Raw genomic sequence first — 72,089 nt, 5'->3', positions numbered from 1 at the left:
TACATACATCAAGAGGTTCAAGGCGGAAAAGGCGAAGATCGTCAGATGCGATGATAACATTGCATGCTTAGCATTCCAGAAGGGGCTTCCAACAGATCACCCACTTTTTAGAGAATTGATCATGGGTGAGAACTTGACCCTGGCAGACTCTTATGCTTTAGTAGAAAAGCACTCTTTATAGGATGAGGCTAAGAGCTCACAGAAGCCACCTTAGTAGCTGCACAAAGACGCAAAGCCGACTCAGAAGAAGGCGAGCGATAAACAGTTCAATGACAAGAACAAGCCAAGAAGCAGACGCATGGACCAATCACTAACGAAGGGATGCACAACGCCCAAGACATACACCAAGTTCTCAGTCCTAATCAACTAGATCCTTTGCGACCTCAAGGATAGCCCCAAGACATACACCAAGTTCTCACTCCTGGGCATACAACTAACGACTGCACCATGTGGATGAAGTACCTTTAGAAGCTCATGAAAGAAGCAAAGTACGACCAATATGTCGACAGACCAGCTTCCTGGCCAAGGCAAGAAGTAGACGCCAATGCTGAAGCCATATCCAAGATTATCCAAATCAACGAAATCTTTACCGAGTTCGAACATATGGGGGCCACCAATAGTTTTAAGAAGAGGAAGATCTAGCAGGTAAGATCGGGTTTTCAAGTTCAAGCCATATATGATGTACCTAGACCAATCGTCGGCTTCACCGAGTAGGATGGGGAGGGAATAAACTTTCCCCATGACGACACCTTGGTGATTTCTGCTCAACTGGCCCACGCCATCATTGACAGAATTATGGTGGACAGCGGTAGCTCAGCCAACATCTTATAACTGTCAGTCATCCAGAAGATGGGCCTGGAAAAACGATCAAACGTAAAGTAGAGGTTTTGACCGAATTTAACGAACTTACCTCAACTGTCATTGGCATAATCACGACGTAACCAGCCCTATTGTCTCATCGCAGACCTTCATGATCGTCGGTTACCCATCTCCCCATAATAGGATATTGGGCCAACCTTGGCTAGTGAAGATTGGAGCTGTGACCTTAATTGAGTATCAGAATATCCAATTTTGCATCGTGGGAGGAGTAGTCGGATAGATCAAAGGTGACCAGACCATGTCTCGATGATGTACTGTACAAGTTCTTAAGAAGTCGAAGAAGAAGTCTTTTGCCCTAGCAGTAGCAGCTGAAATGCAGAAAGACGATTATACCTCCACTAAATAGCAATTACAGCAGGCAGGTCAAGAAGATGGTGTCAAGGTCTACAATGCCCTGGCAGATGAATCAAGATGGAAACCCGAAGAAAACCCTGAGAACATCATTCTTTACCCCCACTAGCCAGATAAGACAGTTAGGATTGGTTGACATTAGAGCTCAATGGAGAATGAGCAACTCATGGTCTTCTTTAGGGAAAATCATGATATTTTCACATAAACACCCTCTAACATGCCTGGTATTGATCCAACGATAGCTTGCCACAAGCTGCACGTCGATCCCACTGCCAAACCTATGATCTAGAAAATGCGACATTTCGCACTCGAATGAGTAGCGAGGTGGAGATCGACAAGTTATTGGAGGCTGAATTCATTGAGGAATTGACATACTCATCATGGTTGGCCAACGTCGTGCTAGTGATGAAAAAAGACAAGGGCAAATGGAGAGTGTGCGTAGATTACATCGACCTCAACAAGGTTTTCCCTAAAAACAACTACCCAGTTCCCTGAATTGACTTGTTTGTTAACTCAACATCTAGGAACCTGATACTCAACTTCTTGGATGCATACACAGGCTACAATCAAATTGCCATGCACAAGCTTGACAAGGAAAAAATCGCATTCGTGATCGAGTGAGGCACATGCTACTACAAGGTTATGCCTTTTGGCCTAAAAAACGCAGGAGTAACTTACCAGCGGCTTGTAAACACGATGTTCAAAAAGCAGATCGAAGAAACCATAGAAGTCCACGTCGACAACATCATAGTGAAAGGCAAGCAGCGGTCAGACCACATCGGCAAATTGGTAGAGACTTTTGACATCATCCAGGAGTACAAAATGAAGCTCAACCCAGCTAAGTGCACTTTTGCCATCTCCTTAGGTCGATTCTTAGGGTACCTCGTAACCTGGCGAGAAATTGAGGCTTATCCAAGGCAGATCAGAGCGATCGTGGACATGAAGTCTCCCACAACTCTGAAGGAGATCCAAAGTCTGACCGGAAGAGCAACCACACTCAATCATTTCCTCTCGCGATCCACTGATCGATGTAAGCTCTTTTTCAAGGCAATCAAGAAGTCACATAAAGATAAATAAGACGACGAGTGTGAAAGAGCATTCTAGGACCTAAAGTAGTACCTGACGTCACCTTCACTAATATTCAAGCCGGAAGCAGTAGAGAACCTATACATCCATATAGAGGTATCAGAAGTGGTAGTGAGCTCTGCCCTCATATTGTTGGAAATATGCCCTGAAAGTCAATCTTTGGAAGAAACCTTTCAGGACAATGAATGTGTGTATAGATGACTCTTATACATCAAAAGGCAAAGATACTAATTAGGACTATCTCAATAAACGATATATGTCCTAAATAGTGAATCCATGGACAGTGGATCGATGTAATAAGTAATCTAATGATGTTAGACTATAGAGACCTTCTTCACATACCCATAATGTCCAAAAAGGTTCCTGGTCATATGATTGTCAGAGGGATACTGACAATGCAAAGTCCAGTACATACTATGTCCCCTTCAATTAGAAGGATGGAAAGTCTCATCACATTCGTGTAGTGACACTAAGACAGGTATGTAGGTGCTCATTAAGGGAATGAGTTCACTGAACACAATCGAACAAGAGTACTTGCATGGAGGTCTACTCACATGTCAAGCAAGTAAATCTAATGGTTGGAATAATGTAAGTAGTCCTTTGACCTAAGGCATCATAGTTGTCTTGTGGTTAGGTGCTTGATCTTTGATTATGTCAAAGTCACTCCATCCGCGGGTGTCCACGACATAGTTGGGGTTAAGCCACTTACCCATGGAGGCAAGTGAATGCCCAACAAGGGATCTCTAATCCTCGTTATGAGAGGATGAATACTCTAAGATATGATTCGGGAATCTTCGGCCGAAGTATCGAGCGTAATAAAGGAAAGCGTTCCTATACGACTAAATTGAATCATATAACATAGAATAATCACATTAGAGGTTTGACATAATATATCCATACCCTAATAGTGTGATTGAGAGTATTGTTTTAGAGAATGATCGAATTACATTGTAATTCCAACTGAATAGGTTCTTCGAACAAATTCTACATTAGCTTGGGTAGCCATGATATATGGTTAGATGTCACTCATGGCTTGTGAGTTCTTCTAGATGATTAAATGACTAGTCCTCAAAGAAGAAGGAGAATTAAAAGTAAGTTTTAATTCACTAAGTGATTGGATTAAATATAATCAATTGGATTAGTGCCAGTCACCTCACTGCCTTGCTAATTAGAACCTAAAATGATTGTACACCGATACACTCTTGTAGAGAGACAACTAATGGATGATGGAAATAATTAATTGGATTAATTAAGTGTTGTGATTAATTAGAAAGTCTAAAGAAATCATAAAAGCGATAAAAGATCGTTTTTGGGTTTAAAGAAAAGTTCGGGTTTATTTGGGCCCATTGAGCCTAAACCCATTGGGCTTTTATTCAAGCATAAGATGACTTGAAATGATAAAAGCCCAAAGCCCAAACCAAACACAAAAGGCCGGCCAAAGAGGAGAAGAGAGAGCGAAGTTGTTGACTTGTTTCTTTGTCTTATAAAAGGAACTTTATAGCAAAAAGTTTCATTAGGGTTTTTGAGTTTATTTGACAAAAGGGAAAAACCACTCTCTCTCTAAAAACACTCAAAGGGCCGGCCACCATAGGGAGATTTTAGCTAAATCATCTTCTCTCCCCTTTGGTTATTCCTCCATCCATCTCACTACACTAGTGGGTGGCCATGGTAAATGAGTTTAATGCTCTCCTCAAGCAAGGAACCTGGACTCTAGTGCCTCCTAACCCTCACACCAATACCGTGGGGGTGTAAATGGGTTTTCAAGTTAAAGCGTAAGTCCGATGGTTCGAACAAACGATATAATGTGCAACTCGTTGCCAAGGGTTTTCATCAGCAAGCTGGGGTTGATTTTTTCGAGACCTTCAACCCCGTTGTCAACCCATCTACGTACAATTCGGACAGTTCTAAGTCTTGCTATTTCTTTTGGGTGGTCTCTTCATCAACTAGACGTTAAAAATGTGTTCCTTCATAGTTCCCTCATGGAGGAGGTGTACATGTCGCTGTAAACCTTTATATTTGGAACTGAAATTTAATCAACTAAATATTTGGACTACATGCTAATATGATGGATTAGTATAATCACACTAATATAAACTAATAAGAACACACAATACTTACTTGCAGAGTTTGCCATAATGATCAGAAAGCAAGCAACGATATAATGCTAATAAAACTAGGATTTGCAGTAGTGAGTTTACTGCAGAAAGTTATGGGAATAAAGGTTGTGTTCTTCTCTTCTCTGAGACTCGTTCTACAAACGATGGGGAATGTATATATTTAACTGGTGTCCGAGAAGAGAGACCATGCAGCAGTTTTATTGCACAAAACCATAACAGTTCCATCCATCGTGGGTTCAGTTATGTCACGATGAATAGAGTTTGTAACCTACTCATCCTCTTGAGTTTATGCGGTAGTGAATTCGCTTTTAAGTGTTTTATCATGACTAAAACACATATTATAAGTCCATAAATAATATAAGTCCATTAGGTTTTCATAACATATACAATAACATGGTTTTGTTACAACTCACATTATCGAAAAATTTTACATTCTCCCACAACTAAAGCCATATTCAAATTATGTTAAGAAAACATGGTGATCATTGACTTATATACACGAATTTCTTAATGACTTTAACATCCAATTACCAACTTATTAGTTGAATTCAAGAAATCAGTATACAATCATTGCATAAGTACTCTAGAATTACAAAGTAATCGAAGTTGGCACTGATGTAGTAAATCAGGGAACTTTAGCAGAGAGCTTCAATGGTAACAGCTATCCTCCCACATATGATTGGTCTCCTTTAATACATTTTTGTATCCTTTAGTAGTTCTGCATTACCAAATATTTCATGATATCATGAAACAACAAAATATGCATACTGTAAGAGATGTTTACAACTATACCAAACACAATTACTTCATCATTATGAATTCATCATTATGAGTAAAATACAATACCTTAGTCCCACATTTAAACATGATCAAGACATGATTGTAAAACCATGCTCGTGACATGTCTTTGAAAAGCTGTAACATGAGCCTTTGTTAAAGGGTCTGCAATCATGCTGTAAGTGCCAAGATGCCCTATCTTGATCATTTTCTCCCTTACTTTATCTTGTACCTTCAAACATTTGATATCCATTAACCTTGAAGCTTCTGATCTCCTGTTATTCTTGGCAAAAAAAAAAAAAAAAAAAAAAAACTGATGCTACATTGTCACAGTATATCTTCAAAGGTTTTTCAACGCTTTTCAAAACTTGCATTTCATGAATTAAGTTTCTCAACCAGTTACTTTGTTTCATTGCTTCAAAACAACCAATTAATGTATTGTGATTCCATTGTTGAGACGGCTCATGTAGTTTGTTTCTTACTTCTCCATAAGATTGCACCTCCACACATGATATATACGTAACAGCTGGTTGACATTCTGGCATCCATGCAACCTCCTAAATCAGCATCAGTGTAACACACCACTTCCAAATTCTCTACATGATGAAACCCTAGCACATACTCTCGAGTTTTCTTCAAATATCTCAGGTTTTTCTTACTTGCATTCCAGTGCACCACATCAGGATTCGATTGAAACCTTCCAAGTACAATCAATGCAAAAGCCAAATCTGGCCTAGTGCATACCTGTGCATACATTACACTGCCTAAAAGTAAGGCATAAGGTTTGTTCTTTATTTCTTCCACTTCGAAGGCTGTCATTAGACACTGAGCCAAACAAAGTTTATCACCCTTAGCTATAGGGACATCTCCACTAGTACAATTTGACATGTTGAACCTCTTAAGTACTTTGTCAATGTAGTTCTTTTGTGAAAGACCTATGGTGCCTTTGGATCGACTTCTCACGAATTCAATCCCTAAAACAAAGTGTGCCTCACCTAAATCGTTCATGTCAAAATTGGTTGAAAGCATGCTCTTTGTTTCAATAAGGAGTTGAACACTGAAACTTGCTAAGAGTATGTCATCAATATACAATACCATGAAGATGAACTCTGATCTTGCTGTCTTCAAATAAATGCAGTTGTTAATTTTGTTCTCATTGAACCCCAAATGAAGTTACCACTTGATCAAACTTCTTGTACTATTGCCTAGAAGCTTGTTCAAGTCCATATATAGACTTATTAAGCTTGCATACAAAACCTTCCTTCCCTCTTTCAACGAATCCTTGGGGTTATTCATGTAAATTGTTTCATCAAGACTACCATTTAAAAAGCCAGTCTTCACATCCATTTGATGCAGCTTAAGGTTGAAATGAGTTGTGAGGGCAATGATGATCCTGAAGGAATCCTTGGTTGAAACTGGAGAAAGTCTCTGTGTAATCCAACCTTTTTTTCTGTGTAAACCCCTTAGCTACTAATCGAGCCTTGTGCCGTTCAATGTTGCCCTTAGAGTCTCTCCTAGTCTTGAACACCCACTTATTCCCAATTAGTTTCATGTCACTAGTTCCCTTAATCAAACTCCAAACACCATTTTGTGCCATTGAGTTCAATTCTTCTTCCATCGCAGCATACCATAATGTAGCTTGTGGACTGTGTATAGCTTCAATAAAAGTTGTAGGGCCATCATCATCACCTATATCATACTCCACTTCATTGAGGTAAGTCACATAATCATTGGATAATGCAGGATTTCTTAGTCTCTATGATTTTCTCAATTTAGTGGTGGAATGTACAATTTCTATAGGATTGGAAGAGCCTGCATCATTATGGTTTGAAATGTGATGTTGAGATGTTGAAGTCTCAGCAATAGGGACATGTGTAGTGGTCTGCAATGGCAGTGGTGGATCCATATGTTGAGCACTTGGTTCTTGAGATTGCTGAGAAAATAAAATGTTGGAAGGAATGGTTATTGGCAAAACCAAAGGTGTTGCATCATTATTATTCGATTGCTCCATTTCTTCAAAGGTATAGTATAGTTGCTCTTTGAGTAAGAATTATATAAACCAAAATCTACCACAAACTTGGCATTAATGATTTCAACCAATCTTGTGTGAGAGTGTGGACAATAAAACCTAAAACCCTGGGATTTTTCTGGATAGCCTACAAAATAACAACCTGTAGTTCTGAGATCCAACTTTTTCTCCATTGGATTATACAATCATGCTTCACATTTGCATCCCCAGCTGTGTAAATGTGCAAGACTTGGTCTTCTACCTGTTCATAATTCATAAGGTGTTGATTCAACTGCTTTACTTGGCACCCTATTGAGAATATAATTTGCAGTCTTAATGGCTTCTCCCCATAAGAATTCTGGAAGTTGTGAGTGTGAAAGCATGTTTCTGACCATGTCTTTAAGAGTGTGGTTCCTTCTTTCTACAACACCATTTTGAGATGGTGTTCCTAGTGTAGTATACTATGCTACAATCCCCTCTTGCTGCAAGAATAAAGCAAATAGTCCTTTTTGTTGTCCCATTGTTGTATACCTTCCAAAATACTCACCTCCCCTATCTGATCTTACTACTTTAATTTGTTTCCCTAGTTGTTTTTCCACTTCTAGTTTATAAATTGTAAAACAATTGAGCACTTGTGATTTTTTAGATATCAAATACAAATAAGTGTACCTAGAGTAGTCATCTATAAAGAGGACAAAGTAACGGTTGCCACAAATCGTCCTTGTTGGAAATGGACCACAAACATCGGTGTGAATGATTTCTAATAGACTTTGACTTCGAGTGGAACTACTCTTCTTAACTGATGTAGTGGTTTTTCCTTTAAAACAATCAATGCAAGCTTCAAAATCATCAACATTTAAATTATGTAGTACTCCCATTTTCATTAATCTCAGCATTCTTTCCTTTGAGATGAATCCTAATCTTCGATGCCATAACATGGAAGAATCAATATCAGTGGCAAATCTCTTAGGAGCTAATGTTTCCACATTGAGACATTCATGAAAATAAGAACATTGTAACTGCCAAAGGTCTTCATTGAGTGATGCATAACCAAGCAAATTGTCATATTGATTTTTGAAAAAATCAAATACAATTGTCATCACCATTGAAAGAAAAACCATCCCTTACAAACTTTGAAGCTGAAAGTAAGTTCCTTCGCATAGAAGGTACATAAAGGACATTATTCAACACTAAAACATAACCAAAAGAAAGTTTTAACATGAGTTGACCAACTGACTCAACAATGACTTTGTTTCCATTTCCAACATAGACATTGTAATGCTTCTTACTTTGGTCTATCATGTTTTGAAATCCCTGCAATGAATTAGTGATATGGACAGAACAACCAGTGTCAAACAACCATGAGTGTTGAGGAATAAAAACCATGTTTGATTCTACTGTAACAAAGACATTTATGATTGCAATACCTTTCTTAATGATCCAAGCTTTAAATCCAGCACAATCCTTTCTCAAATGCTCAGTGGAGCCACATAAATGACACTTTTTAAGATTTATTTTATTGAATCTAAGACCAGTGCTAGTGGAGGTAAGATCAGACTTAACAGTTATAGCAGAATTGGAAGCATGTTTCTTGGAACCAAGATAAGGAGAACCTGACTTAGTTGCAGCTTTGCCAATCTTGAGTGTTGTAGGTTTGCTTGTTCCAAAAACTTTCCCATTTCCTTTCCTATACTGCACCAGATTCACAGTTTCGTGCTTGCTCTTCTCCATTTTCTCCTATTCTTGACAACAAATAGAGATCAACTCATGGATCTCCCATGTTTCTTTCTGAGTATTATAACTCACTTTGACCTGTTCATAATCATTGGGCAAAGAGTACAAGGCCAAATGAACAAGAAATTGATCTGCTATGTTTACATCCATTGCATTGAGCTTGTTAGACAAATTGACAGGCTTAAGCAGATGCTCTCGAATGCTCCCCACACCATCGAACTTGGCATTAATCAAGTCTGAGAGATATACCCCAGTTTCAGCCTTATCATATCTTGTATACTTTTCTTCAATCTTGGCCATATATTGCTTTGCTAAGTCATAATTTTGAATGCCACCTCTGATGTGTTCTTCCATGGACATTTGCATGACTAACAAGGACATCTGATTAGCCCTTTCCCACTTGGAAAAAATTTCTTTCTCAGCAACTGTACTAGAGTATGTTAACGTAGATGGCTGAGTTTGAGTGAATGCAATGCTGAATTCCAGCTACCAAGATGCATTTCAATCTGTTGCTTCCAGGTCTTAAAGTTGTTGCCATTTAACTTCTCAATGTTTATAAGATTGAGCATGTTAAAACCTGCCATTAGGGTATGTAAAGATTCATTAAGTTGTGACTAATGAATGAAAACTGAAGTTCAATGTCACACTCAAAAACTATGGATCCAATCACACTTTTGAGCAAGAGATTGTCCATATAATCAAAAGTATGAATCTTATACATTTGCATAGCCAAATATAAACACCAAAGTACATATAAAGTAATGTCTTTGGACAAGAATAAGCATATATATGTCTCGGGTTTCATAACTCACTATACATCAACTTATAGCTAATCCCAATAAATAGTTTCTTTGGAAAATACTTTACTTGTTAGTGCCTTCAAATTGCTTACCGTTCATCTTTATTGAAACTCACGAAATCAAAATAGTAGTCTTACCATTTTGGTGATCTCTACTAAATATTTCATGAAATCATTGAACAATACCATTATATCTCTTAATAATATGACAGTGTGTGGCCATAAAAATGCGCAACAATTATGATTATATATTTGATAGTCATGAAAGTCCCAAAATAAATAAAACATTGAACACAGCATGATGGAAATGTGTTTATATCACAAACATAACTTAAGCTAGATGATATCATCGAATTATGCAGCGGAAAAGAATTGCAAAAGTATACATATGATCATAAATGAGTCCAAAATTAAAGTTCACAGGCTCTGATACCACATGTAAAGCTTCCTAACCCTCACACCAATACCGTGGGGGTGTAAATGGGTTTTCAAGTTAAAGCGTAAGTCCGATGGTTCGAACAAACGATATAATGTGCAACTCGTTGCCAAGGGGTTTCATCAGCAAGCTGGGGTTGATTTTTTCGAGACCTTCAACCCCGTTGTCAACCCATCTACGTACAATTCGGACAGTTCTAAGTCTTGCTATTTCTTTTGGGTGGTCTCTTCATCAACTAGACGTTAAAAATGCGTTCCTTCATAGTTCCCTCATGGAGGAGGTGTACATGTCGCTGTAAACCTTTATATGTGGAACTGAAATTTAATCAACTAAATATTTGGACTATATGCTAATATGATGGATTAGTATAATCCCACTAATATAAACTAATAAGAACACATAACACTTACTTGCAGAGTTTGCCATAATGATCAGAAAGCAAGCAACGATATAATGCTAATAAAACTAGGATTTGCAGTAGTGAGTTTACTGCAGAAAGTTATGGGAATAAAGGCTGTGTTCTTCTCTTCTCTGGTACTTGAATACATTCTACAAACGATGGGGAATGTATATATTGAACTGGTGTCCGAGAAGAGAGACCATGCAGCAGTCTTATCGCACAAAACCATAATTGTTCCATCCATTGTGGGTGCAGTTATGTCACGATGAGTAGAGATTGTAACCTACTCATCCTCTTGAGTTTATGCAGTAGTGACTTCCCTTTTTAAGTGTTCTATCATGATTAAAACACATAATATAAGTCCATAAATAATATAAGTCCATTAGGTTTTCATTACACATACAATAGCATGGTTTTGTTACAACTCACATTATCAAAAAATCTTACAGTCGCAGCCTCCACGATTTATTGACTCTAGTCGTCCTAACTTTGTGTGTAAATTACATAAAGCCATTTATGGGCTCAAGCAAGCCCCTCGTGCTTAGTTCCAACATCTCAGTACATTTCTCATACAATTCGGTTTCGTTCATAGTCGTGTAGATGACTCCATGTTCACCTTTCATAACGGTCCCGTCATTCTCGTCTTTCTTCTATACGTGGACGACATTTTTTGATTGGTAACTCTCTAACTTTAATTCAGTCGTTTGTTCACACATTGGGACTTGAATTTGAACTTAAAGATTTGGGTAAGTTACATTATTTTTTGGGGTTGAGGTCACCTATGTAAGGGCTGGTTTGGTATTGCTGTGCTTTGAAAAAAAACTGTTTCTGTTGTGCTGTGAGAATAAGCGGATGTGAAATAAAGTTGTAGAGTGTTTGGTAAATTTTTTTGTAAAATTGCTTTTGAAAAAAAAAAGCAGTATTATAGTGTTTGGTAAACTTTTATGTAAAACAAATGTGAAAAAAAGCCGGTTTTTCAAAGCTGGGTTTTGCAGCTTCTTGTTTTTTGTTTTTTTCCACCCAAAACTGTGAAAAAAAGCTGAAGCTGAATATTTACTAAATACAGAAAAAGCTCCTAGGTTTTTTTTATACTAGTTTTTTTTCAGAATCACCTCAATACCAAATCAGGCCTAAATGTGGGACTTCGGTTGACATAGACCAAGTATACTCTTGACTTCCTGAAACACAGCAACATGCTTGAATGCAAATCATGCCTTACTCCTATTGCTGCCAAATCCCAACTTTCGGCACACTCAGGAACCCACTTACCTAATACCACCGGTTATCGTCAGCTAGTTGGTGGCCTTCCATATCTCACGTTAATTCGACCGGACATTGCCTTTGCCATTCAAAATGTCTCTCAATTTATGGGGTGTCCCACTTCTGAGCATATGGATGCTGTGAAACACATTTTGCGGTATCTCAAAGGTTCTCTGGGTATGGGCAATTGCTTATCTCTGTTGTGCTAAGATAGCACCAAACCCGTTGGAACCAACTCTTGATAACCCACAGGAAATATATCAAATGAAATGCAAGAACAAAATATTAAAGACACCAAGATTTTAACGAGGTTCCTCAACAGTCAGTGTAACTGGAGTACATCCTCGGAGCAGTAGGAGCTCACCCAATAATCTACTATCAACCAAATGGGAGTTTACAAAGTGTTGGCAATCTCACAACCCAAATAACCCAATACACCCAATAACTCTCACACTCTAAAGAAACAAATAGAGAAAGAAATATCGTGATTAATTTCTTCTCTATACAAAGCTCAAAGCTATTACAACAATAACACTTTGATGGAGTGAGAACTATCCAATGAAAGGAACAACAACTCCTTCTCTCAAAATGGTACTGCAGCAGTACCTTCTTTCTCTCTCTCTCTTCTCTTCGGCTCACCAATTTTCTGCTCACTTAAAAAAACCAAAAGGCAGCAGCTTCCTTATCATAATATAACCATTCATTCAAGTCACCCCGTGACTTCCCATGGACCAAGAAAACTTTAGACAAAGTGCTTTTCTTTTCCCTAAAACAAGGAAGAAACATCATAATGTTGTCCCTTTTTCTTTTCCTTTTTTTTTTAATAGCCGAAAGTTGTTTGTTTGGCCATAATTCAACAATCTCCACCTTGGCCAAATTCCGAAAACACCATGATAAGCCAACCAACACAATCAACACAAAAATCACTCCCAAACACTAGCAAGAGAACAACTCATGCCGAGCCAAATGCTCCAAAACTCCTACTGCTCAACGCCTTCTTTATATAGGCATAATGTGAGCCAAGTTCAAACAGTGAACAAACTTGGCTACACCAACAACCTTAGTCAACATATCAGCGGGGTTGTCTTTAGTTGGAATCTTCTGGAGAATGATTTCCCCTTCACCAACAATTTCACGAACAAAGTGATAACGCACATCTATGTGCTTGGTCCTCGCATGATGAACCTGATACTTAGCCAAATAAATGGCACTCTGACTATCACAATGTACCTCCACCTGCTTCTGATCAACCCCCAAATCTCTAATCAGCCCATGTATCCAAATGGCCTCCTTTATAGCTTCAGCAACTGCCATATATTCAGCCTCTGTAGTAGACAAGGCAACAGACGACTGCAAAATGGACCTCCAACAAACTGGCCCTTTAGCCATAGTAAACACATAGCCTGTAGTAGACTTCCTTCCATCCAGATCACCTGCATAATCTGAATCAACATAACCAACTGCAAAATGACCAATACCAGAGTCATCTCTCTCAAAGCATAAACCAACATCTCGAGTACCATGGAGATACCTCAATATCCACTTAGCTGCTTGCCAATGTTCTTTACCTGGATTATGCATATATCGACTCACCATGCCAACTGCATGAGCAATATCCGGTCTAGAGCATACCATTGCATACATCAAACTACCAACCAAATTTGCATATGGTATATTTTTCATTTGCAGCTTCTCTTTATCATTTTTAGGACATTGTAGAGAACTCAATTTAAAATGAGGAGCCAAAGGGGTACTAACCGGTTTGGTTGAATCATGAACTCCAAACTTCCGAATCAACTTCTCAAGGTATTGTCTTTGATTCAAACTAACCAAACCCTTCTCTCTATCTCTAGTGATCTCCATGCCAAGGATCTTCTTCGCTTCACCAAGATCCTTCATCTCAAACTCATTCTTCATTTGCTTCTTCAATTTTTCAATCTCTTCAACATTTTTTGAGGCAATCAACATATCATCAACATATATCAACAAATAAATGAAAGACCCATCTTGCAACTTCTTGAAGTACACACAATGATCATATTGACTTCTAGAATAATTTTGGCCTCTCATAAATTTATCAAACCTCAAATACCATTGCCTTGGAGATTGCTTCAAGCCATAAAGTGATTTCTTCAATTTGCAAAACAAATTTTCCTTCCCTTTCACTATATACCTATCCGGTTGACACATATAAATCTCTTCATTCAAATCACCATGTAGGAAAGCCGTCTTCACATCGAGTTGCACAAGCTCAAGATCATATTGTGCAACAAGAGCTAACATAATACGAATTGAGGAATGCTTCACAACCGGAGAAAAGATTTCATTGTAGTCAATGCCCTCCTTTTGTGCATACCCTTTAGCAACTAATCTTGCTTTAAATCTCACATTGCTTTTCTCATCAGCATCTTCCTTCTTGGCATACACCCATTTGCAACCGATAGCTTTCTTGCCCTTAGGCAATTGAGCTAACTCCCAAGTCTTGTTCTTCAAGAGAGAATTCATCTCATCACCCATGGCATTGCACCACCTCTTCTTCTCCTCACTCTCAATGGCTTCCTCAAAATTGGATGGAATCTCTTCAGTGATAATAGGAAGAGCAAAAGCAACATAGTCACTATACCGAGCTGGCTTGGTAATTTGTCTCTTTCCTCTGTTCTTGGCAATAGACTCTTGAGGTGAAACTTGCTCTTCAACTTGAATAGAATCTTCAAGTTCAACTTCTTCAACATCCTCATGGTCTCCAACTTCTTCACTTGTAGTGACTTCAACATCAGCGGAAATAGGATTTGAAGTACCAGAGGCAACTTTCTCAAGCTCCACCTGTTGGACATCTTTCACATTCTTCTCAGAGACTTTGTACATACTTTCTTCATCAAATGTCACATCTTTACTGATTACAAGTTTTTTCATCTCTGGGCACCACAACCTGTAACCTTTGACACCACTACTAAAACCAAGAAAGATAGCCTTTTTGGCTCTAGGATCAAGTTTATTTTCAGTCACATGAAAATAAGCAGGTGAACCAAAAATACGGATATAGTCATAATCAGAAGAAGGTTTTCCAGTCCATACCTCCATTGGTGTCTTACCCTGAACAGCAGCTGAGGGTAACCGATTGATGATGTGACATGCATAATTAACTGCTTCTGCCCAAAATGACTTGCTTAAACCCGACTGGGACAACATACATCTAACCTTCTCAAGCAAGGTTCGATTCAATCTTTCTGCAACTCCATTTTGTTGTGGAGTTCCCCGAACACTGAAATGTCTCACAATTCCTTCCTCTTTGCAAACTTTAAAGAAAGGATCGGATGTGTATTCACCACCATTATCCGATCTCAAAATATTAATCTTTCTCCCAGTCTGGTTCTCAACCATTTTCTTCCAACCCAAGAAAATGTTTAACACCTCACTCTTGTGCTTCATAGTGTAGACCCAAGACCTTCTTGAATAATCATCAACAAAGGTCACGAACCAATGTCTACCACTCAAAGAGGGAGTCTTTGTAGGACCCTAAACATCCGAATGCACATAATCAAGAATGCCATTCGTCTGATGTACAGCAGTACCAAACTTCACTCTAGTTTGCTTCCCCAAGACACAATGCTCGCAAAAATCAAGCTTACAAGTCGTGGCACCTTTTAGAAGACCTTTTTTCACAAGCCCGTGTAGAGCTTTCTCACCGGCATGGCCTAATCTCATATGCCACAGTCTAGTAGTATCTGAATCAGATGTGCCCATATTTTCAGAGACTACAGATGCTTCACCTGTCACAGTGCTTCCCTGCAATAAATACAAATGGCCACATCTAGGAGCTTTCATCACAACAAGTGCACCATAAGTAACTTTCAATGTCTGTCCATCTGAATGAAACCTGAAACCCTTAGATTCCAAAGTACCCAAAGAAATAAGATTTTTCTTCAAATTCGGTACATACCGAACACCTGTCAACTCTTTAACCATGCCATCATGCAACTTCAAACGAACTGTACCAATCCCTTTTATTGTGCAAGGATTGTCATCTCCCATGAACACAACGCCACCATCAAACTCTTTCAAGCTTGAAAACCAATCCTTGTGAGGAGTCATATGATGAGTACAACCCGTATCCAACACCCACTTAATAGCACAATCAAATGATGAGGAAGTGGTTAAAGCAAAATCAGAAAAATCTGTTTCAACCTCAGCAACATTGGCTTCAGAACTTTCTTTGCCTTTGGTCTTCAATTTAGGACAATCTTTCTTCCAATGACCCTTATTATGACAAAAGGCACATTCATCCTTTTCCAAAGGTTTTCTACCTTTAGAGTTTCCTCTAGGTCGAGACTGTGATTTTTTCCTGCTAGAAAATGACCTCCTCTCTGATGATCTACCTCTAACAAATAAAGCTTCTGAGGTACTATCATGATTTTTATCTCTATGCCTCATTTCATAATTCATCAAGGCATTTGACACATCTTCAAATTTCACTGTTTCTTTACCATGCATAATAGTGGTAACAAAATGCTCATAAGAGTCTGGCAAGGAATTCAACAATATTAAGGCCTTATCTTCATCCTTAATATCCTCATCTAAATTTAACAAGTCGGCAATCAACTTATTAAAAGCATCAAGGTGTCTAATCATTTTTGTACCTTCTTTGTATTGGAAGCGGTAGAGCTTTTTCTTCAAGTGTAGCCGGTTCTCTGCACTCTTCGTCATATACTTGTCTTCCAATTTTTGCCACAACACACTTGCTACCGTCTCCCGCATCACAAAATACTTCTGAGTTTTTGCAAGGCACAACCGAATTGAAGAGCAAGCCCACAAATTTAATTTCTCCTATTCCGGCTTCGACATAGCTTCTGGCTTCTCTCCCAAAGCGGTAAGTAGATCTTGTTGAGCCAACACATCTTTGACCTCACATTGCCACATCCCAAAGTTGTTTGTGCCATCAAACTTTTCCACTTCGAACTTTGCATTTTGCACCGTAGTTCTTGCAAACCCGGAGCTGCTTCCAAAAGGATTTTCATCTTGCCCATCTAACATCTTTGGCAACTAGACAGTACCCAAGAGCAACCAGTGCTCTGATACCAATTGTTGTGCTAAGATAGCACCAAACCCGTTGGAACCAACTCTTGATAACCCACAGGAAATATATCAAATGAAATGCAAGAACAAAATATTAAAGACACCAAGATTTTAACGAGGTTCCTCAACAGTCAGTGTAACTGGAGTACATCCTCGGAGCAGTAGGAGCTCACCTAATAATCCACTATCAACCAAATGGGAGTTTACAAAGTGTTGGCAATCTCACAACCCAAATAACCCAATACACCCAATAACTCTCACACTCTAAAGAAACAAATAGAGAAAGAAATATCGTGATTAATTTCTTCTCTATACAAAGCTCAAAGCTATTACAACAATAACACTTTGATGGAGTGAGAACTATCCAATGAAAGGAACAACAACTCCTTCTCTCAAAATGGTACTGCAGCAGTACCTTCTTTCTCTCTCTCTCTTCTTTTCGGCTCACTAATTTTCTGCTCACTTAAAAAAACCAAAAGGCAGCAGCTTCCTTATCATAATATAGCCATTCATTCAAGTCACCCCGTGACTTCCCATGGACCAAGAAAACTTTAGACAAAGTGCTTTTCTTTTCCCCAAAACAAGGAAGAAACATCATAATGTTGTCCCTTTTTCTTTTCCTTTTTTTTTAATAGCCGAAAGTTGTTTGTTTGGCCATAATTCAACAATCTCCATGTCCACAACCCTTTTCATCTAGTTGCACACTCTGATGCGGATTGGGCAGGTTGCCCTGACACTCCGTTCCACCACCCGCTTCTGTATATTTTTGGGGAATAATTTAATTTCTTGCTGCTCCAAGAAACAACGAACAGTCTCTCGCTCGAGTACTGAGGCTGAATATAGGGCTCTTGCCTTCACAAGTGCTGATATGATATGGATCGTAAGTCTGTTTTACAAGCTCTGAGTTCCAGTTTCCAAACCAGTTTGATGCATTATGATAATTTGAGTGCAACAGACATAGTTGTCAATCCAGTGTTTCATGCTCGCACTAAGCATATCTTTGGATTTTGTTTTGTTCGGGAGCGTGTTGTGGCTGACAGTCACAAGGTTCAGTTCTTACCTTCCATCTCTCAGCTGGCTGATGTCTTCACGAAGGGACTCTCCAAGTAACGTTTCCAGCTGTTGTGTTCAAATTTAGTCTCCTCATCGGAGTCAAGTTTGAGGGGAAATGTTGATAAGGATAATGAGATGTTATTTTATTGTTTTATCCTTCTATTTATTTGAAATTCAAGTGTATCATAGTTATCTTATAAGACTCCTACATGCTAATTAGGGCTTATTTTGGGGTTTAATTTCCTGATATCATTCTTCTCACCAAGGAATAAAATATATAATGTACAAGAGTGATTTACAAGGAAAGAAACATCAAATAACTTAATTACAATCTGATTACAAGGACTCAAATAGGTAACTAAACTAATTACAAAGGGTCAACTCTCCAACATCCCCCTCAAGTTGGTGCATAAATGTCATTCATGCCCAACTTGACAAGAGAGTTGTAGAATGCTTGACTTGCAACAGATTTAGTTAAGATATCCGCCAATTGATCCTCTGACTTTACGAACGGGAATTGAATAATATTCCCATCCAACTTCTCCTTAATGAAGTGTCTGTCAACCTCCACATGTTTTGTGTGATCAGGTTGAATTGGGTTGTGTGAGATATCGATAGTTGCTTTATTATCACAAAATAAATCCGAGGCTGAATTCGAAAGATACCCGAGTTCACCAAGTAACCTCCGAAGCCATAATAGTTCATATACTCCTTTTGCCATACCCTTGTATTCCTTCTTTGCACTTGATAAAGCAACCACTTTCTGTTTCTTACTCTGCCAAGTCACTAAGTTTCCTCCCACAAATGTAAAGTAACCAGATGTGGACTGACGATCAGTAACGTTGCCTGCCCAATATGCATCAGTGTAACCCTCTATTCGGCAACGATCATTCTTGGAAAACATGATGCCTCTACCCGGTGAGGACTTCAGGTATCATAGGATGCGTTCAACTACACCCATATGTGCCTCATTCGGAGAATGCATAAATTGACTAACAACACTTACTGTGTATGCAATACCAGGCCTGGTGTGAGATAAATAAATTAACCTCCCAACTGACCTTTAATAACGATCTTTGTTAGTGGAAACTTGATCAGGGTGCACGACAAGATGGTGATTTTGGACTATGGGGGTGTCAGCCAGTTTACAATCAAGCATTCCAGTTTCAGCTAATAAGTCTAGAACATATTTTCTTTGAGATAGAAATATACCATGTATAGATTGAGCTACTTCTATCCCTAAGAAATATTTCAAACCACCAAGATCTTTCATCTCGAACTCAGTTGCTAGGTAATCTTTAAGCCTTGAGATTTCATCTTTGTCATCACCCGTAACAATCATATCGTCCACATAGATGATAAGTACCGTCAATTTTCCCATTCGACGTTTCAAGAAAAGTGTATGATCGGAATTGCTCTGCCTAAACCCATTTTTCCTCATAACCATCCGGAACCTACGAAACCATGCTCGAAGTGATTGTTTCAACCCATACAATGCTGTATTCAACTTGCACACTACTCCGAGTTGTAAAACGATGCATAACCAGGTGGAATATCCATATACAATTCTTCTTTAAGATTACCATGCAAGAAAGCATTTTTCACATCAAATTGTTGTAATGGCCAATCTAAGTTGGCCGCCAATGAAAGCAATACTCTTACCGTATTAATCTTTGCTATCGGGGCAAATGTCTCTGTATAATCAACACCATACGTTTGAGTGTATCCTTTGGCCACCAATCGTGCTTTGTATCGTTCAACAGACCTATCAGCTTTGTACTTGATGGTGTACACCCATTGACACCCAACTCTCTTTTTTCCTCGGGGAAGTGGAACTAAATCCCACGTTTGATTTTTCTGGAGTGTAGCCATTTCTTCCTCCATTGCCTTGGTCTATCGATTGTCAGATAGTGCCTCCTTCAATGAACTTGGTGTGCTATCATTGGATATTTGTTGTACAAAAGCTTTGTCGGGTTCTGATAACTTATGTGATAACACATAGTTGGCAATGGGGTATTTAGAGCCTTTCGTTGTGTCCAGTGAATATCGATTGGGTGGCTTTCCTCGGTTGTGCCTGAAAGGTAATTGATAATTCAGAACAACAGTATCATCAATAGGGATAGTAGAGCTTACCTCAGGAATATTCTCAGGAGTATGGTCATCTGGTGGTACTATATTTGGAGACGAGGGGAAGTAGTATCAGTAGAAGTCTCAAAGTTGACAAGTGGCAACACTGGTGTCGTGGGTGAGGACAGCATTGCCGTGCCTGTAGTTGATTCTGTGGGCAACACTACGGCTGTTGTTAGCTGGGCTGGCAGCGCAGCCGCTATAAGCTCGGCTAGTGGCAGCGGAAGTTCAACAATATCACTTATAGTCCAATCCTTCTCGTTATGCCATGTTTCCCCCTGAGGATGAGGATTGGAAGAATTTGAAGGGTTACATCTCAGACTCGGAAAAAATGACATCCATAGTAACATACATTCGACGGGAAGGAAGGTGGTAACAACAGTACCCTTTCTGATGGAGTCCGTACCCCATAAAAATACAACAGAGAGCACACGGTTCAAGTTTCGTTCGTTGATTTTTATGAAGATGAACAAATGCAACACATCCAAACACCCGAGGTGGAAGTACCAAAACTGATGGTAGATGCATGAAGGTAACAAGGACTTGTAAGGGAGTAAGAAAATCTAGGACTTTGGATGGCAAACGGTTAATAAGATAAGTGGCGGTCTGAAAAGCAACATCCCAAGAAGAACGGGGAATAGATGCCCCAATTAAGAATGAGCGAGCCGTTTCTAAGAGATGACGATTTTTGCGCTCAGCCACCCCGTTCTGTTGAGGAGTCTGAGGCCAGGTAGTTTCGTGAAGAATTCTGTGATTAGTTAAATAATGGGAAAAATCATTATTAACATATTCACCACCATTATCAGAATGCAAAATCTGTATTTTAGTAGAAAACTATGTCTGAACCAGGGCGTGGAAGGTCTTAAAAGCAAAAAAAAACATCACTTTTATGCTTAAGAAGATATAACCATGTCATCTGTGCGCAATCATTTATGAACGTTACAAACCATCGAATACCAGATGAAGTAGTAATCGAAGATGGTCCCCAAACATCCGAATGAACAAGACCAAAAGGAATAACACTTTTATTAGAATTCAGTGGATAAGAAACACGACGACTCTTGACGAGTATGCAAGTGTCACATTTAAAGTCTGAAACTGAACAACCAACAAATAAATCCAGAAACATATGCTGTAAATAACTGAAAGATGGATGACCCAAACGGTGATGCCATAACCATATCTGACACCTCTTATGATTAACGGCTCATTGGTCGAGATTGACCCGTCCTGTACTGACATCATCCACAAAATAAAGATCCCCCTCTTAGTACCATGACCAATTATCTCCTTCGTGAGAATATCCTATATAAGACAAAACTTTGGATACATTAGCACACAACAGTTTAATTGTTCAGTAGCTTGGCTAGGAGGCATCAATTTATGATTTAGTGAAGGTACAAGTAATGTATGAGGCAAAGAGAGAGTGGGCGTGAAGCACACGGTGCCAACGCTAGTTACCAGTGAGGTGACTTCATTAGCATTAGTAATATTACGTCAAAGTGGAACAATATCACAAGCTAAATCAGTGGGATCATAAGTCATATGGTATGTGGCACCGGAGTCAATGATCCATCCGAATGGAGTATCATCACTATTCATATTAAAAACATAACCACAGTTACCTGAAGACTCTGGAGACATGTCGGAAGAACTCGAAACCAAAGGAGGATCAATTTAAGATATCAAAGATAATTGGGACATGGAGGTGGCGAGATTGGCTTGCTCGTCTTGTTCCCGTTGTTTTTGAAGCTTCAACGGTTCCCACCAGTCTATATAACCATGCAATTGGAAGCAATTATCACGACCATGCTTCTCACTACCACAGTAAGTACAACCACCAGTCAGGATGGGTGGTTGAGGACGAGAAAGAAAGGGACCCGTTGTGGGCCGTAAGGCCATCCTAGCTGCAAAAAGTGAGCCCTGTGCTAGGCTCGAGGCAGTAGCCTGGGGTTGCAGTCCTGGGCTCAGTGCAGGTGAGTTATCGGGGGCGTAAGGATGAGTTGGAGCTACTGCTCGTGTGGCAAGCCGAGCCACCATGGCTGCCCCACTTGGCAGCTGTCCTCCGGTATTCATCACAGCTTGTCGCATTCCCTCCCAGCGAACATAGGCAAAAATTTGTTCGATGGAAGGAAGGGGCTCAGTTCGTAGAATATCACTATGAATTTTATCAAACATCTGATCCAATCCTGCAAGCAAAGTGTACACATGATCCGTTTGAACAATTTTATTAAAAATTTCAATATCAGTACCGCATTTCAGCGGATTAGGTCGATGATAATCAATCTCCTGCCACAAAGAGTGAAGATCACTATAGTATGTCTCCACCAGTTGTCCATCTTGTCTCATGCGAGATGCCTTGCAGGTAAGATCATAGATTTGATATATATCAGAGACATCATAATATGTGCAAGCAACTGTATCCCACACTTCCTTTGCCGTCAGTAGTCGAAGAAAGTACCCAATCAAATTGGGTTCCATAGAGTTGATGAGCCAAGCCTTCACAATAGCGTTCTCCGTACGCCATTTGGTGAAGGCCGGATCGTCGATAGGTGGTTGGGGATTACTCCCAAACAAGTAGCCCAACTTGTCTTTTCCTGCAACAAACATCTCAACAATCTGAGACCAACCTCCATAATTGGCAACATTGAGTTTGATGCCAATCGAAGCAGTAGACAAATCATGATGGACAATCTGTATAACAACTTGCGGTATAGGTAAGGTAGGATTCATGGTAGGGTTGGTTAGGGTTGTAGTGTTTAGTGTAGGAGTAGAATCGGTTGGGATGGGGTTGTTTCCACCATGGAGTGGTGGTAGGTTCTCCATGGGAGGGCCGAGTTTGCTTGAGGGAACGGGTAGAGCAGAAATCCTAGGATCTCTGCTCTGATACCATGCTAATTAGGGCTTATTTTGGGGTTTAATTTCCTGATATCATTCTTCTCACCAAGGAGGAAAATATATAATGCACAAGAGTGATTTACAAGGAAAGAAACATCAAATAACCTAATTACAATCTGATTACAAGGACTCAAATAGATAACTAAACTAATTACAAAGGGTCAACTCTCCAACACTACACTGATAAGGATAGCTTTTGTATAAAACATTGTAACAGTTTACATTATTGATTAATTAGAATACGTAAACTTCACAGGTCGAAACCTCCATTATTTGATACATGTTGTAGAAGTAAAAACAAATTCCTCGAGGCCCTTAGCTTTTCTGCGTTTTTGCTTCCAACAAATTCCTTTGAAAACCACACTTTTTGCATGTATATGTGCGTCATTGTGAATTGTGAAGATTCAAATTAATTGTGTTACGACTGGCATGCTTGTTTCTCTCTCCACTCATTTGCTTTATTTTTTTTTATTTTTTATTTTTTAATTTATTTTTAGACATACGATACTATCTACTTAAGGAGGAGAATGGTATGTTAAGTCTCACAATAGCCTAGTAATAATGTGATTCAAATTCATCTCTAGTGAGAATCGAACCTAGAACTTCTCACTTACAAATAAAGAGGAATATCACTAAACCATAGTATTAAATAGCACCCTTTGCTTCTTTTTAATGCTTAAATTTTTCTAATATTATCTTTGTGAATGACTACAGTGACTAGAACACTGGTAGAATTAATAAGGAGCTGTTTGTTAACTGTTTCATTTTCATTTTTTGTTTTTTTTTCATTTTTTTTTACTAAAATTGAAAACTCGTTTTGGTAACTACTTTCACCAAAAAAATGAAGAGTGAAAACTACTTTCATGAGTTTTCAAATGAAAATTGAAACTAAAAGTAATTACCAAATTAATTGTAAGTTTTCAAAAAAACTAAAAATAAAATGATTATTAAGCAGCCTCTAACTTTTATACTTGTTTGCTTATGTCTTGTCGTCTTGTTGACAATCAAATAGAAAGAAAAGAAAATTGATGAAATTTCAATTTTCGATAGAAAGAAATTTGAAGAGAATTTTACATAACAAGAACCGAATTTGTAGTAGCTGACCTAGACCTGGCATTCGTGTCGTATTTTTCGTGTTCGTGTCGTTTTTGTGTTATACCTGATATCTTAATGGGCCGTGTCGTGTAACACCCGTTAAAATAAACGGGCAAAATGACCTGATCTGAAATCAACCCGATAATATTAACAGGTAATATGACCTGACCCGTTACCTGTTAAGGAAAATATATTTTAAACCAATAAATAATCAAATGAAAAACATATACTAAATAAGTATATACATACCATATTGTCACATCCAAAATATAAAAACACAATTTTCTTTTAAGTATATTTTTACTTACCTAAAGTCTTTAATAGTTTTTTAATTAATGTAGAAATGTAAAAAAATATAGAAAAAATATATAAACGCTCGTAATGACAAGCTTTACAACTTTCATGAAGAGCTTAACTTCGAAATTCGTCACTATAATCATATAAATCATAGATCAAAATTTAACCGTTGATTGTTGTTTACATTTACGCTTTATTATTCTCATCAAATTTTGTTTTTTCAGATTTTCTTTTTTGAAAACTTGATCTATTAGAGGATGCAGGAAGATGAACAGTTTGGATCGTTGATATTATATTCAGAGTTTTACGGTTAGTGAAAATATTGCTTAATGTTTATAAATTTTCTACAAACTATATGACATCGACTCATATTTCAGTTAACCGTAAATATCGAAACTTGATATCAAAGATCTAAACGTTCATCTTCTTACATCCACCAGATGATCATATTTTCAAAAAAGAAAATTTAAAAAATGAAATTCAGTAAGAAGAATAAAGCGTAAATGGCAACCGACGGTTAAATATAAATTTAAGGTTTATGAATTATAGTGTTGGATTTCGAAGTTGACCCCTTCATGAAAGTTGTAAAGTTTGTCACTATGAGTGATTGTTTATTTTTTTTTACATTTTGTACACTTCTACAATAATTATTTTAATTTTATTAATTTTGCCCTCAAATAAAAAACATTATTCATGAAGGTTTGGAGGATTTTAAAAATCTAAACGATAATGTAAGTGTAACCATGATCTACTCGTAGAGGAATAATGATGAATCACGAGTGTTTATATATTCTTTCACATTTTTCATACTTGTATATATGTCTTCTTAGTTCTTGTCTATTCAAATACTATATTAGTTTATTTTAATTTTGGACAACATGTTAAGTAAAATTTATCCTAGTAATGATAATAAGGATCTCTCATAATAAAAATAAATAATGACTAAAACTTTTTTTTTTAAACTTATATAGAATAATAATACAAAACTATATATTTAATATAGAATGTCACAGCCCGTCCCGGAATTATTAATTCCGAGGACGTGAGATGACCAATGTGACCTTAAACGGGATTAAGGTGTGTAAATGTATGACATTTGTTTTACTTTAAGATCCTAAACTAGGGTTAGATTTATATTTGTATGTGTTAATTTGTGCTTGGACTTAGGTAGGGCCTCCTACCCTGAATTCCCTCCCTAAAACCCGTAACCTTTCTTCTCTCTTCTTCTTTCATTCCAGACTCTCTCTCTCTCTTATTCTTTTCTGAAAACTCTCTCATTCTCTCTCTTACTCTCGAACTCACGGCAACCACCAAGAACCACCACAATCTTGTACCAACGTTCCATTTAAGACCACCATCGTGATCCTGGGGACTTCACGAGCACGGGGATACCAATTTCAGGTGAGTTTCACTTCGAAAACCCTAGTTCTAAAGTTGCCGTGAGATGACACTGTTCATGAGCTTTGAATTGGTTACGTTTTAGGCTAAAACAAGATCACAGCGAGTTTAGTAAGGTCCCAAGGAAGCTCGGAGTGCTTCGTTGGAAGTTTTTGGACGTAAGAACACGGAGATCGACAAGTTCAAAGTTTGGCCGGAGCTTTCGAGGCGTTTTCCGGCGAATACCCGGCGAGTTAGGAGTCGAGGTAGGTATCAATCTCTTCGTCTCGTCAAGTACTACAACTTTCCTTTTTGTTTCACTCAATTTCGTTGAGTATTGAAGAAGTTATACTCATTTGAAAAATACCCAGTTTCCGGCGACCTCCGAGGCTTTCGAGGAAGTTTCCGGCCAAACCACGGCGAACTAGGTGTTGTGCAAGGTACCATTCTCTTTTTCTCTTCAAGGGCTACAACTTTCGTTTTTGAATCACTTGATTTCGTTGAGAAATGACAAAGTTATGGCAATTTGAAAAACTGCCCGGAAAACGGCCGCCGGAAAAACCAGTCCGGCGACCCAAGGAAGAAGAAGGTGCTACAGTAAAAATAAAAAATAAAAATAAAATTATTTTAAAAATATGTCGACGTCCGTGACGTCGAGTAGATCACTGTGGTATATTCATATACCTAAATTGAACACCGTATGAGAAAGTTATTGAGGATTGTTGGTTAGGTGTTCAAATAACGTTTTATAGTTTTCACATTTAGGTGAAAATGTGAATTGATGATCCGACCGTTGGATCGTCACCAAAATTTGATACGTTGTAATACGTAATATTTGAGGATTATTGGAACTTACGGATTGGGAATCCGAGTTACGGATCTTCCGGAATTGGAATTGTAAGTCCATAATATAAAATGTTAACCGTCACTTAGTTTTGGAAATTGACGGAGATCCGACCGTTGGATGGTAATGAAATTTTAGGATGTTGTCCTAGAGGTATAATGTGGACCTCTGGAAGTTATGGATTTAAAATCTGAGTGGCAGATCTTCCGGATCGATCAACGTAGTGACGTATTTTATATAAGTTATGTATTCTATCGATATGAATTCTGAGCCTGGATTTGATTACTATTCTAGGCGGCGATCGTCATGACGCCTTGATGTGTGGTGCTAGGGAGTTGTTGGACGAACTCCAGGTGAGTGGGCAGTTTTGTTTTCCGTATATATATATACTTGACGTTTCCCAGAAATTGAATTGAAATGAAAATATGTTTAAAATGAAATGCATATGAGTTATGTGGAAAAACGGGAAGTGAAATACCATGCATAGAATTGATATGAAAAGTATATAGAAATGTGAGTTGAAATGCCATGCATGAATTAATATATGATGCATATGTATGAATTGGTGCGGTGGACGCACATGTAAGAATTGATTTATGATGCATATGTATGAATTGGTGCGGTGGACGCACAGGTAAGAATTGATTTATGATGCATATGTATGAATTGGTGCGGTGGACGCACAGGTAAGAATTGATTTATGATGCATATGTATGAAATGGTGCGGTGGACGCACAGATGAGTATTTAATTACTGTTATGATGATGATGATATATATTGAGCTCAAATCCTGCACCATGGTTTAGTGCTTATAGTATTCACCGCATCGCACGCTCGCCTTGGATCCAAGTAGATGCTAGTCGTACAGTCCACGCGGAGTGGGTACGACAGACCAGTCGCGAGAGTGTTAGTGAGATTCCGACTGGTGGGTGACCTTAGATTATGTGCACAGATGATTTATGAGAAGCACTAGAGCGTAACTTGTGTGCAGAAGGCCGGACGGGTCACAGAGGTGACTCCGGTAGAGTGATAATGATAGATTTTGAGCTCTAGGTTCAACCGTACAGGGCTATTAGAGGGCCTACGGTTGATTACTTTCTTGCACCTGATATGATTATGTTGATGCATTCATACCTTATTACTGTTGAGATGATGTGGCATGGCATAATTGTTATGAAAATGTTGAGTTAACGACTTGAAGTCTTGAGAATATATATGTATATTTATATTTTACATTTCTGGGAAAGTATACAGGTTTTACGGAGAGGGGTTACAACGTTTTGAGAAATGTTTGGATTTGGAAAAAGAATTGTTTTACTGACCCACTCAATTTTGGTTTTGCGCCCCTCCAGGTTCAGGAATCACAAAGGTGTGGTGACTACGAGGAATTCGACGGTGTTCTGACAGATTGGACAAAATTAGGACTCACCTTCGGGTGTATCAACTTATAAATTGTATCTTAAAGCTTCCGTACTGTGCAAATGGTTACGTCACTCTCACGTGACGGCCAGCATGCCCTCCTTCGGGACGGGGTGTGTCAGTTGGTATCAGAGCATGGTTGCAATCTTGGACATCTTGAGAAGTTCTAGTGAATTCTGTCAGAACTACACCGCCTCGTAGCAAGCCACGTAGTTAGAGGAACTTAGTCTCCCTGATTTAGCGGTTTAGGGGGAAACTATTACTATGGTGATTCAGTCTATTGTCTAAAGGGACATTTTAAGATGGGTAATGAGTTGAACTTGAATCACCTTATGAAATGATGAACCTGAGAGAGCGAAGTAACGGTTTAACCATTTGGAAAAGATGTTTCAGATTATGCAAGTCAAAGGAAATTTCCTTCTGACAGGGGGTCGAGACGACTACCTGGTTTTGGTTATGAATTTGTATCCTGGTGGAAACAGGAGTATGAATTGTTGTCACCAGAGGAATCAGTCGATTGAGAATTGTTTAAGGACTTGTTTAAAGGAAAAGTTTATCCCTCCGGCATTTATCGATGGTAGTAAACAAGAATTTACAAATATGAGACAAGGAAGGTGATGATCGAGGGATATTATAGAAAGTTTTCAGACTAGCCTCGTTCCATCCAGATATTGTTGTTAATTTGGTGGAGGTGTTATGTTGTTTTAAGCTGGGTGACAAAAGGGAAGTGGTATTTTGGGTGACCACTATCCATTGTAGTTCTTATCAGGAGTATGCTAGATGTTGTTGAATCTTGAGGACTCTGAGAACATGAGCAACGAGAATAAAGAAGAATAAGAAAAGAATAGGAATTAAAAGAAGACGATAAAGTTAATGATTCGTCATATCAAGGATATAGAAAGATTCAGAGCTTCGAAAGAAGTGAAGCTAGAGTTAATTTTTCCAGCTGAGGTTTTAATGTCGCTGGTCAGAATAAAAGTGATGGATATACTGGTAATCCCAGATATTTGAGACAAGGTGTCTCGAGTAAAGGAAATGTACCTTGTGCTGCAGGTACAAAAATTAACACTTTGGGAAGTGTGAAATTAATGAATGTGTTTATGTGAACAGAGGGGACACAGAATTGTGAATCGTCCCTAGAATCAGTTGTACTCAATAATTTTCCATGATATCATAGTGTCGATTCAGAAGAGTTATAAACTTAGTAGTTTGGTCGGATTGACTGTGAGTACAGAGAAATTTGATGAGTTATATGTTCAGCCGTACAGGCCACGAGAAGTGGATTCGATTGACACATGCGAAATTTGTGAGTTATAGGCTCGGCCGTACCGACCACGCGGAGTGGATCCGGCCGACGTATTATTGAGATAAGAGTTGAATCAGTCGTATTGATCATTCTAGTTGACTTCGGCTGATATATTTCTTATTATGTATGTTATTACCTTGAGAGTAGTAAATAAATGTAGTTGAGATGAGTGTATGTATTTTGCATTGAGTGACAAAATAGTAATGTTATATCTTTGAGAGTGGTTGCCTACTTATCGAGACAACGATGATTTATCAGTATTGCGGGCTGCAGACCGTAATATTAATAACTCATTCGTGGATTCGTTAAGTAAGTAAACCGGTAGATTATTTTGTACTTATTCAGAATGCTTAGTAGTAATAGAGTATGTATTGTGTCGGTTAAATTATTTCCATTAGATTGGTTGGTTATAATTGTGACAAGACGAAATGTTATGGGAAACCAGTACTTTCCATCGATCTGGATGAACAGAGATTACTTTTGTAAGTATGCAAAATGGATTGAGTTCAGCCATTATTTATGTTGTGAGAGCAAAGAGATTGTTTTCGAAAGGCTGTCAAAAATACTTAGCTCATGTGGTGCTAAATGATGTTGTTTGGAGTAGTGTGAATAATGTCGAAAGAGTTAGACTTTTCTTGATGTCTTCCCTGAAAGTATACCTGGATTGCCTTCAGGCAGAGATATGAGGTTCACTATTGATTTGTTGCCAGGTATAAATTTATATTGGAGATTGGTTCATGATGAGTTAAGGGAATTGGAAATTCAGTTGAGGGAATTGGTTGATAAAAGTTTTATTCAACCTAGTACAACACTTTTGAGGAGCCCCAGTTTGTTGGTGAGGAAGAAAATGGATCTTGAGACTGTTCATTGATTATAGACAATGGAGTCGGGTAACGATTGAGAACCGTTATCCATGGTGATGTACTGATGTTTATTTAACCAGCTCAGAAGTAATTGCGAAGATTCAAAGATTGAATTGAGATCTGGTTACTACCAATTGAATATTATAAGTGACATTGATCATAAGATGGTTTTCTGGACTCGTTATAGTCTTTATGAAGTTTGGTGATGCTATATGGATACTCATGCTGTTTTATGAGTTATTGGATGAAGTATTCCAATAATGCCTTGATAAATAGATATCATTTTCATTGAAGATATTCTGGTATACTCTAAGCCTAGAGCAGAGCATGTAAACGTATTAAGTCGGTGAAGCAAAGATTAAGAGAACGTTGGTTGTATGCTAAGTTTAGCAAATGCGAATGTTGGATGAATCAAGCAGCATTTCTGGGATATGTTATATATTCTTAAGGTATTCAAGTGAATCCTTAAAAGGTAACAGAAATTAAAATTTGGAACAACCACGAGTCGTAATTGAGATTTGGAATTTCTTAGCTTACCAGGCTATCTTGGATGGTTGTGAAAGATTTTTCAGTCATTGCTTTGTCATTGACGAGACTGTTGAGAAAAGAGGTTAGGTATGAGTGGGAAGGAATTGTAAGCAAAGGATTCAACAACTGAAGTATTTCCTCACTCATGCACGTATTTTGGTAATCCCAGAGAATAATGGTAATCATAAATTTTTAGTGATGTTTCTTGAATGGTATTGGATGCATGTTGATGCAAATGTTAGGGTGATTGCATACGTTTCACGATAAATGGAATCTCATAAGATGAATTACCCTACTGGTGATTTGGAAGTCACGATTACCATTCGTGCTGTGAAGTTATGGAGACATTATATTTTAGTGGGAATGCAAGATTTTTTTTTCGAATCCAAAAAGTCTTCAATATCCATTACTTGGAAGGAATTTGATATGAGGCAGCGAAAGTGAATTGTATTGTTTAATGAACATGATTGTACGATCAGGGTGATCGTAAAGTTTGTTCTAGCTCAAGCACTTGGCGAGAAGACTACAGTAAGATTAATGTCTGGCACGTTTGCCAAGATTATCTTCTTGTGGATTGGAAACCAACTAAAGTAAAGTTAAGAATGGAAGATCGAGAAGAAGTTATACTTGTTAAGTAACAAGTTAGTACATTTACTCCAGTGTTGAGTAACAACCTTTCCCAGACAGTGCAACATTACTAATTTGTTTTATGGAAAAGAGAATTGGATTACGGAACTGCTAAGTTTCTTAAGTATGTTGGTTGTGCAGTTTCCGAAGTAACGCCATAAGGACCATGAAATGTGTCACGTGAGTCGGTTTTTGATGACTTGTGAATGGAATGTTTCTGGGTAGAGAAAGATTCGATCAAGAAAGAGTTTTAGTAGACCCTGAGACTATGGATGAGTCTCCTCAAAGTATTCAGGTGATTAAGTTAACCTGAAGTAACCAGGAATGGCAAAAGAGATCAACAGATGGATATGCCACTAATCGAGTGTGTAAGGTAAATGGTTTGATATTTTTGGAAAATTCACCGCGAACAGAAATGACGAGAATTGGAAAAGAGACAAGATAAGATTTAGACACATCAGACCATTTTTTTTTTTCACTAAAGGAATCAATAAACTTGCATACAAGTTTGTGATGCCTTCAGAATTGGCTAAGGCACATAATGTATTTTGTGTTCGATGCGTTGTCACTAAGTGGCAGAGTCGTTACATGGGACTTTGGTGCAACTATTGAGAATTAAGCCGGATCTGATTGGTGAGGAACTAATGTCGACTTTGGATTGGAAAAAGAAGGTCCTAAGAATTAAGACAGAGTAAGTAGTAAAAGCTTTGTGAAGGAAATCATTCAGTAGAAAATTACATGGGAGACAGAAGAACGGATGAGAGTTATGTATCCGAGACTATTTTATGAGTTTTGATGTTCTGGTTGGTGATTGGAATTTCGGGGACGAAATTCTATAAGGAGGGGAGATTGTCACAGCCCGTCCCGGAATTATTAATTCCGAGGACGTGAGATGACCAATGTGACCTTAAACGGGATTAAGGTGTGTAAATGTATGACATTTGTTTTACTTTAAGATCCTAAACTAGGGTTAGATTTATATTTGTATGTGTTAATTTGTGCTTGGACTTAGGTAGGGCCTCCTACCCTGAATTCCCTCCCTAAAACCCGTAACCTTTCTTCTCTCTTCTTCTTTCATTCCAGACTCTCTCTCTCTCTTATTCTTTTCTGAAAACTCTCTCATTCTCTCTCTTACTCTCGAACTCACGGCAACCACCAAGAACCACCACAATCTTGTACCAACGTTCCATTTAAGACCACCATCGTGATCCTGGGGACTTCACGAGCACGGGGATACCAATTTCAGGTGAGTTTCACTTCGAAAACCCTAGTTCTAAAGTTGCCGTGAGATGACACTGTTCATGAGCTTTGAATTGGTTACGTTTTAGGCTAAAACAAGATCACAGCGAGTTTAGTAAGGTCCCAAGGAAGCTCGGAGTGCTTCGTTGGAAGTTTTTGGACGTAAGAACACGGAGATCGACAAGTTCAAAGTTTGGCCGGAGCTTTCGAGGCGTTTTCCGGCGAATACCCGGCGAGTTAGGAGTCGAGGTAGGTATCAATCTCTTCGTCTCGTCAAGTACTACAACTTTCCTTTTTGTTTCACTCAATTTCGTTGAGTATTGAAGAAGTTATACTCATTTGAAAAATACCCAGTTTCCGGCGACCTCCGAGGCTTTCGAGGAAGTTTCCGGCCAAACCACGGCGAACTAGGTGTTGTGCAAGGTACCATTCTCTTTTTCTCTTCAAGGGCTACAACTTTCGTTTTTGAATCACTTGATTTCGTTGAGAAATGACAAAGTTATGGCAATTTGAAAAACTGCCCGGAAAACGGCCGCCGGAAAAACCAGTCCGGCGACCCAAGGAAGAAGAAGGTGCTACAGTAAAAATAAAAAATAAAAATAAAATTATTTTAAAAATATGTCGACGTCCGTGACGTCGAGTAGATCACTGTGGTATATTCATATACCTAAATTGAACACCGTATGAGAAAGTTATTGAGGATTGTTGGTTAGGTGTTCAAATAACGTTTTATAGTTTTCACATTTAGGTGAAAATGTGAATTGATGATCCGACCGTTGGATCGTCACCAAAATTTGATACGTTGTAATACGTAATATTTGAGGATTATTGGAACTTACGGATTGGGAATCCGAGTTACGGATCTTCCGGAATTGGAATTGTAAGTCCATAATATAAAATGTTAACCGTCACTTAGTTTTGGAAATTGACGGAGATCCGACCGTTGGATGGTAATGAAATTTTAGGATGTTGTCCTAGAGGTATAATGTGGACCTCTGGAAGTTATGGATTTAAAATCTGAGTGGCAGATCTTCCGGATCGATCAACGTAGTGACGTATTTTATATAAGTTATGTATTCTATCGATATGAATTCTGAGCCTGGATTTGATTACTATTCTAGGCGGCGATCGTCATGACGCCTTGATGTGTGGTGCTAGGGAGTTGTTGGACGAACTCCAGGTGAGTGGGCAGTTTTGTTTTCCGTATATATATATATACTTGACGTTTCCCAGAAATTGAATTGAAATGAAAATATGTTTAAAATGAAATGCATATGAGTTATGTGGAAAAACGGGAAGTGAAATACCATGCATAGAATTGATATGAAAAGTATATAGAAATGTGAGTTGAAATGCCATGCATGAATTAATATATGATGCATATGTATGAATTGGTGCGGTGGACGCACATGTAAGAATTGATTTATGATGCATATGTATGAATTGGTGCGGTGGACGCACAGGTAAGAATTGATTTATGATGCATATGTATGAATTGGTGCGGTGGACGCACAGGTAAGAATTGATTTATGATGCATATGTATGAAATGGTGCGGTGGACGCACAGATGAGTATTTAATTACTGTTATGATGATGATGATATATATTGAGCTCAAATCCTGCACCATGGTTTAGTGCTTATAGTATTCACCACATCGCACGCTCGCCTTGGATCCAAGTAGATGCTAGTCGTACAGTCCACGCGGAGTGGGTACGACAGACCAGTCGCGAGAGTGTTAGTGAGATTCCGACTGGTGGGTGACCTTAGATTATGTGCACAGATGATTTATGAGAAGCACTAGAGCGTAACTTGTGTGCAGAAGGCCGGACGGGTCACAGAGGTGACTCCGGTAGAGTGATAATGATAGATTTTGAGCTCTAGGTTCAACCGTACAGGGCTATTAGAGGGCCTACGGTTGATTACTTTCTTGCACCTGATATGATTATGTTGATGCATTCATACCTTATTACTGTTGAGATGATGTGGCATGGCATAATTGTTATGAAAATGTTGAGTTAACGACTTGAAGTCTTGAGAATATATATGTATATTTATATTTTACATTTCTGGGAAAGTATACAGGTTTTACGGAGAGGGGTTACAACGTTTTGAGAAATGTTTGGATTTGGAAAAAGAATTGTTTTACTGACCCACTCAATTTTGGTTTTGCGCCCCTCCAGGTTCAGGAATCACAAAGGTGTGGTGACTACGAGGAATTCGACGGTGTTCTGACAGATTGGACAAAATTAGGACTCACCTTCGGGTGTATCAACTTATAAATTGTATCTTAAAGCTTCCGTACTGTGCAAATGGTTACGTCACTCTCACGTGACGGCCAGCATGCCCTCCTTCGGGACGGGGTGTGTCATAGAATATATTGTATATATTAATATGGCTATTGTATTTTATAATAAATCTTTTAGTAATTAAACTTTAAAATTATCAAAATAAAATTTTTCTTAACGGGTCGAAACGGGTTACCCACGTGTTACCTGCGTGTATACCCGTTAAGAACCCGTTATTAACGGGTTCTTAACGGGTCACCCGATAAGTTATCGTGTTGACCCGAAACCCATTATTTTCGTGTCGTGTCAGAAACTGCCGGGTCTAAGCTGACCCATATGGAATCAAAGCGGGTTCTAAGATTTTTGAGGTTTGAGGTGACTCATAAAAAATGTGTCCCAATTAATTCATATAAGAAAAATTATTTGTTTTCACATGTAAAATTCAATATAAGATTACTTACAAAAGCTCTTCAAACTCAATAATTTAGAAATACAGAAAAATTAATTTATTTTGTTTTGAGAGAAGGATATCACTAGACCGTAGTACTAAATGACATACATTATCTTAGCTTAAGGAAAATCAATTCTGTCTTCGAAGGATACCCCTCTTCTGATGATGAGTTTTGGTTCCTTCTATCTAAACTTTAAAAGTGTTTTTATATAACTTGTGAGGTGTTTTTTCTATTTACTAACTTTGTCAATATGGGACTAAAAAAATAATCACATTTTCGACTCTTTAATTGATATGTATAAGCAATGAATGAACACTAAATTAAATCTAGTATTGGTTATGTTTAGCCATTTTGGTTGGAGATTGCCTAAGTGTTTGGTAAACTATAGTACTAAAAGTGTTTTCTTTTTTTAACAAAAGATATTTATCTATACTAAATGCTAAAAGTGCTTTTAGCAAAAGAAAAATTATGGGGTAGAATTGTCAATATGAAAGTTTCATTAATTGGTATTATTATTCACCTGCCTCCAATGAAGAAAGCATTTGTTTAGAAGCATATGTATAGCTATTTCTACTTTTTGCTATTTTGGACCCATGATTTAAAAACACATTTTTACTTCATTTACCAAACACAACTAAGATTCCAACTTTTTAGAGAAGTTGCTCTTAAAAAAATCTACACTATATTTGGATGAAGAAAATAAACTTGGAATTTGGGTAAAAATCGGAATTTATGAATTGACATGTACCAATTCTCCTGTTTGGATTCATATACATAGAATTTAGAATTTCCGCATGGAAAACAAAAATTGGAATTTGGGACCTCCAATTTCAAGTTTAAATTCTATGTAAATAAGTGTCATTTTCCAATTTCTATGATTGAGAGTTTAAAACTAACAATTTCGTATTCAATTCTATTGTTCTTTTACGTTTAACAAATAAGAAAATTCACAAATTCTATAAAACAAAATTCCATCATTTCAATTTCTATCATTTTAAAATTCATTAGTAATTTTAAATATCTTCATCCAAAAATAGTGTTAAGCAACCCCAAACTAGCCTTTAGTCTTGCTGTAAAACAAGTGGACCCGTCCTTATAGGTGAAGTTAAAAATATAATAGAAGATATTGGTATTTAAAGCATAGGCTTGGTATGGCGTGTATGCATGCTATTGAGATTGTGGGTGGTATGTGTGTATTCTGGAAGGATGCAAAAGATGTTATATTGATTAAATATGGAGAGTTTTTTATTGAAATTTTGATTGATGATGTGCTTGGCCATAATAAGTGGCGGCTTATGGTTATTTATGCTAGTATGGATGATGAAAAAAATGGCTCAACAATTGGCTATCTTATATGACCGTTTAGCAAATTATACAGAACCATGCCTTTTCATGGGGGATTTTAATGATATTTTATTGGACTCTAAAAAGGAAGGAGGAAACATGCGGACGGCGGGAAGTATGAGATCGTTCCGAAACTTTGTTACTAATTCCCGTCTGTTGGATTTGGGTTTTGAAGGTTACCCATACAGATGGCGTAATCGACGGGATGAAGGGTTTATTCAGGAAAGAATTGATCGGGGGCTAGCTACAAATGATTGGGTGAATTTTTATCCAAATGTCGTTGTTAGGCATGTGGTGTTGGAAGGGTCGGACTATGCGATGCTTCTTCTCTCCACTGAGGTGCCTCAACCTTATAGGAAGAGGTAGTTTATGTATGATCCACGATGGAATCAGGATGAGGGATGTGGGAAGTGGTACGGCAGAAGTGGGCCGCTCACGGGGGGTCTCATGCTTATATTTTGGTGTCAAATTTACGGGAGGTCAAACATGGTTTATTACAATGGTGTAAAAAGTCTGGGCAAAATGAACAAAAAGTAATTTGTCGATTGAAGGATGAGATTCGAATTGCTTATCAGCAACCGGTTTTCGATGGGGTACAAATTCAAGATTTGGAAACGGAGCTTAAACAGGCAATCAAAAATGAAGAAATCTATTGGCGCACAAAGTCAAGAGTGCAATGGTTGAAGGAAGGTGATAAGAATACGATATTATTTCATGCTCAGACGATGAAACGGAGGCGGCGAAATTCTATCCGAGGGTTAGAAGGGGATGATGGATTATGGTATACGGAGCGTTCGAGTATCATTTTACGGAAATTTTAAGTTGTGTGCGGAGTACAGTTGGAAGGGTGGACAATAATGTTTTAGTGGCTTCGATGATAGATGTTGAGATTGAGCAGGCTATTTATCAAATGCGTCCAACTAAATCTCCTGGTCGTAATGGATTTAATGCCGGTTTCTATCAACATCATTGGACAACAGTGGGTGGTGTGGTCCTTGGAATGGTCTAAACTTTCTTCCAGACTAGACGAATGCTTAAGGAGTTAAATCATACAAATATTGTGTTTATTCCAAAGGTTGACAAACCAAGGAAAAGGTCCCAATTTCAACCAATATCCTTATGTAATGTGGTGCATAAGATCATTTCAAAAGTGTTGATGAATCGATTAAAGAAAGTCATCTCTAAGGTGACTAGTCTGAATCAATCAGCGTTTGTGGCAGGAAGACAAATTTTGGACAATATTCTATTGGTTTATGATTTGCTTCATTCTATGAAGCATGGGAATGAGGAGGGGATTAATTTCATGGCATTGAAACTGGATATGGCAAAAGCCTATGATCGGGTTGGATGGCCTTTCTTGAATACTATGTTGCATAAATTGGGATTTGATGAGATGTTTTGTTAGTGGGTGATGAAGTGTGTTCAAACGGTTTCTTATGGTGTGGTGGTAAATGGGGAAGCAATTGGGAATATCATTCCACACTGAGGGCTTCGGTAAGGCAATCCTCTATCGCCGTTTTTGTTTTTAGTTTGTGCTGAGGGGCTTTCTGCATTACTCCATAATGAAGAATGGGTGGGGCGACTTAGGGGAATGACTGTTAGTCCCACAGCCGAGTCTCTCTCTCATGTATTTTTTCAGGATGACTCGGTCCTATTTTGTCAAGCTAAGGAAACGGAGGCGGTTAATGTTAATGGGGTACTCCAAAATTAAGCTCATGGGTCCCGGCAAGTAGTGAATTTGGAAAAGAGCTCAGCTTTCTTTAGTTCGAGTTGTTCTCCATCTTTGAGGATCTGGTTGTCAGAAGAGTTAGGGATAAAATACCAGGAGGATTTTGGTAAGTATTTGGGTATCCAGGCGAATTTTGGAGGCTCTAAGAAGAAGGTGTTCGAGGACATACGGAATAGACTGGAGGAGAGAAATAACAGGTGGGCGGAGCAATTTTTATCAGTTACTGGGAAAGAGGTTCTTCTTAAAAGTGTTGTGACTACTTTGCCTAATTATACTATGTTGTGTTTTCAACTACCTATTCAGCTGGCTAAGGAAATTGAGCAAGTAATAGCATGATTTTGGTGGAGGGACCAAAAACTCATAAGGGGGTTCACTGGATGGTTTGGAGTAAATTGGTGAAAGGTAAGGTTGCGGGTGGCCTTGGGTTCAAAGAAATTATTTCTTTTAATTTAGCCATGCTTGCAAAGGTTGGGTGGCGGATTATCTGTAATCTGGATTCTATGTTGACTAAGATTCTTAGAGCAAAATATTACCCTCTCTCCACTTTCTTGGATGCACCGGTGGGAAGAGGAACTTCTTGGGGGTGGAAGGGTATTTTGCAGGGTCGGAGAATTCTAAAATGAGCCTTGCGATGGCGGGTTGGAGACAGACGAATTATACGAATTCAGAATGACCTATGGTTACCTATTCCACACACATTTCTATCTACTTCACAGGTTACAGAGATGCCACAGATGGTTGCGAAGCTGATTACTCTTGATGGGCATTGGAAGAGGGATGTGGTTAAAGGGTGTTTCAATAGTGAGGAAGCCTGGGTTATTCTTAGATTGCCAATTAGTACGTTTGGGTACCGGGACCGACTTATATGGCATTATTCACAGAACGGAATGTATTCAGTAAAATCGGGTTATAAGGTGGCCCAAGAGATGGATAGAAATGGTGAATTGGGTCGTAAGGGAACGGGTCAATCGAGTGAGGGTCACATTAAGGATCCTATTTGGTTGGATGTGTGGCAATTGTAGGTTCCCCCAAAGCTTTGATATTTCATTTGGAAAGGTTGTACAAATATTTTGGTGGTTCGTTCTAACCTACCACGCCGGGGAGTTCGATTGGAGACTTGTTCTCCGCTTTGTGGAGAGGATGTGGAGACACAGGTACATCTATTCTTCAAATGTTCTTTTGCTAGAATTTTTTGGTTTGGATCTTCATTACAGTTGGACGTGGATTCGGTGGAGGGTGGGGATTTCTTAGAATGTTGGAAATGGATAAATAGAAAGTATAGTGTTGAGCTGGAGGCAAATAAGCTTATGAGGTGGGTGGTGTGTGGATTGTGGCGCATTTGGAAATGTAGGAATAGTGTGGTTTTTTAGAAGACTGTAATAGAGCCTCAGGTAGCATTGGAACTTATGCACCGTCAATAGAGTGAACTTGAGGGAGACGGGGGTAAGCATACAGTTGTCCGTGGACTGCAGTGGCAGGAAAGGGAATCGATACAGGTAAGATGGGTGAAACCTCCATTTCAAACAATTAAGGTTAATTGTGATGGGCCCTGGTGTAAACACACGAGAATGGGTGGTTTTGGATGGGTGGCTAGAGACTTTGCAGGAATTTTTCAAGGGGTCGGTGGCAGTGGCAAAGCCACGTGAGGGCGAGGAGTGGCGGCCGCCACTCCCCTCGCCGGAAAACAAGTCAAGGAGCGGTGGTTTCGCCCCTCTGGTCCCGTCGAAAATGCTTGTTGGTGCGGTGGTTCCGTCTGTGTTCATCTGGATCTGGGTTTGTTGCTGGTACGCAGCTCTGCTGCGTTTGGTTTTATATTTTTCTCAAAAGCCAGGCCAAACGACACCGTTTAGTCCTAGTTAAAAAAAATTCCTTTAATGCAACAACATCGTTTAGTTATAGAATTGAAAAATAAAATTAATCAGATGGCAGCAAAACAGATCCCAGCAAGCAGCCTTATTCCCCTGCTACCAGACATTAAGGCTTCAACTTCAAGCTTTTAAGCCATCCAAGCCGCAAGCAGCCAGCCTCCAGCCGCCATTCTTGGCCCCCTTTCTCTTAGATGAAGTTTTTAATTTCCAAATTTATGTTAGCCTTAACCCTAATTGCTTATTTAATTTGAAATTTTGTTTATTTGACGTAGAATCATAGAGTAATTAATTATTGAATATGAATATGAAATCTTATAATTATTGATGAATAAACTTGTTATTTAAAGTAAAAATTGAATTCTTGATTATTCTCATTGATATTGATTAATTGAATTGAATTTTGTTTAATGAATAATTTATATGATATTGGTATTGATTAAGAATGTAAGACTTTTTTTCCATAGTATACAATTACATAATGAAATGATACTATAAGAAACAATGCTTAAACCCTCCTCCAAATATTCCAAGTGGTCATCCTTTAAATATTTCAGGTAGTCCTCTTCGACTATTCCGGGTGGTTCCCAACAAAGTGAGGACACTGAGTTGGATGAAATATTGGCTAATATTTTTTAACCTTGCACTCTTTTAAGTTCGCCCCAACCCGCCACTAGTGCTATGGTCTAGTGGTATTTCTCTTCACTTGTAAGTGAGAGGACTTAGGTTCGATTCTCGCCAAAGTCAAATTTGAACCACATTATTGCTAGTTCATTGTCAGGCTTAGCTCATTCCCCTACCCCCTTAGTGTAGATAATATCGTTTGTTCGGAAAAAAAAAATAATTCGCCCCTCCCCCCGACAATTCCTGACTTCGCCAGTGGTCGGTGGTGGGGGTGGTGTGTGGTGTGACTCTAGTCTAATGGCGGAAGCGGAAGTGATAAGGGGTGTGATATCTACACACCCCAAATTTTTTTCATAAAAGTTTATTTTTTTTTTCATTGAAGATGGATGAAAATTCAAAGGTCAAAAAACATGATTGTTGGGTATCTACATGGGGTCCATTTGGCATCACGTTTATTGCGAATTTCTTTCTTATTTTATTTTCAATGATTGTGTCAAGCATGTTTGAATTTTTCATGAATCACTGGAGACACTATTGTTTTTCTTTTGTTTTTTCTTCATTTGATTTTTTAGTCCAATTAGATTGAATTTATGACACCACATAATTGACAAATTCAGTCTAATTGGGCTTAGAAATCAAATGAAGAAAAAACAAAAGAAACAATAGCGCCTCCAGTTATTCATGAAAAATTCAAACATGCTTGATACAATCATTGAAAATAACATAAGAAAGAAATTTGCAATAAACGTGATGCCAAATGGACCCCATGTAGATACCTAACAATCATGTTTTTTGACCTTTGAATTTTCATCCATCTTCAATTAAAAAAAAGGAATGGAAAAAATTTAGGCTAAGTTTATTTTAACCAAAAATTATGCTATAATTTTATTAAATAAAAAATAATTAAATTTTAATGAAAAATATTTAAATTTTAATAAAAATGATAGAAATTTTTTTTAAATAAAAATGACACAATTTAAAAATAAATAAATAAATACCTGACGCACGGTACCTATACATTGTTTATGAAACTGAAAATTATTTATGAAATTGAACACTATTTATGAAACTGCACTATTTATAAAATTGAACGGTACTATACTATTTATTGATCCAATTTCATAAATAGAGCCTAATTTTTTGTCCACTTTCATAAATAGTGTCTAGTTCTTGGTCATGTTTCATATATATTGTCTAGTTATTGAATCCATTTTCATAAATAATGTATAGTAATTGATACAATTTTATAAATAGTGTTTCTTTCTTGGTCCAGTTTCATAAATAATGTCTAGTTATTGATCCACTTTCATAAATAGTGCCTAATTTTTTATCATGTTTCATAAATATTGTTTAGTTCTTACTCTAGTTTCATAAATAGTTTCCACCTATTGGTTTAGTTTTAGAAATAATGCCTAATTCTTGTTTTTGTTTCATAAATAGTGTCTACTTATTGGTCCAGTTTCATAAATAATGTCTACTTATTGATTTAGTTTCATGAATAGTGTCTACTTATTGATGAAGTTTTATAAATAGTGTTTCATTATTGGTTCTGTTTCATAAGGTTTGAAACTTGGACCCTTTTTGGTCCTGTAAATGCAACCATTGCGCCCAAAACAATGAACCCAGAAGTGACTATTTAGATCAAAACCTTAAGAAGATTATATTCTCAGTAATTATATTTAAAACGTTGTTTTCAATTACCAAATTAAAATTTCATCACATTTTTTACATACCTACAATAATAAATCTAGCTCTCCATCCAATTTCTTGAGCTTGGGTGTCACCTTGGAGAAATTTTTCCTTGTGCCCGTAGCACATATAGTATACCATGTGTTATTATGTAAGTGGTGAAATTTTTTATTTTTTATGTTATTAATTTTTTAACAAAAGAATCTCACAACTTGTATAGAGTGTACCACCCCAAGTTCTAGGCACATTGAAAAGTTTCTCGTCATCATAACTACTATTGGGAACAACACCACAAAAATAAAATTGGATAATGTAATTCAATTTGAAGTATTTTTCTTATTCTAAAAAGAAAAAAAAATCCATTAATATAGCTGACAATGGGTAGTTGACAATGGGAGAAAAATGTGGGAGAAAAATGTGGAGTGTGGAAGGGAAGCGGGTACGTGCCCATCGCAAGTTGGGTTTTTTTTATATATAATTTTTAAATTATTCTTTTGTCCTTATTATTAAATAAAATTAGCAGGTGATTTTTTATTAAAATGTAAAGATTTGATATCATTTTCATTAGTTTAATATATATATATATATATATATATATATATACAGGGAGCTTAAGGGGAGGGATCCCTATTTTTTCAAAAAAAATGGGGACACGCTCCCCACCGTTAGATTGACTTTAATGAAATTGTGTGGTTGAGATTAAAATACAGGCCATAGAATCTCAACCACAGGATTTCATTTAATTCAAATCCAACGGTGGGGAGCGTGTCCCCATCTTTTTGAAAAAATGGGGATCCCTCCCCTTAAGCAATTCCTATATATATATATATACAGATTGCTTAAGGGAAGGGATCCCCATTTTTTTGAAAAAAATGGGGATTAGATGTGGGGCCCACTCCACATCGAATTTCAACGATCCGAACCGTCTATTTTGTTAGTCTCGATTCATAGATCATCCTTGCAAAAATTCAATTCAATCCGAAACCGTTTGCCTATTTAATTATCAAGATCAAATTTCATTTTTTCTTATATAACAAAGTATTCGTTCATTTCCTTGAACCCAATTAGATGTCTTAAACATTTCCGATTTAGCTAATATTTTGCAAGGATGATCTATGAATCGAGACTAACAAAATAGACGGTTCGGATCGTTGAAATTCGATGTGGAGTGGGCCCCACACCTAATCCCCATTTTTTTCAAAAAATGAGGATCCCTTCCCTTAAGCAATCTGTATATATATATATATATATATATATATATATATATATATATATATATATATATATATATATATATCTTGTAGCTCAATTAATTAAGAACATTTATTGATGCATCAATGATTTAAGTTTGATTTCGTTCTCCCAATCAATTGTATCATAATATAAAAAAAGGAACTTGTTAAGATAAGTTGTATCTTACTTGAGAAATTCACTCTGGGACTTTACATTTTTCAGCATGAGATGTGGTATTATTTCTAAGTCTAACACGCGATAAGTTTTTACTAGGAAGATGTGAAAGCATGTGTGGCAGTTAGACCTAAGTTACAGTCCGTGCATTCCCAAGCTCAAGCTGCCAAGTCTCGTGGTAGAAGATTGCATACTTCTTTGTTCTCTCTCGATAACTGATATTCAATCTGTTTATGTTAAAATCTACTATGGTTTAGTGGTATTCATATTTATTTGTAATTGAGAGGTCTTAGGTTCTATTCTTGCCAAAGACGAATTTGAACCATATTATTACTAGCTCATTGTGAGACTAAGCCCACCCCTCTCCAATAATATCTCCTGGAAGTTCAAGGAGCTGACTACGACCGCTCGTGTCAAGGAAAAGTCCATTAAAGATAGGATTAATTACTAAATCCTATTTTTAATACATTCTCAAGTGAAGACAAACTCTATCAAGTAAGTAATCTCAATCACATTTATTTTGAGATATCTTCACATTATTCTAAAATATTATTTACACAATATCTCGGAAATATTCTCATCAAATCCTACCCTAAAGGCTGGCTATACTCCTTATAAAGATCTATTTCTCCACCAAAAACTGGTGAGGCTTTTCTACAAAGAAAACCCTTAACACTCACTCTTTTTAGAGAGAGTTGATTGTTTTGCATGTACATTTTGATCAAGACTGAAGTCAGCAGAAATTTCCGTCGACAGCAATCACTACAGGAGATGAACCACTTGCGTACTGTCACAGGCACTCCATTAACTTACTAGACTTTTCTACGTGAAAACGACTTCTTTGATTTTGTGCTAACATTTCTTCTCGAATATCGGATGTAGACTATAGTCGAAGACTTCATACATGTGAAGTAACACCATTTGAGGAAGGATATGTGAAAACTAAACAAAATGTTTGGCAGAGAAACAAGAAAAATAGCCATGCTTTTGAAGCTTGTAATACTCACACTAGTAACCCTAGCAGCAGCTGAAGATCTTAACTTCACCTTCAATGGCTTCCAGTCTGCCAATCTTTACCTCGACGGCATAGCGGAAGTCACACCAAATGGCCTTTTGAGGCTTACAAACGAGACTAAGCAGAACCAAGGCCATGGATTTTATCCCAACTCCATAACCTTCAAGAACTCATCCAACGGCACGGTTTTCTCCTTCTCAACAACTTTTGTGTTCGCCATCAGATCAGAATATGCAGATTTGAGCGGTCATGGAATCGCTTTCGTGGTTGCTCCAACGCAAGGCCTTCCCGGCGCTCTTCCAAGCCAATACCTCGGCCTTTTCAACGAGTCCAACACTGGAAATGATACCAATCATGTTTTTGCCGTGGAGCTCGACACCATCCAGGGCAAGGAATTCAATGACATCAATGACAACCATGTTGGGATTGATATCAACGGCTTGCACTCTAAGAAAGCTGCGTCAGCTGCATACTATGATTCAAATAATGGCAGGTTTCGGAATTTAACTCTCATCAGCGGTCAACCGATGAAAGTTTGGGTGGAATATGATGGCGCCAAGAAGCAAATCGATGTCACTTTGGCTCCAATCAATGTTGATAAACCCTACACTCCACTTTTGTCTTTGAATCTCGATCTTTCGCTGATACTCAACGAAACAATGCATGTCGGCTTCTCTTCATCCACCGGCTCAGTCCTCACATCTCATTATGTGTTGGGTTGGAGCTTCAAAATCAATGGCCAGGCTCAAGAACTTCTTGTGTCAAAACTTCCTAAGTTGCCGCAAATAAGAGGTAAAAAGAGGTTGAAACTTTTGACAATTGGCGTGCCTATTTTATCTGTGAGTTTGATTTTTCTGGCAGTTTACGGTTTAATTTACGTCATAAGAAGGAAGGGGATGTTTGCAGAATTGCTCGAAGATTGGGAGCTTGAGTATGGCCCTCAAAGGTTTAAGTACAAAGAGTTGTACATTGCAACAAAAGGGTTTAAAGAAAAGGAGCTTTTGGGAAGTGGGGGTTTTGGTAAAGTGTATAGAGGCATATTACCCACCACAAAAACTGAGATTGCTGTGAAGAGAGTCTCACATGAGTCAAGGCAGGGGATGAAGGAGTTTGTGGCGGAAATTGTGAGCATTGGCCGCCTTCGCCATCGGAATTTAGTCCCACTCTTGGGATACTGCAGAAGAAAAGGGGAGCTGCTTTTGGTGTATGACTACATGCCTAATGGAAGCTTGGACAAGTACCTCCATGACCAACCGGCGGTCACTCTCAATTGGAGCCAGAGGTTTAGAGTTATCCGAGGCGTTGCTTTGGGGTTGTTCTATCTTCATGAAGGATGGGAACAAGTTGTGATTCACAGAGATGTTAAGGCCAGCAATGTGTTGTTAGATGGTGAATTGAATGCAAGGCTAGGGGATTTTGGGCTTTCAAGACTATATGACCATGGAACAGACCCTCAAACTACTCATGTAGTTGGAACACTCGGGTATTTAGCTCCGGAACATACAAGAACAGGGCGGGCCACAGCGAGCACCGATGTGTTTGCTTTTGGGGCATTTTTGCTCGAAGTTGCTTGTGGAAGAAGGCCGATAGAAGCGCAAGGTCCTGAGCAGGATTTGATCTTGGTGGATTGGGTTTTTTCTTGTTGGAACAGAAGTAATATTCTCGAGGCAAAGGATAAAAACATTGGGACGGATTTTGTAACCGAGGAGGTGGAGTTGGTATTGAAGCTAGGGTTGCTGTGCTCTCACCCGGAGCCTTCGGCTAGGCCGAGCATGCGACGAGTCGTGCAGTATTTGGAGGCGGACATTGCTTTGCCAGAGCTCTCAGTTCTTGGGCTTTCTTCAAGTGGATTGACTTTTGCTTACCCTGAAGGTTTTGATGATTTTGCTATGTTATATTCTTCTTCTGTGGCCAAGGGGCTTTCATCTTCATCGTACGCTGCAGAGTCCGCACTCCTCTCAGGTGGTCGCTGAATAAAAAGGAACTACGCGTTTTGGATACAGAAAAAAATTACTCGTGTATGTATTCTGTTTCGAGAGTAACGTTACGTCTAGTATACTGGAATCCAATTCATAGCCATAGATATATATATACTGCAACATCTATATAGCCATAGACAAAATCTGTGAAGTCTGATATAAACAAGGTAGATTACATTCCTACTATCACGACATTTTATTTCTTAATTCTAGTCCGCAATATCATCATGAGAATTACATGACAAGGTGTTTGTTTCCGTTATCAAGTGATTTATGTTCTTATGCTTAGGTGCTGATTTGAAACTTGTAATCTTTAACATTTTTAGAAAAAGGTATGAAAATAGGAAGAGATTCTACGGATCTCTTCCCCTAAGGCCACTGGATCAAATGATCCGGGCTTTTGAAATTTCATACAACGATTTATCTGTTTTGATCCCTTAAAAGCTATAATAATTTTTTACCGTTGGATAAAATTTCAACGATCCAAATCACTTGATTCAGTAACATTGGTGGAATAGATCCGGAGAGGATCTCTTTCCATGACAATATGCACAATTAGAAATTGTCAGAAATTTTAAATAAAAAACAAAAATAGTGAATGCTAAAACGACAACAAGTGGTAATAAACCACAATTTGATGGCACTTTATTATACGTTTAGGGTGCGTTTGTTATATTGGATTATTTCGAACTGAACTAATTTCAAGTACTAAGTTGAACTGGTTAAAATAGATTAAGTTTGACTAATTTAGCTAAACGTTTAGTGTCATGTCCAACTAAAAAGCAAGATTACTAACAAACTCTAAAATTATATTATTTAATCTGTATCCATTAATATTTTATTATTAATTCTACGTTTTTTTTCTTTGTTTCTAGAACCTCCTCTCTCGAGAAACCTCAGTCCTCTCTGCCTGCATCAACCATGCTTTTGAAAGCTCTCCAATTTAGACACACAATTGCCGTTTCAGACACTCAAAATTTGTTTCCTTCATCAATCATGCTTTCATGGAATTCCCATTTGCAGAAAAATCACTTTCAAAATCCCCAATTCCTACTAATTGCCATTTCATTTTCTTCCGGGTTCTCTCTTAATTTTCTCACCAACCAAACACTTTTCAAAATCCCAGTTCCTACTAATTGCTCACATTATCTGTCGCACCAGATTTAGATCACAGTTTGTTGAATTCTCGCGACGGAATGCGATTGGTGTGGGAAAATCAGCAGAAGCGGAAGACCTACAAGTGAGGGATTTAGTAGATGCGAGTCACCCTTTATCACATTAAACTTAGTCTGTAATAAACACATGCCTACACTAATATCTAATTCAATCCGTTAAACTTAATGAGACCAAACAAACGTGCTCTTAATTACCTTCAAATTCAAATTTTAATTAAAAATTTATAAATATTTATGTTGGTACATATTTTCTAATAATATACATAATTTTTTGTTTTTTTTTTGGGATAGCTAAGTTAGCTAAAAATGTGTGAATCCCTTTCCGGTCAAGTTTAAATTTTGTCCTCAACGGTTAGCGCATTGGTATTCTACCCATATTTTTTGAGTTTGAATCTCCCCTTCTCTTGTAAGTTTTGAACCATCTCTCTTTTCATCATAATAATAATAAATTAAAAAAAAAAGGTTTGAATCTCCCTCCCTATCATTTAGATTAATTTAATTAGTGTCCACCACCACTTGGATAAAATAATGTCCACACATAGCAACTCAATGGCCAAGATTAAAGCATATAAAAAGATTCGCTAGTCAAGTAGATTGGAATCAAGGTCTAAAATATCGATGATATCGGAAATATCGATAGTCCAAAAACACGGAAATTTCGATGGAAATATCGGGATATTATCGATATCGATAAAAATTGAATAAAAACCACGAAAATTGTAAGAAAAACTTGAAAATTTTTATTGAAACTTTGCAAAATGTTTATTTAGTCAATTATCTATTAGTTTATCACAAAAAAATTAGAAGGAAATGCATTGCATGATGGATTTAACTGATTTAAGTTGATTATATAGCGAGCTGGCAAACAATGTTAGTGTAGAAAATATGTAGTAATTAATGAAAGAAGTTTAAACACACCATAATCATTTATATATAATGAATTAGTACAATATTTTACACTTTATAGAAATTTATCCTAGATAATAAATATTAGCTTGCAAGCCTTGCAGACATCTTAACGACCATATAAATATTAAAGGCCGAATATGTAATCACAAACACATCTGTAGCGAGTTGGATAAGGGCCAGGTGCGTGGTTGACAAAGGGAGGGGTTCAAATCGTCCTCTAATGGCCGATAATATCGATATTTTAGACCTTGGTTTCAACTAATGGTTCGAAAATTTAAGGCAAAACCCTTGATATCACTGACAATTTGGTTAACATGCCCCAAATATTGTGAAAACATAATTGCAAGCGAGGCCCAAAATATTGCACAGAAGGGCCCAAAAAAGCAAGGAAGGAAACGTCGGCCTCATCCTCTATTGACTTCTCTAAGGCACAGACGCGAAACGCGTGTATCGAAGTCCAAAAATGCACAAAAGCTCAGATCTTTCTTCCTCCGATCAGAAAACCAAAACCCTAGAAAATCAAATTCCCCCAAAAAAATCCCCAAATTCCGCCATGGGAAACACCGAGAAGCTGATGAACCAGATCATGGAGCTCAAATTCACCTCCAAGTCGCGCCAGCGCCAGTCCAGGAAGTGCTATAAGGAGGAAAAAGCAGAGAAGCTCAAGATCAAGAAGGCAATGGAGAAGGGAAACGTCGACAGTGCCCAGATTTACGTCGAGAACGCGATCCGGAAACGCATTGAGCAGATGAACTACCTTTGCCTCGCCTAGTGGCTTGACGCCATGGTGGCGCGGCTTGACACCCAGGCCAACATGTTCACCATCAACAAGTCAATGGGCAATATCGTCAAATCGCTCAAGTCGTCGCTGGCCACTGGAAACCTTCAGAAGATGTCGGAGACCATGGACTCGTTCGAGAAGTAGTTTGTGAACATAGAGGTCCAGGCCGAGTTCATGGAGACCACCATGGCTGGCTCCACCTCGCTTTCGACACCGGAAGGTGAGGTCAATAGCTTGATGCAACAGGTTGTGGATGATTTGGGTTTCATCTCGCGATATTATCAATATTATTGATAATATCGCGATATATTGTCCAAGTAATGCATTAAAATGTTGAAAATATCGTCTCTGATATTTTCGCGATAATATCGACAAAATATCGATATATTGACGATAATTAAGTGGATAAATGTGAAAATATCGTTTTCTAAAAAAAACGATATTATCGGCGAAATATTGCCGATAATATCAATATTTTAGACCTTGATTAGAACAATATGTTTTTCCTTCTACATTCAAGTTCCAATCACCTCCCGTAGTTTAGTTGATCTTGTATAAAAATAAAATAGAAAAAGTATAAGAAAGAATTTTATGAAATGGGCTTTGCCACCTTTAACAATCACAATTAAATTGGACTTTTTACATGAAGTTTTGCTTGGCCCAAAGTCTCAGTGCTGGCTGTTCAATTGTCCATGGCAGAGAGCTCAGCAACTCCTCAAGTTCTGAACTTTCAGATACTTGACCACCGCCCAATGTCACAGTAAAAGAGGTTCCGCCAATTCCTAGGGTTAGGGTTTTGGTTGAAACTCCATTATTTGATACATGTAGTAGAAGTAGAAATAAAAAATAGACTCTAGCTTTTCTGCGTTTTTGCTTCCAACTATTCTGCTCCATCGGCACAAATTCCTCTGAAAACTATAATTTCGACATGTATATGTGCGTCACTGTGAACTGTGAAGTGTGAAGATTCAAATTAATTGTCGTTACGACTGGCATGCAGGGGTCTCTCTCCTCCCGTATGCTTCCTTTTACACTTTCCTAATAATATCTTTGTGAAATTTTAATCTATATGACTACATCGACTAGAACTTGGTAGAACTAATAAGGAGCTGTTTGCTTACCATTTCGTGTTTAGTTTTTTTTTCATTTTTTTTTCGAAAATTCGTTTGGTAACTACTTTAACCCAAAAAATGAAAACTCAAAACCAAAAATGAAAACTACATTCTTAAGTTTTCAAACGAAAACTGAAAAAACGAAAGTAGTTACCAAACTACTTTTAAGTTTTCAAAAAATTGAAAACTAAAATTGAAAAACTGAAAACGAATGATTATCTAACTGCCTCTAAGTTTATGAAATTTGCAATCTGCATGGAAATTTTTTTACTTGTTTACTTATGTCTTGTAGTCTTGTAGATAATCAAATAGAAAGAACAGAAAATTGTTGAAATTTCAGTATATTTCTATATGAAGAAATTTGAAGAAGAGAATTTTACATAACTAAACATGAAGCAAATATAGTACTCTCACTTTAACCGGGCCATGGAATTGATCATGGCCACTTGCTCACTGATAATTTGATCATAGTTTAGGGAGGTGGATTGTCTGCCCTCCCATTTCCATACTCTTTCCATCCCTTCCTGTTTTGTGTGGTCACGATTAAGCCACGTCAACATTTTATTTTCCTATTACTTTTTGTTTTATTATTTTTATAAAAAAGTCAATATAAAATATTGACGTGACTGATGCGAAATATATAAGCACACAAATTAAACCCTCTTTTTATCAATTGTAGTATGTAAGTAGGGATTGTTCTAGGCCGGGGATTAGGAGGGATTGCTAAATCACTTGGAAACTGACTTGAAAACGTGAAAACAAAGTTTAAAACACTAACTAGACTCAAAGAATGCAAAACTATACTTTAAAACACTAAAACAAACCAAAAGACTCAAAACATCCCCTAAACACTCAAAACTACCTTAAAAACACAATCTGGGCAATTTTGGGACTCTCACACAAACTTGGACAAATTTTGGTATTCTAATGAACTAAAACACTTAAAAACATAATCTAAGACAAGTTCTAATTAATATGACTCAAAGAAATAAGATGGGGTTGATTTTTGACGAAAATAATTAAATTAAGACAAGAACAGAGTAAACAAATTCTTAGACAAATTTGGGTGAATCAAAACACTCTAACACACAACCAAAACAGAAATTAAACACTTTGAAACAATAAAGTAAAAGGGGGATTTTGGTTTTAATGAATTTGAAAACAAAACAAACTTTGTAAAACAAAACAGATTGTAAGTGAATTTGAATGAAACTTATGGATGGAAGATTAGCTAGGAGGTTCTTCTCCACATATGTCACACTTGCATACAAAACGATTTCCAATTGCTTTTCGATAAGCTATGAATACTCAACGCCCCAAATTAACCGTGAATTGCACTAATTAACCCTCAGTTTTTTCCACAAGTTATTAGGTTGGATGATTGCATACGACAACCCAAAACATTCCCTACAAGTTCCCTACATGAATTGCATAATAGAGATACAAGCAAGAATCATTAAGTTCTATGAAAAACATAAGCATTGACGAGGCACTCGTTACTATGATTTGCATGAAACTTATGCCAAGAATTTACTTAACGTGATTGTGACTAGCAACCTTCACTACTTGTGAATATAAGTTCATAACGATTAGGTGAAACTCCCTTATATTCTAGCGTCAAATTCATGCATGAAAATTAAGCGTGCACTCTCAACCAACATACACAAATCAGTTTTTATACGAACGGATAAGTAAATTGAATTCACAACTTATGAATCACAACTGGATGTAATCAAATCATATTGCAAGCATGAACATAGTTTCGAATCACCCCCTAACTAAGAGGGGTTTAGTTCCTCATACTCACAAAGCAAAGATACATAAAATTAGACATTAAAATCAAAGGAAAGAAAACACCTAAAATGCTCCAACTTGGTAGCAAGTGCATCCAAGATTCCTCCTTTCCCTTGCTTGCGGCAGATTGGGTTATGGACAGATTTTGGGTAGTTTTATGATGTAGAATGGATGGGGAATGGTATGGAAGGGTTTAGGGTGAGTGTGGAGGAGTGTTTGATGGTTGGAGGGTGGTGGAGAACTAGGCAAAGAGGGTGGAAGAAGGTGGAGTGGCTGTTATGTTTTCTAGGCACTAGAATGGTGTTTTTGGGGTGTTTTGCTTCCTAGGGTGTGTATGGACGAATTTTTGTGATAAAATGATGAATATGGGGGATTATCATTTGGCCAAGGGGTGTAAACATGTATTTATAGGCCCCAAAAACCTTAGAAAATCAGGTTAGGTTAAGGATGAAATGCATGGCAATTTGTGTGTGTGGTGTGCAATGGTCCAAGGGTGAAAATGAAGTAATGATGCAAAGTGTGAAGGGTAAAATGGAGTGGTGTTGTAGCTAGGGAGCATGAATGATTGTGTACATTGCATAGAGATGGAAAGGGAGGTGAAATGTGTCAATAAATGGGTCAAAGGTGCAACAACATGTGTTGCACATGGCATTGGATTCCAAATGTGAATGATGGAGCATCAATTGGTGCATGTAATGGATGTAAATGTTGTCTAAAATCTAATGAGTGAAGGGAACAAGAGGTATCAAGCAATTGAGTGTAATAATTAAATGAATTGAAGCATGAAATTAGAAATTATGTAGGGGACAAGAGTGATCAAGCATGGCATGGAATCCAAAGGGAATTCTATGTGGTTTGCATGGCAAGGAATGCAAGTTGGGGTGACAGATTTTTGGGCTGTTTTCTTCATCTTTTGGACCATAATTCTTCATATTCTTGGCCTCTTTAGTTCTCAAATTCGTCCATCCACTTGGCCCATGCATTTGCTATCCATTCCAAGCCCGAAACATGCTCCAAATGCCTCCAAAATGCATCTTCTTGCATACTTTGTCCATAAAATCTGAAAACACACGAAAATGACTTTAAACATTAAAATAACTAAGGAAACACGACATAAATGCACAAGAACAAGCCAACTAAGTCGCATAAATGTGCTCCTATCAGTGACTTAACCGTGACCACACAAATAGAAAGAAATAGGAAGAGTATGGAAATTGGAGGGTAGACAATCCACCTCCATAGTTTAGATGGTGTTGCAGACTTGGAGTCTTATCTCTGTTTTATGTATTAAATTGAATCGACGATCAGTCCACCACTCTGAAGACTTTCGAGTGATGGTCTTGTGCCTACGTTGTATGGAAGTACTTTTCATCGGGGGGATGGACCAGTTGCTATTGGTGGAGGGCACTGGACACAAAAGATGACATATTTAATTAGAGTGACAACAAAGGTCTATCTGTCTACTGTCATCTCAGCTGTATTGATTTTGCTTTTATATACTTGTGGTAAGTCTTAAAACTGAAGTATATATGTACTGAAAGTTCAGAGGACTTGACAGAAAATTAAGAATGGCAGCCGTGTTTTTCGGGTCGTATTTTCCTTTGAAGAAAATGCACCTACAAAATAATATCTTCAATTAAGGCCAAAAATCTCACGGCCGAAGAATCTCCGATGCCAAAGTTAAAATTATGAAAAGAATGTATTTAGGAGTTTGTAGGTAGCCAATAACTTTGCCTTTTAGTGGGATAAGAGGTGTATTTATAAGATATTTGCCGATCCTTTGGGTGGAGAGTGGCTGGCCATATTTGGTGGTAATGGGTGAATAATTGCAAGATATTATGTGAAATAATATCTTGCAATTAACATGGTAATTATTCCTAATTTAAATATGAAATTTTGGGAGTTACCTTTTGAATAAAATCAATAAGGGATTGATAAGAAGTGATGAGAGGAAAATGAAATGAATTTCATATTGATCACCTTCGACTCTTTCTTGATTGAACTGTTATTGTCCGTTGCATGTGCATGAGAATCCCAGTGTGCCTTGAGAGTAATCTCGTCTTTTTAACCCAAAAATTCACTTGTCGCCTCCATGATTTTTCGGATTATTTTTTTCTGGCACGGCCAAGTTCACATCCAATGGTTGTTTGGCGCTTACAAATGATACTTACAAACTCGGCCATGCCTTCCACCCCTACGCAGTAACCTTCAAGAACTCATCCAATGCCACTAATTTCTCCTTCTCTACCACCTTTGTCTTTGCTATCAGATCCAGTTGGTAACAATTTCAGGTGGTCACGGAATTGCCTTCGTCATTTCTCCAACAAGGGGATTTTTGGAGCTTTTTTGACCCAGTACCTAGGCCTTTTTAATAACACCAACAATGGCAATGAAGCCAATCGTGTTTTTGCTATAGAGCTTGACACCATACAGAATATTAAATTAGGTGACATCAATAACCATATGAGGATTGATATTAATGGTTTGCACTCTAAGAAATTAGCTCCAGCAGGATATTATGCTCAGAACAATGGGGGGTTCCGAAACTTGATGTTAACTTGTATAAAGTTTCCTACACTTAGGAATTCCTAGTTAGGGTGGTTAATCCCTTGTAATCTGGGATTGTAATTATTGTAATTATCCTCTCCTTGTCATGGCACCTCTAGGATTGTATATTATACCTCAAATTTAGAAGAAGAATAATATAATGATTCAAATCATTCTCTTCTTGGCACCAAAGCTAGGTCGGAAAAAAAAATCCAAAAAAAAAAAACCTTGTTGTGTTGGGTAGCTCAGTGTGCAGTTCAAAACCCAACTTGTTGTGCACGACAGTAGCACAATCTCTAATCAGGGAGCGGTGTTTTTCTACCGTTGTTATCCCTCAGAAGAAAACCGTATCGAACGACTAAGTGTCGTTCCTGTCCTCAAATCATAGCGAGCGATTCCTCTATCATTGTTATCCAAGAACGTGTGCAAACAATCTCACAGCCCAGAAAACTTTGCAGTCTGCAGCCCGTGTTTCCTCTTCTTTTATCCCCATGTTCCCTTGATCAACACCACTGCCTTTCAACCGCGTCAGGGCTTCGGTGCGCCATCCTGATTTGTGATTAGTGAGCAACTTTGTGTTGTTGCCGCTTCGTCTTTATTCTCAAGTAGCAAGCAACTTTCTGCATTGTTGCTGCCCATATTAGATCAACACATCATAAGACCATTTAGTCAATTATCTGCATTGTTGTCCCGTAAACTTGCTGCCCATATTTTTTTTTAACCCATATTGACAAGGCTGAGACCACTACTGTGGCAGGCAAAGCATGCGCTTCCGTTGCCGAATCTAAAAACACATCAGATTGTATAATTGACTAGGCATCAGCCCCAAGTGCCACGGTTGGTGATGATGGTAAACCTTTATACACTTCTACTACTGTTATGAATATTACATGGATAATTGATTCAAGGACTACTGAACATATGATTTGTGATTGTAGACAACTTCCGATTCTAAAACCATTAACTCAAACCATTGACAATGTCACTGATGGTAATGTTGCCCCTATTGTTGGGGAAGGCACTGTTGCTTTATTTGATGCCATGAAACTTGATAATGTTCTCGTGGTTCCATCCCTAAATTATAATTTGTTATTTGTTGCACAAATAACCCTTGCCTTACATTGTTTGGTTATTTTTTAGCCTTATTTTTGCGTTTTCAAGGATATCTGTACGAGGAAAGTTGTATTACTTGGAGTTGACATAAAAAACTACTGGATTGTTGGTTCAGGCTCTTTTAGTTGACTCGCCTCAGGGAGAGAATAATAAAGGGTCAGACTTCTAGATGTGGCATTGTCGTCTTGGACACGCTTCATTTGGTTACTTGCGTAAGCTATTTCCCAGTTTGTTTGTTAATACTAATGTTTCTCAGTTTAAGTAGGGCTTGTGAAATGGCCAAAAGCCATAGAGCTACTTTTCCTTCAAGTTTGAACAAAAGTTCTATTCATTTTATGATTGTGCATTCTGATGTGTGGGGTCCATCTAAAATTGCTACTCTCGATGGCGCTCATTGGTTTGTTACTTTTATTGATGAACAAATAACTTGGGTTAGTTTGTTGAAATCGAAAAATGAAGTCAATTTGGCCTTTCAAAAATTTCATAAGATGGTTATTGTGCAGTATAACTTGAATATTCAGGTCATTCGAAGTGACAATGAAGGTGAATACATTAATGCGGACCTTAATGCCTTCCTTGATAGGCATGGTATTGTTCATCAAACCATAAGCCCTTACACTCCTCAACAGAATGAAGTTGTTGAGTGGAAAAATCGACATTTGTTAGAGGTAGTTTGTGCTTCTCTTTTGGCGGCACAACTCCCTTTGCATTATTGGGGTGAAGCCCTAACTTCTGTAACATATCTTATCAATTGTCTCCCATCTTGCACCATTGACTTCTAAATGCCGTTGCATGCCCTCATGTCTCAAACTAATTGTCCACCAGTTTTGAATCTTTCTCTACGTATATTGGGATGTGTAGCATTTGTTGACCTCCACGCACCTCAAAGACAGAGTAAACTTGAACCTCAAGCTACTCGTTGTGTGTTTTTAGGGTATGTCATAGCTCAAAAGGGTTATCGTTATTATCATCCTCCAACCAAGAAAATGTCTGTCACAGTTGATGTAATTTTTCATGAAAATGAGATGTATTATGGTTCGTCTGAGTCTTCACTTCAGAAGGAGATACGAGATGAAAAAGTTTGGACCTATGATTATGTTAGCCCGATTGGAATTGATGAGCAGCAGCCCACATTAGTTGAAGAGCCCACAACATTTGGGCTCTAGGACAGCCAATAGAACCAGCCCGCATCTTCTAGGCTTCAGGAGCAGCAGGATCTGCTCGTGTCTTCTGGGCTTCAGGATCAACAGAACCAGCCTGCAGTTGGTGGGCTTCAAGGCCAGCAGGGCCAGCCCGTGGCTTCTGGACTTCAGGAATAGTAGGACAAGCCTACGGTTGGTGGGCGTCAAGGCCAGCAGGGCCAGCCCGTGGCTTCAGGAAACATGGAGTAGGACACGAATCAATAACAACCAATGGAATCTGGGCCTATGACCCCACAATATGGCACATATCAAAAGCCAGCATCAGAGTTGCACTCTACTGCTTCCTCGTCTTCAGTTGATATTCATAACTAATCGTTTTCCACTCCAGATGCTCCACCTATTCGTCGTCTTCCAGAGCGCATTAATCGAGGTATTCCTAAACTTAGTTATGAGGCTGATCCTAAATGTAAACACAAATATCCCGTGAGTGAACCAAACTTAGATTCGGGAGTGAGATATCCATTGAACAATTATGTGTCTACCCGTCACTTGTCGGAATCAAATAAGTCATTTGTCTATCAATTATCTACTGTACCTATTCCCAACAGTGTGCAGGAGGTCTTAGCAGATGTCTATTGGAAAGAAGCAACGGATGAGGAATTAGGATCGTTGAAGAAGAATGCTACTTGGGAAGTAACAAACTTGCCAACTAGCAAGAAACCTGTGGGATGCAAGTAGCTATATATGATGAAATACATAGGAGATAGGACAATGGACCATTTTAAAGAAAGGTTGGTGGCAAAAAGGTATACACAGAAGTATGGGATTGACTACACAGTCCGAGTTTTACTATCCTTAGCATCAAACTTAGATTAGCTGCTACAACAATTTGACTTAAAAAAAAACTTCTTACATGGAGATTTAATCGAGGAACCAGGGAGTAACGTTCCTGCCATGCACAGACGAAAGGTGTGTAGACTCAGAAAATCATTGTATGGGTTAAAGTAGTCTCCGAGAGCATGGTTTGGTAGGTTTACCAAGTTCATGAGAGAATTTAGATATAAGTAGAGTAATTGTGATCCCACGTTATTCTTGAAACGTTGGGATGATAAGCTTACAACATTCATTGTATATGTGAATAACATGGTATTCACTAGTAACGACCCTGATGAGTGTGCATGTCACTCCCTGAACCCAGGTCGGTAATAAAAACTCGAACCCGAATCCGAAATGTGAGTTAAAAGCTAAATAAATGAAAGGAAATTAGAACAGGTTGGAAAATAAACTCCTCTTATTAAAATAATTCATGATTCTTAAACAAATCAAGAATTCTTTACAACCTACAGTAAATAAATTAATAAACATTATATTCTCAAATCTAATCCGATCTCATCCTGCCTACCCTCTTAAATGTCTAGTTCGTAAACCTGCATAACAATAGAGGGATGAGCTTCAACAGCTTAGTAGGGACATAACATTACCATAGTAAATTGACAATATTAAATTAAATGTTATGAAATCATATAGCCAAACATCAAATCATAAATTATAACAATGCATGTATGCAATCCAACCTCTTCAACTACACCTGTTAATTTATATAATAAAACATGCGGACCTGCATATCCCATACCATGCATTTTACCACTGCAGTGGTGGTTCGAATGTTCTATTATAGAAACTAACCCCCATATGATATCCCAAGTTCATAAACCCTTTTTGCCAATCATCTTATCTAATTCATCGATCTCCAGCCCAAATCACCCACATCGACAATTCATGCCGATATCCTATTCTAATGTACACACTGCGCTCGTCTGGAACTGTTTTCAGAATGAGTAGATTCAACTACACAAAAAATCCTTTCCCACTACCCTCATTCCCCAAATTCCAATTTCAACACTGAAATTCCAATCACATCTCACAACATAAGTGATGCACAAATAATGTCATTTCATCTTTCACATATATCACAATATATTCTCAACGAATAGCATTCCAGCAAGAATTTCATAACCAATAACAATTAAATAACCAACTGAAGCAATAATCCAAATAACATCCAACCACATTAATCAATAAAAAAGATCAAGAATATTATAACACTTCATGAAAATTTAATAGAATCCATCTCTAGAAAGGTCTGCCGTATTTCCCCTACATGGATTCCAAAGCTAAAACAAAGATCCACGTCGTTACTGGAATAGCTAAGCTCCACGTGCTTATCCGCGTCACTACCGAAATAGCTAAGCTCCATGTACTTAAGCAAGTTGCTTGATCACTCCTAAATCATCATGTATTTCTTCCATCCTATTTCTTTTGTAATCTCTCTCCACATAGACATCTATATATATATATATATATATATATATATATATATATATATATATATATAGAGTGAACGAGCTCCAGAGCATGCATTGCATGCTGGAAAAACAAATGAAGCTAATCTCCTATTTATAGGAAAATGATGGCGGCAAGACTAGATGAGTTGGCTAGTTTCAATGGGTAATATTTAACTAGAAAATAATTAATTGGTGGTGATGTAGCTGCTACTTATCTTGGAGACCAAGTAATTTGGTTGGTCCAATCAGAAGAAGACCAACTAAAGTAACAATGCATGTTTTGACTGGTGGCGGTGCAAGGAGAGTTAATACGTGCATGGCTGGCTGCAATCATCCCACCTCAAGCTAATGTTTCTAGCTCCATGCAATGTAGCTTTGATAGCTCCAGTCTGTATATATATAGTTATCACAAAAATGCTAAGGGGGAAGTTTATAGTCACTATATATTGCCACAGCACCTCAACTGAATTATAGAAGTCTTCAGGAAGTGCTTAAAGGGATTTAATGTATAAACTAAAGTAGATAGATATGTTGAGTTAAACTAAGGGACTAATAACTATAAGGTTGTTTCCATACCACGTCGTCTTTTTCAATAAGATCCTGTTAACTCAAAAACATATACAAATATGTAAAATGAAACTCTTTTTAAATAATAATAATAATAATAATAATCATATATTTCTAAAATACAGGGTCTCACAATCTAGTCTCCTTAAAAAAAAAAAAAATTCGTTCTCGAAATTTACTTTAAACACTCAATTACTTGACAAGTCCGAAGTTTTCACCTTTGATCGGACTCTAATTTCCATGTCAATCCATAGTTGCATGTATAGTAAGGATTCATCTAAGTCTCCAAATCTTAAGCGACTAGTTACTCGTGTTCATATCTAGTACTTAGTTGAACACACATAAACTTCCAAGAAAATTGTGGGTACCCTTTGCACAATTTTCTTAGCATGCTATTTGTCATATTTCTTATTCCATAAATCAATAGACATTCCACTATGGAGTATCAAAGATCCGGTGGCCAATCTGTCCCTTAACTCGAGAGAATGACAATGATTACATGAATAAGAAAAGAAACAAATAGCTAATACTTTCCAGTCATTATACTGCAAGTGCATTCCACTGAATAGTGAACCACACAACAAATGTAGATGAGTATCTAAATGTCGGATTTTCATCCCCAAATTATTTCTCCGGCTTCAAAGCTTGTTGAACTTGTACACTGACCTTGATGCGAATTGTCAACTTCAAATTCCTTATGTTGTTTTCTAGTAGTACCTTACCTTTAAGGTAATAAGAAGATCCAATCTTCCATCATTTTGTAAAGATTCATGTTCTCTAATTTTGTCCTCAAATTTTACCCAACACATCAAACATGTGCAAATATTTCCTTCTCAAGTCGAACTCTAGTTCCCATGTGGTTTCTTCAGTTCCATGGTATTGCCATCTAACCTTCAAAAGAGGTACTTAACAATTCCTAAGCATTTTCCGTTCAACTATACTAATCGATCCTTCTTCATAGGACACATTATGTATATAGGATCATTCTGATTGCACCTCCAATCTTAATGCTTAATTGCCACAACTCCAGTTGCCTCTAATTACAATCTCATGAAAGTATTTGTAACTAACAAGGCCATTTAACCAAACCCTAAATGTAGTTTCCAAATAGAATCATAGCTACACATGGTATTTTTGATGCCTGAATGGTTTACATCATTCGGAACCTATTACTTGGTCCACTACATTGATTCTCTTATTCTTATCACACGTTATTCGTGATTTCATCTGATTCATCACACAATCCAATGTTGTGTGGTAATGAAATTCAAATATCCATCGCACAACAAATCTCCAGTCTTATTTTCACAATCAAAATATGTCTACCTAACAAACTAAAACTTCAACACTACACTTGTGTGTTTAATCTCCACACTTAAGCCATGTATTGAAACTCCAAAACATATGTATACTCCAAGTACTTCTCTTGACTATAAAATATCACCAAGCTCATGCTACCACAAAAATACATCTTATAACCTTCAACTCTAACCTCATAATATTTCTCTCCAGAAGCCAAATTTGACAATTCAGCTTATTAATTCTTAATTGATAACTCTTTTTCCCTTGAAACTTAGAAACATTCCAATATCATTCCTTTAAGAAATTTCACCATTTGCATTCCTCCAAGATGCAGCATTCACTCTGTATCAAAACACCATTTAAAATCCTTATCCCACAAGTCTATCACAATACTATTGTCCACTAACGTCTTCAAAAAATTATGTCCTCAATATCAATTTTTTATTATTTTTTTGGATCTTGTCTCAAATATACTCGAGAGAGTTCAACTTAAATTTAATACTCTTCCAAGTATTTATATAAATTTGTACATGCATTACTTATTTCTCCAAATCCAAATAATTTAATCCTTTTTGAAAAGTCACATACTGAGAAACTAAAATTTTACAGCAATCTCACTTTATGACATCAATCTGAAACTAATTTCATGATTCCATTAAACAACCAATATTCTAGGTCGCCTTAATTATGAAACTCCCACTTTCCCTTTCTCCACTGTCTTCACATTTTCTTTATACACATATCACCAAAAGTGTATAAGTGTGATTTTCATTCTCTCTAGGTCCTTTGCTCTTATTTTCTTCACCATGCATCCTTAAAAAAAAGAAAAAAAATTCTTATTTCTTCCAGTGTTAGTACAAATGTCATCTCTACTATTTTTTTCAAACCTAATTTTCATTAAACAGTCTAAAGTCTTAAAATCTTTGACGATATAAAATCCTTGACATTCAAACATTTATGTACCAATATAGGTACTTTCAAATTCTTTTGGATATTTACTAAATCTCCAACGAAAATACTTTAGTTCCTTACAGTCCATCAACAAAGCTTGACTACTAACTTCACATCTTTCCCACCTATTAACCCAAAGACATATTCAAACTTAGATATTATTTGTAATCACCTACTCTTGCATCAAAGTCCATGAATAACATAATCTAATTAAAGTATCTGACTCTAGAATCTATTCAGTCCAGCTAGCTTACTATAAATCCCGTGCACAAAAATCATTATTACTATTCCACTACTCAAGATCAAGACAATACCAGAAATTACAAACTCCATGTCGCATCGAATTCTCGTCTCATTCAATTCTTAACTCTAAGATCGCTTCTAATCCCTCAACTAACTAACAAATTTTCTCGAGATATGTTTTTTTAAGCATTTACTTAAATACTCCTATTTGTTCACTGTTCAGAGTCAAATAGTTGAGTACACACTGACTTCTCCAATAAAAACACTTTAGTTCTTACAACTCCTGCCAAATCAGGACTTTGACTCCACATTTCAAGTTCTCTCATCCTTTAGTCACTCCTGAACCCATTTCACCTCAAAAATTCATCTTAAAGTTATATGCATGCCATTCTTAACTTCCATCCTTTTCGTTTTTGGATCAAACTTAATTTCCTTTCTTAAGCAAAAACTGACTTCACATACAAGCCTATTTCATAACTCTACATATCACCAGAGGCCAACAAAACCTTTACTTCCAAAAATCTATCTCACAGACACTTCTAAATTCAAACTTATCTGGCTCATGCTAATCTTCTCCCACATTTCTTATCCAAGGGTGTCTAATACCTATACTCTGATACCATTCTGTCACGCCCCGAACCCGGGTTGGTAATAACAACTCAAACCCGAATCTGAAATGTGAGTTAAAAGCTAAATAAATAAAAGGAAATTAGAACAGGTTGGAAAATAAAGTCCTCTTATTAAAATAATTCATGATTCTTAAACAAATAAAAAATTCTTTACAACCTACAATAAATAAATGAATAAACATTCTATTCTCACATCTAATTCGATCTCATCCTGCATAATAATAGAGAGATAAGCTTCAACAACTCAGTAGGTACATAACCTTATCATAGTAAATTGACAATATAAAATTAAGTGTTATGAAATCATATAGCCAAACATCAAATCATAAATTATAACAATGCATGTATGCAATCCAACCTTTTCAGCTACAGTCGTTAATTTATATAATAAAACACGCGGACCTGCACGTCCCATACCGTGCATTTTACCACTGCAATGGTGATTCGAATGTTCTATTATAGAAATTAACCCCCATACGATATCCCAAGTTCATAAACCCCTTTTGCTAGTGATCTTATCTAAGTCACTGATCTCCAGCCCAAATCACCCACATCGACAATTCCTGCCGATATCCTATTCTAATGTACACACCGGGCTCGCCTGGAACTAGTTTCACAATGAATAGATTTAACTACACAAAAGATCCTTTCTCACTACCCTTATTTCCCGAATTCCAATCTCAACATTGAAATTCCAACCACATCTCACAACATGAGTGATGCACAAATAATGTCATTTCATCTTTCACATATATCACATTATATTCTCAATGAATAGCATTGCAGCAATAATTCCATAACCAATAACAAGTAAATAACCAATTAACTGAAGCAATAATCCAAATAACATCCAACCACATTAATCAATAAAAAAAGATTAAGAATATTATAACAGTTTATGAAAATTTAATAGAATCAATCTCTAGAAAGGCCTGCCGTATTTCCTCTACCTAGATTCCAAAGCTAAAACAAAGATCCACGTAGTTACTAGAATAGCTAAGCTCCACGTGCTTATCCACGTCATTACCGAAATAGCTAAGCTCCATGTACTTAAGCAAGTTGCTTGATCACTCCTAAATCATCATGTATTTCTTCCACCCTATTTCTTTTCTAATCTCTCTCCACATAAACATATATATATATATATATTAAGTGAACGATCTCCAGAGCATGCATTGCATGCTAGCTCATGTTGGAAAAACAAATGGAGTTAATCTCCTATTTATAGGAAAATGACGGCGGCAAGACTAGATGCGTCGGCTAGTTTCAGTGGGTAAGATCTAACTAGAAAATCATTAATTGGTGGAGACGTAGCTGTTACTTATCTTGGAGGCTAAGTAATTTGGTTGGTCCAATCAGAAGAAGACCAACATAAAGTAACAATGCATGTCTTGACTGGTGGCGATGCAAGGAGAGTTAATACGTGCATGGCTGCAATCATCCCACTTCATGCTAAAGTTTCCAACTCCATGCAATGTAGCGTTGATATCTCCAAGCTTTATATATATATATATATCTTTCAATCTGCAGTCTATCTTATATGTTAATTTTCTAAGTCTATTTGTTTGACTCCCCAACCAAACAGTAAGGCGTGTTCCAAACAATAAGTCCCAGGAGAGGCATGAGCGGATCGCATGAGCAGGGAAGGAGTTTAGCTAATACGTGAGGAAGGTGACGTATTTAAGTTTTCTGTATTTTGTTTACCTGTATTGTGAATTTCATGAGTAGATTATTTAGATCTAATTCAACGGTCAGCACTAGCTCTAGATCCATTTTAGGCACAATCCCAGATATTGTTAATGAAGAACAAAAACTTGATTTTCAAACTGATGACAGTGTCGACTTTGGAGATTGGAATATCCCCAAGGTCTCAAGTAAAAATATTTATAAAAAGAAATGGTCAGTAGTCCCATTTAGAAGTGAACATCACATTAAGACAGTTGAAAAAGCCTATGTTCTTGGTAAAGAACATGAAACTTGTCAATTGTTTTTCCCTGAACAAATCAAATCTCATAGGAAAGATGGTCATAACTTCATCCACATTGGCTTAGTCCAGATAGCAGTAAAACCTTTAACACGTAGAGGCCTAAACACCTATATTTTGTTTTGTCTCTGAGATGCTAGATTCACTAACTTTAGTGATAGTATACTTGGAATGATTGAATCCAGTTTGTATAATGGACCTATCCATTTTGATTGTTTCTCAGACCTTATCATGAGTCTTTCAAATCCTCATATGCTAAAAGCACTCACATTAAACATCAAAACTTCAGGATATCAAGTCTTTGAAGGAACACAGCCCTTGGCATTAATTGTTAGAGTCTATTACAAAGTCACTGGTATAAATATGAATTTCCAGGCTTTAACCAAAAGTCCTAGAGATCATACACTTTTAATCCAAACAAATCAAGAAAATGCAAATATCAAAGTTCCCAAAACCATTAGGTGGTCAGATATCAGTCTACCTTCGGATTGATGTTTGATTAATGAAAGCAAACCAATAGCCATCTAAAACAGTCTAGTTAACCTAGACAACATAGAACAATATTTTAATGGGACTATCAAAATTAACTTTGATTGTCTAGTAAGAAGATCATGTGAGTCTATCCACTCACATAAATCATTTGCTCCTAACATAAATTCTTTTTTCTGGATCCATACCAATCGATAGGATGGGTCAAGATCAAGAGTTAATCAATTCATTAGCCAATAGGAAATTATAAGCAGTAAACACTAGTTCATCCATCACCCAACAAGAATTAATCAATGATTTGATTAATATCAGTAGAAACAACCTCCCAAGTCACACATCCAAGGTACCAACCTCATACCCAGGACCAGGGAGAACAAACTTCTCCAACAGAATCTGATTTTGACGCAGGTCAGGTTCATCATCAACTTTTAGTTTTAAATAAATCATTTAAAAAGAATAGCAAAAGGCTCAATGCTGATATTGAAGCCGAAGAAAATATTCCCAGAAGGAATATATTCCGAAACAAATATACAAAAGAAGAAAAAATAGAAATTTATCATTCATGGAATAAATTTATGGAAACCCACAGGTTTGAAGTATTTTTCTTCGATTATGTCGAAAAGTACTATGAGCTTGCAAAGAAATTAGAGGTAATAACAAAAGAAAGCTGGCTTAAAGAAGACAAAACCATTATCTCTTCTAGTCATCTCCCACAAGAAACAATTCTCATCACAACTGCTAATACGCAGATCCCAACTACTCATTTTAAACTCCCAAAAGAGGATGTATGAGTCAAACCCATCATTGAACAGAACAATTTCACTAATCAGAGTCTTCACACCATAGGAAAACAGTTAGATAAAATAGAAACGAAGATAGATAAACTTTCTCAACCAAAATCAACACAAAAAGAGAAACCATTAATCAAGTTCCCAGAGTCTTCTTCTAGCACAATCGCTTTGAAGACAATGTCTACAAGTAAAAAAATAGACCAAATGTTACAACAACTAAGACAAGAAAAAACAATCAATCTTTTACAAAATCAAGATGAGTTTCATGTACAAACAATTTCTACAATATGGGATTCAGAAAATGAAATTGATACAGATTCCATACAGAAAGTGGAACAAGCTTTTCAAAACCTTGAACCAAAAAGGATTACCAACAAACGTGTTAATCCAACATCCTTCACAAAAAACTGGTATCCCAGACCTACTCCTCCTGATATTCAATTTGAAGAAAGAAATCTCCAAAATCAATTTTTCGTCTCTTCTGATAAACTCTATAAATTGAATATAGATGGCTTATCAAAACAAGAACTCTTAAACAAACTCCATCATATCTCTATGGTTGCTAATAGCTATATCACCAATCATAATCTTAGCCAAACACAAGTTGTCGACCTTTTGGTCACTGGATTTACAGGAATGCTCCATTCCTACTGGGAGAAACATCTCACTGAACAATCCAGAAATGAAATAAAACACGCAGTCAAAAGAGATGAAGAAGGAATACCCATATTTGATGAACAAATAGGACAAGGCATTCCTGACACACTCAACACACTGCTCTTCACAATCATAGAGCATTTTATAGGAACACCTAGTAATGTCACTTCCAGAATCCATGATCAACTCAATAATTTAAGATGTCCTACACTAAGCGACTTTAGATGGTACAAGGATGTATTCATGTTTAGAGTCATGCTTAGAGAAGATAGTAATCAACCGTTTTGGAAAGAATAATTTATTACTGGATTACCAAATCTTTTTGCTTATAAAATAAGAAATGTCTTAGTAAATGAAGAAGGTGTCATACCATATCATACCCTTACTTATGGAAATATAATTAATATTATCCAGAAGGAAAGCTTGAAAATGTGTATATATATGAAAATTTCAAAACAAGTTAACAAAGATAAAATCCATCGCTAAGTATGAATTAGGAATGTTTTGTGAACAATATGGATTACACCCTATTACTTCCTCAAACAAAAAGAAAAAATCACAAGTCTATCACAAGTATCCCAATAGGTACTCAGGTAGACAATATCCCAGATATAACAAATACAAATCTAAAAATAAAAACGTTGAAACTAACAAGTTTTATGAAAAACCCAAGACTGATAAGTTAAAGAGAAAATCCTCAAGGAATTTTTTTTCCTAAAGAACAAAAAGGAAAATGCTACAAATGTGGTAAATTTGGCCATTACGCCAACAAATGATGAGTTAAGAAAACTATCAACCAATTGAAGATCTCTGAGGAAGAGAAACTCCACTTAATCCAAATTAAGGAACTTAGGGACACAGACCATAGTCAATCAGAGGATGATATACAATCGTCTTCTTTAGAAAACAATTCGTCTAGTAGTCTTTCATCATCCGATATTAAAATAGGTTGTATTGATACATGTTGCAATAACAAGATTTCAGTATTCAACAAACAAGAACAAGAGAATCTTCTTATTGAATTAATTAGCAAGGTCGATGACCCAGAATTAAAATCATTTTACCTCCAGAAACTAAAGAAATTAGTTTCTCCCGAAGAGCCTGGTACTAGCCAATTCCAACAAATCCCAAAAATCTCTCTTAGCACAACCAAAGAGAAATTAATAAAATTAAAGATGAAATTAGATTTTTAAAATCTGAAAATTTAGAAGTTCGTACCCGCCTTAGTAAAATCCGGACACAAGCAATATTTGAAGAAGAAGAATGCAGTAGCAGTTCCTCTTCAGATGCTCAGTCGAGCAAACATTCCACACAAGACTTAGTCTTAAGTCTCTTAGACAAAATAAGAATCCAGAAATGATATTCTAAAATAATAATCATTGAAGATTTCATTTAGAAACAATTGCTTTGATTGATTCCGGTGCAGACTTGAATTGTATTCAAGAATGATTAATTCCTACTCAGTATTTTCATAAGTCAACAGAAATACTTAGTGCTGCTAACCAGTCACCAATGCAATTAAAATATGAAATACCTAAAGCACATGTTTATCAAAACAATATTTGTTTTAAAACCCCGTTTGTTTTAATAAAGAACATTTCAGATCCAATCATATTAGGTCTCCCTTTCTTAGCACTTATATATCCTTTTAAGGTTCATCACAATTGGATTACCATTAGAGTCTTAGGACAGAAAGTCACATTTGAGTTCTGTTTGGAAATAGACCTCAAAAAATTAAGACATTTATAGAAAATAATATTTCAAAAACCATTAGTATAATTACTAGTAAATCACAACACATTAATTTCTTAAAGGAAGAAATTAATCACAAACGAATTGAAGAATAGTTAACAAATAAATATTTGTTACAAACCATTAATAATTTTCAAAAGAAACTTATTAATGATATATGTTCTGATATTCCCAATGCCTTTTGGCACCGCAAACAACACATCGTTAAACTTCCTTCCATAAAAGAATTTAATGAATAAAAAATTCCAACTAAAGCCAGACATATCCAAATGATTCAAGAAATCATGGAATTCTGCAAAACAGAAATCCAAGAACTTCTTAATAAAGGAATAATTAGAAAAAGTAAATCACAATGGTCATGCCCTCCATTTTATGTTCAGATAAACGCAGAATTAGAAAGAGGAACTCCTAGATTAGTTATTAACTATAAACCTTTGAATGAAGTTTTAGAATGGATTCGGTATCCAATTCCCAAGAAAAGAGATTTGATAAAAAGACTTTCTCAAGCAGTTTTTTTTTTTAAATTTGACATGAAATCAGATTTTTGGCAAATTCAAATACATGAATCTGATAAATACAAAACAACTTTTGTGACACCTTTCGGTCATTATGAATAGAATGTAATGCCTTTTGGCCTCAAGAATGCACCTAGTGAATTTCAAAATATTATGAATGAGATTTTTAATCAATATAGCCATTTTTCGATTGTTCATATTGATGATGTTCTTATTTATTCAAGATCAATAGCCGAACATTGGAAACACTTACATATGTTTACTAGAATAATCAAATCCAATAGATTAGTTGTTTCTACATCAAAAATTAAGTTGTTTCAAACTAAGATTAGGTTCTTTGGATACAATATTCATCGATCTACCATTCAACCCATTGATAGAGTTATTCAATTTGCTGATAAATTCTCATATCAGATTACTGACAAAACCCAGTTACAGAGATTCCTTAGATCATTAAATTATGTTTCAGAATTCTATCCTCACATTCGACAACAATGTAAACCTTTATTTGATCGTCTCAAAGATAATCCTCCATCATGGTCTCCCATTCATACTTCCACTGTTAAACAGATCAAATCACATGTTAAGACATTGCCCTGTCTTGGCATTCCAACTCCCAACTCATTTAAAATAGTTGAAACTGATGCATTTGATATCGGTTATGGAGGTATCCTCAAGTAGCAAACTTCTTCTGGATCTCCTGAACAAATTGTTCGTTTCCATTTAGGAGTATGGAATCCAGCATAGAGTAATTATAGTACTATTAAGAAAGAGATATTATCTATTGTATTATGCATTAGCAAATTTCAAGATGATTTATTAAATCAAAATTTTTTAGTCCGGGTCGATTGCAAATCTGCAAAACATGTTTTACAAAAAGATGTTTAAAACATTGCATCAAAACAGATTTTTGCACGATGGCAAGCCATATTAAGCATTTTTTATTTTGATATTGAATACATTAAAGGTAGCCAAAACAGCATCCCTGATTTCCTAACAAGAGAATTTTTGCAGGAGAAGAATGACAGACAAGAGCAATAGCCAGATGAGGCTTCCAGCCACTCTACCACCACCACCAGTAAAACAGGAATCTATTCCCGATTCCTTATCGGCCTTAGTCATTACCAACCGTTTTACCCCCTTAGGTTCCACGGTAGGTAACTTCAAGCCAAACTATCATCAACCACGACCAAACTACCAAACGGCATTAGTCAGCTCTTATGATCCATATTCATCCCAATCAGCCAGCTATGCTAAAACATCCCCTTATGTCTTGAAAAACCCAAAGGAATACCTTTTCAGCATCCCTTTTAATATCAACCAAGAACAAGCACCAGAAAAAATTGCCAAAACTGTGTTTCCACCCAATCTCCATTATCAACCCATAGAGTCATACAAAACTTTCAAATTCTACCAAGCCATTCTAATGGAAACATAATCCATCGCCATAAAACCAATTTTCAGTAGAACCCATGAAAACAAAATTCTTTATCATTCCTTCCATATAGGAAAATTCCTTACCGAAACAGAATGGGGAATCCCCCTGTACCACACTAAATCTCTTCATACTCAACATGTTCTCATTCCCAACAACAAATATAATTATTCTGATTACATCCAAGCTTGGACAAACATTTTCCTTCATCAAATAGACTACTTTAGTCACTCATGGTTTATTACTTTTGATAGAAATTTCAGATTGAATTTCCCAGCATGGTTTCTAAAATTGTGGTCTACTCATGGTCTAACAGCCAGTTTACTTCCAGAAGAATTAATGCAAGTCCTTTTAGCTGATTTCCAGAAAAAATTCGACCGTAGCCGATTCAATTATAGGATTACACTTCTGCCATTGTTCATGGCCAAATATAAAGTCACGTGGATAATGAAGTGGAATTATGAAGTTGAAACAGGAGCAGTCTATCGACAACGAGCAGTCAAGTGGTGGGATAAGTTCAACCATCAGAAGATCATTGATTTGGTCGTCTTGAAATTTCCTATCAATCCAGTTCCAACCCCTACAGCAATTCAAACTACACCAACAAAGGTGTTGCCATAAATCCCAGAACAATCCCTATTAGACATTAGTCCTTCATCCTCCCTCAAAGGAGAAATCCTCGCAACTTAAAGATTTAGCCCAACAACTTATGGTAGAAGCAGCTTTGCTGCATGAAGAAGAACTAGAAGCCGACTCCGACTCATCAAACACCTCGTCACAACCTCCGGCCATTTTAGCAAGATAGAAAAAGTGGGTCGATTACCAGGATTCCCAGGACCCATTCAAATTTTAAAATTCAAATGTGCAATAATT

General features: G+C 37.1%; 2 protein-coding genes, 1 long non-coding RNA gene and 1 pseudogene across 3 annotated transcripts; all 4 read left to right on the top strand.

The window, feature by feature from the left end:
• Positions 1–25,612: 25,612 nt before the first annotated feature.
• LOC139190070 (uncharacterized) lies at positions 25,613–28,184 on the top strand. Its single transcript, XR_011574059.1, has 5 exons — positions 25,613–25,791; positions 25,874–26,033; positions 26,139–26,207; positions 26,906–26,964; positions 27,964–28,184. It is a non-coding gene; the product is annotated as an uncharacterized lncRNA (long non-coding RNA).
• A 4,062-nt stretch (positions 28,185–32,246) lies between these two features.
• Positions 32,247–34,961, top strand: LOC139189873 (uncharacterized). Its single transcript, XM_070809119.1, has 5 exons — positions 32,247–32,286; positions 32,714–32,842; positions 32,948–33,016; positions 33,715–33,773; positions 34,775–34,961. The coding sequence occupies exons 1-5, from the start codon at positions 32,247–32,249 to the stop codon at positions 34,871–34,873; spliced, it is 396 nt and encodes a 131-aa protein (XP_070665220.1). The 3' UTR covers positions 34,874–34,961.
• Positions 34,962–44,801: 9,840 nt separating this feature from the next.
• On the top strand, positions 44,802–47,269 carry LOC103450261 (L-type lectin-domain containing receptor kinase IV.1-like). Its single transcript, XM_008389582.4, has one exon. It carries the CDS (start codon positions 44,941–44,943, stop codon positions 46,975–46,977), a length of 2,037 nt encoding a protein of 678 aa, XP_008387804.3. The 5' UTR covers positions 44,802–44,940; the 3' UTR covers positions 46,978–47,269.
• A 2,234-nt stretch (positions 47,270–49,503) lies between these two features.
• LOC103429526 (ESCRT-related protein CHMP1B-like) lies at positions 49,504–50,142 on the top strand (annotated as a pseudogene).
• Positions 50,143–72,089: the final 21,947 nt, after the last annotated feature.

This window comes from Malus domestica, chromosome 12, assembly GCF_042453785.1.
Source record: "Malus domestica chromosome 12, GDT2T_hap1".
Taxonomy (NCBI): Eukaryota; Viridiplantae; Streptophyta; class Magnoliopsida; order Rosales; family Rosaceae; genus Malus; species Malus domestica.
The sequence above is the reverse complement of the archived record's forward strand: the minus strand, read 5'-3'. Positions and strand labels throughout refer to the sequence as shown.

Bases quoted from the DNA above. Each gene is read 5' to 3' on its own strand.
- LOC139189873 (XM_070809119.1), top strand. From the start codon at position 32,247: ATGACCAATGTGACCTTAAACGGGATTAAGGTGTGTAAAT. The intron at 32,843-32,947 runs GTAGGTATCAAT...AAAAATACCCAG, and splicing joins CCGGCGAGTTAGGAGTCGAG to TTTCCGGCGACCTCCGAGGC. The intron at 33,017-33,714 runs GTACCATTCTCT...TTACTATTCTAG, and splicing joins CGAACTAGGTGTTGTGCAAG to GCGGCGATCGTCATGACGCC.
- LOC103450261 (XM_008389582.4), top strand. From the start codon at position 44,941: ATGTTTGGCAGAGAAACAAGAAAAATAGCCATGCTTTTGAAGCTTGTA.